Source organism: Hemiscyllium ocellatum, chromosome 7 (assembly GCF_020745735.1).
Source record: "Hemiscyllium ocellatum isolate sHemOce1 chromosome 7, sHemOce1.pat.X.cur, whole genome shotgun sequence".
NCBI lineage: Eukaryota > Metazoa > Chordata > Chondrichthyes > Orectolobiformes > Hemiscylliidae > Hemiscyllium > Hemiscyllium ocellatum.
The window spans coordinates 101,256,632-101,328,720 of NC_083407.1; the positions used below are offsets into that span (position 1 = coordinate 101,256,632).

A 72,089-nucleotide genomic window follows, 5' to 3' on the forward strand; every position below is an offset into this window, starting at 1 on the left:
TCGGCCCTCCAAGCCTGAGCCCATCCAGATGTCCTGTCTAAACCTCTCAGTCAATTCCTAAGCATCTGTATCCCTCTGCTCCCCACCGACTCATGCATCTGTCCAGACGTATCTTAAATGAATCTACCATGCCTGCCTCTACCACCTCTGCTGGCAACGCGTTCCAAATGCCCACCACCCTCTGTGTGAAGTACTTGCCGCATGTATCCCCCTTAAACTTTCCACCTCTCACCTTGAAAGTGTGACCTCTCATTATGGAATCCTTCACCCTGGGAAAAAGTGTGTCTCTATCTATCCTGTCTATAACCTTCATGATTTTGTAAACCTCAATCAGGTCCCCCTCCCAATCTCCTTTTTTCTAATGAAAATATACCTAACCTACTCAACCTCTCTTCATAGCTAGCACCTTCCATACCAGGCAACATCCTCCTAAACCTTCTCTGCAGTGTCTCCAAAGCATCCACATCCTTTTGGTAATGTGGCGCCCAGAACTGTACACAGTATTCTAAATGTCTTGTACAATTTTAATATGACTTGTCAGCTCTTATACTCAATACCCCATCCAATGAAGGCAAGCATACTACATGCCTTCTTGACCACTCTATCCACCTGTGCAGCAACCTTCAGGGTACAATGGACCTGCACTCCCAGATCTCTCTGCCCATCAACTTTTCCCAAGGCTCTTCCCTTCATTGTATAATTCGCTCTAGAATTAGTCTTGCCTAAATGCATCACCTCTGCATTTGTCTGGATTGAAAACCATCTGCCACTTTTCCGCCCAACTCTCCAGTCTATCCAAATCCTCCTGTATTCTCTGACAGTCCCTTATGCTTTCTGCTACTCCACCAATCTTTGTGTCATCTGCAAACTTGCTAATCATACCAACAGTGCCCTCTTCTAGATAATTTATGTATATTACAAACAACAGTGGCCCCAACACTGATTCCTGTGGAACACCACTGGTCACCTTTCTCCATTTCGAGAAATTCCCTTCAACTACTACTTTCTGTCTCCTGTTGCTCAACCAGTTCTTTATCCACCTAGCTAGAACACCCTGCTCACCATGTGACTTCACCTTCTCCATTAGTCTACAATGGGGAACCTTATCAAAAGCCTTACCATGAGGGGAAACATGAGCAATCCTCCAGTCTTCCAGCACTTGACCTGTGCTTAAGGATGCCACAAAGATATCTGTCAGGGCCCCAACTATTTTCTCTCTCACCTCCCTCAACAGCCTGAGATAGATCTCATCCGGTCCTGGGGATTTATCCATCTTAATAACCTCTAGCCTATCCAACACATCTTCCCTACTTATGCCAACATGATCCAGACTAATCAAACTTCTACCTCTAATCTCAACATTCACTATGTTCCTCTCCTCAGTGAACCATTAGAGTTCAGAAAGTCGTTAGGTTTTGCAGTACTCTTCCCCAAATAGCAGCAAAGGTTGAGTCACTGAATATATTCAACACTGGATTAAACTGATGTTTGATGGACAAAAGGCTGAGAACAGCCTGGAAGTGGAGTTGAGCAATCAGATCAGTTATTGAATGGTGGAGTAGGCACGATGGGCTGAATGGTCTGCACTGCTCCTAGTTATGATTAAAGGGCAGTACAAACCATGTGCTCTTTGACAATGAATTCAACAGTGGTTGGCAGAAACACAGAACACAATCAGAGTATGAAGTTTCAGATTCCTGCCAAGGAGCCAGTGTAAATATAGTCGCTGTGAAAGCAGCATTGTTTTTATATTTTATGAAGAGGAGGCAATACTTTGATTGCAGAACTTAACCTGTGAAGACACTGGAAATGTTTTTGCATCTTGCGTATTTAAGGTTTAAATATTTATAACACAAACATTTTAAATTACTTACAAAGTTTCATACGCTGTTCTTTATTGGGCCTTTACAAACATTTCTCCATCATTGCCTCATCGCGCTTATTTAGTGTAACATAACCCACTTGAAAGCTGTCCAAACTGTTTCTTTTGTTTAATGAGTGAGTCTGGGTTGTAAGTGATCAACAGGCCATTGTTCCTGATGACAAAACTGTTATGCTGTACAGGCTGAAAACCAGGCTTCTTGAATAGGATTTCAATAGATTCAATTTAGCAGAGATCATTCCCTTTTACACAATGCAGTAAGACTTTGATTTAGCCACAATCCCCTGTAAGTGGAGTATGTAAACCTGCCCTTCAGGATTAGAAACTAGAGTTATCACAATAGCAATATCAACAACAAAAGAACTTGGATTTACATAACACCTCTAACATAGTGAAACATTCCAACATGCTTCAAAGGAGTGTTAAACAATATTTGATTTGGGAAAGACCAGTAATCTATTTTTTGGAATCCATTTAGTAGTGTCTAAAAGTGTGAAATGACAGAGTTCATAAATTAAATTTTAAAAAGGTAGTACACAAAAATCATCTTGAGCTATAATCACTATAAACTATTTTAATTGGTCAGTTATATTAAAGGAAATTTAAAAAACACAACTACTGAGACTCCACATCAAATATTTTAACTCTACTTTCCTTCTGCACTCAACAGATTTATATCCTCAAATTCTTAATTCACGTTACTTATCAAAACTTGAAAGATGACCAGTTTGGTCTGGTTGCTGTGTCACTGATTTGTATATTGGTTGTGATTTCTTGAGGCTGCTGTTTACTTCCTGCAAGGTTGTCCCTTTAAGTATTTTCTAAACATCCCAAGGTCTCCGTCTCCTCTTTCAGCAAAGGTAGTTCTGGTATCTTATGTGTATCTACCTCAGGTCAAAGTTAAAAATCACACAACACCAGGTTAGAGTCCAACAGGTTTAATTGGCTCGATCATAACCCTCCACCATCACCTGATGAAGGCTTAATTGGAAGCACACTAGCTTTCGGAGCGACGCTCCTTCATCAGGTGATGGTGGAGGTTTGTGATCGAGCCAATTAAACCTGTTGGACTATAACTTGGTGTTGTGTGATTTTTAACTTTGTACACCCCAGTCCAACACCAGCATCTCTAAATCATACCTCAGGTCAGAATGCTTCTGATTCTGAAATCTTCAATTATGGAGTTGTGACTCTAAATCTCTCCCTTCTGTCCTCTGTTTGGCTAAGCCAAAAATTCAACTAAATGTTAAGAGAGTCATTCAATTAACAAGAGGTTTAACTCTTTTTGTCAATACCACGAATTTCATCTGAATTATGTTGAAGGAGATGTTTCTTCATTTTAATTTATTCTAAACTCTCAGACTAAAAATTGCATGAACCCAGAACCATCCCAAGGAATTGATTCCACTCTATTGTTGAACTATTAACCTTTTCTCTATTGTTCATCTCCCAGGCAACCTGATGCCCCAACTCCATACCGAGCCTCTCTCAAACCAGAATTCCGATCATGTTTCTTAAAGGAACCATCCCACATATAGCAACATGTTCCCTAAAAGCACAAGGGTCCTCCACAACATTGAGTCACATTAAGATTTTCATTTTGATAATTCATAAAATTTGACCATTGTTGGCAAAGCCAACATTTATTGACCGTCTCTGATTTACCTTGAGAAGTTGAGATTGTGAGCCATCTGCCTGAACCACAAACATTCATGCGGTCTAGGTGCACCCACAGTGATGCTGGGGAGCTGGTTCAGAAATCTGACTCAGTCACATTGAACGAATAGCAAAGCTCAGATGGTGCACAACTTAGAGGGAAACTTGTAGGGGGTGGCCCCAGTGTCTATTACCTGTCTCCTTCTATGTGGAGGTCTCAGGTTCAGAAGGTGCTTTTGGAGAAACCTTGCTAGGTTGTCGTAGTCTGTTTTTTCCATGATTGTAGCCATCCATGTGTGTGGAAGAAGCTGATCATGTGACCCTCCCCTTGTCACCCCATTTTTCTGAGATCATTCGCTCTACTCTGAGAGTCTCCCACCAGGGGAAACAACTTTTCCACATGCACTGTCTTGAGTCCTCTAAGAATGTTATATGTTTCAATAGGGTCTCCCCTCATTCTTCTACACACCAATGAGTACAGGCCTAATCTATTCAACCTATCCTCATAAAATTGTCACTCTACACTTTTCAAACCTTTCTCCTCTCACCTTAAAAATATGCCCCTAGTTTTGAATGCCCCAACCCTACAGAAAAGACATTTGCCTTCCACTGTATCTGTGCCCCTCATGATTTCATAAACCTCAATAAGGTCACCCCTCAGCCTCCTACGCTCTAGTTAAAATAGTCCCAGTCATTCCAGTCTATTTTTATATCTCAAACTTCCCATTCCCAGCAACATCCTAGTAAGTTTTTTATGAACCACCTCGAGTTTAATATCCTTCCTATTACAGGGTGGTCAAAACTGCACACACTACTCCAGAATAGGCCTCATCAATATCTTTTTTAGATTACTTACAGTGTGGAAACAGGCCCTTCAGTCCAACAAGTCCACACCAACCCGCCGAAGCGCAACCCACCCATTCCCCTACATTTACCCCTTTACCTAACACTACAGGCAATTTAGCTTGGCCAATTCACCTGACCTGCACATCTTTGGACTGTGGGAGGAAATCGGACCACCCGGAGGAAACTCACACAGACACGGTGAACGTACAAACTCCACACAGACAGTTGCCCGAGATGGGAATTGAACCCGGATCTCTGGTGCTGAGGCAGAAGTGCTATCCACTGTGCCACTGTGCTGCCCATCTTGTACAACATGACTTCCCAACTCCTATACGCAAAGCCCAGAGCAATGAAGGCAAATGTGCTAAATGCCTTCTTAACCACACTGTCTACCTGTGATGCAAATTTTGGAGAATTATGTACCTGAAACTCCAGGTCTCTGTTCTACAACATTTTCTGGGATCCTACCTTTAGTTGGATAAGTCCTGTCTTTGTTTATTATACCAAAGTGCAGTACCTCACATTTTTCCAAATTAAATTCCATCTGCCACTCCTTAGCCCATTGATCCAACTGAACAAGGTCTCTTTGTAATCTTAGATAATTTTCTTCACTGTCTCCTATCCCACCTATTTTGGTGTAATCTGCAAACTTACTAATTATGCCCTCTATATTCTCATCCTAATCATTTATATAAATGATAAGCAAAAGTGAACCCTGTACCAATCCCCGTGGAATACCGCTGGCCACAGGCCTCCAGTCTAAAAAACACCTCTCCACCACCAACTTCTGTTTCCTACCATAAAGCGAATTTTGTATCCAATTGACAAGCTCATCTTGCTTCTCCAAATACATGTAGGTCATATCTTTCTGAATCACCTCCAACAACTTATCCACCACTGGTGTCAGACTCACACATCTATAATTTTGAGGCTTCTCCTTACAGTCTTTCTTAAACAATGGCAGAATATTAGCCACTCTCCAGTCCTCCAGTAATTCACCTGTGTTTATAGATGAAACAAATACCTCTGCTAGGCACCCTGCAATTTCCTCCCTAACTTCCCACAACATCTTGGGATACACCGGATCAGGTCCTGGAGATTTATCCTGGAACAACTGACAAGTGGGAGGCTTTCTAAAACCTCTAGCATTTCCACCTCTGTAATGTGAACTAATTTCAAAACATCAATATTAACTTCCCCGAGTTCACTAGCCTCCATTTCTTTCTCAACAGTAAAATCTGATGTGAAATATTCATTTAAAATCTCTTCCATCTCCTGAGGTACAACGCAAAGATGGCCTTGTTGATCTTTAAGGGGTCAGACTCTGTCTCTGGTTGTTCTCTTACTCCTAGTGTATTTGTCGAAACTTATTGGATTATCCGTAATCTCAATTGCCAAAGCTACCTCATGTACCTTCTTTGTCTTCCTGATTTCCTTTTTAAGAATGTCCTTACATGTTTTTATACTCTTCAAGACATTCATTTGAACCCAATTGTCTGTATCTAATGTATGGTTCTTTTTATTCTTGACTGGATTTTCAATATCTTTATTCATCCATTGTTCCCTATTATTATTGGGCTTGCCTTTCAATCCAACAGGAACATAATGCTTCTGAACTCCTGTTATCACACTTTTGAAAGCCTCCCACCTGTCAGTTGTCCCTTTATCAATGACCAGTCTACTTCAATCAAATTTTGAAAGTTCTTGCTTCATGCCCTTAGAATTTGTTGTATTCCAATTAAGACCTTTAACTTTTATGGAAGACTTATCCTTTTCCATAACTGTTTTAAAACTAATAATATTAGATTACCTACAGTTTTGGAATTTGCCCTTTGGCCCAACAAGTCCACACACCAACTCTCTGAAGAGTAACCCACCCAGATCAATTCCCCTATATTTACCCCTGACTAATGCACCTAACACAATGTGCAATTCACCTAATCCACACAGCTTGGGATTGTGGGAGGAAACTAGAGCACCCAGAGGAAACCCATGCAAACACAGGGAGAATGTGGGAACTCCACACACACAGTTACCCAAGGCCAGATTTGAACCTGGGTCCCTGGCAGGGTGAGGCAGCAGTGCTAACCACTGAGCCACCATGCCACCTATGTGGCATGATCACTAATCCTAAAGTGTTCTCCAACTAATATTATGTCACTTGCCCTGCCTTATTTCATAAGAGAAGGTTAAGTTTTGCTTCTTCTCCAGAAGGAACATTTACATATTGATCAAGAAAATTCTTCACCATCCAGACCTTTAAAACTGTGGCAATCCCAGTCAATATTTGGGAAATTAAAATCCCATACCTTATTTTTCTTACATATTTGCTTCTCAATTTCCCTCTGACCACTGGGAAGTCTATAATATCATCCCATCAAGGTGATCATCCCTTTCTCATTTCTAATTTCAACCCATATATTTTTACTAAATGATGCCTCAGAAATATCTTCTCTAATTACAATAGTAATGTTCTCCTTGATCAAAAATGCCACTCCCCCTCCTTCCTTGTCTCTCTTTCTATTCTTCCTAGAACATAAAAAACCCAGAACAGTGAACTTCAATTCCTGTTCTTCCCTCAGCCAAGTTTCTGTAAAAACTATGATGTCAGAGTCCCACGTTCCCATACATGCCCTGAGCTCATCAGCCTTTCCTGCAAAACTCCTTTGCATTGAAATAAATGTAGTTTAATTCATCACAATTACTTTGTTCTCTAATTTGCTCGTGTATGTCATTTCTAATTAACTTGCTCTTTTCTGATTCGGAACCACCTCGTCTTTCTTTATATTTTCACTGTTACTGACATAGCCCCCTCTCTAACCGTTTACAGGCTCCCAAAATAGAACTAGCAAATCTCCCACCAGGATATTAGTACCTAGAACCTGCTGTTCTTTTTTTTTGTTCTGTGTTCTTCATGTAGAGGGGAGAGAAGAAGCGATTAGGGCAGATCCAAGGAGGAGTTCCAAAACACTTGGACTAAAGAGCAGGAAGCTGCCTTTATAACTTTAATGAGATTGGCACACTCAGTGACAACAGCTTGTTTGTCCTCTGGTATTTGTGAACCTTCCTCAGTTGTCACATCTTGTACACTCTTCTTTGCCTAATTAGCTAACGTATTATATCGAAAATGCAGCTTCTTGAAAAAACTTAATAAACTATCTGCAAATTTACCCCAATTGGTTGACTGCCTATTCTTTAGGTAATTGTGGTCACGAACCCTAAAAATCTGACAAGTGCAGTTGCTGAGCGACAGTGGGTTCAGAGGGGAGTGATTGGGTGTGCTGTACTTTCTCAAGTGTATTTGTTGATAAGGTTCAGGGAGGATTTAAGCTTCAAATGTCCAGAATGTTACAGGAAAAAAGATCGAAAAGGATCATTAGACAGTTTCATGTCTGTGCTTGGGTCACAAGCCAGGGAGGATTTTTGAATCAATGTATATGACTGCAATCACCGAATCCCTGCAGTGAGAGAGCAGGCCATCAGCCCATCAAGTTCTGAAGAGCAGCCCACCCAGGGATGGCATGGTGGCTCAGTGGTTAGCACTGCTGCCTCACAGCACCAGGGTCCCAGGTTCGCTTCCAGCATCGGCAACTGTCTGTGTGGAGTTTGCACATTCTCCCCCTGTCTGCGTGGGTTTCCTCTGGTTTCCTCCCACAGTCCAAAGATATGCAGGTCAGGTGAATTAGCCATGCTAAATTGCCCATAGGTTAGGTGTGTTAGTCAGAGGGGAAATGGGTCTGGGTGGGTTACTCTTCGGAGGGTTGGTGTGGACTTGTTGGGCCAAAGGGCCTGTTTCCACACTGTAGGGAATCTTAAAAAAAAGACCCAACCTCATCTTTGTAGCCCTGTTGTTCCTCTGGCATTACAGGTTGGCCAGACCAGGTAAGAATGGCATTTTCCTTCCCTGAGGGACATTAGTGACCAGATGGGTTTTTCCCAAGCAATTGACAATGGTATTGTGGTCATCATTAGACTCTTTATTCCAGATTCCAAACTGCACCACCTGCTGTGGCAGGATTTGAACCTAGGTCCCCAGAACATTACCTGGGTCTCTGGATTAACAGTCCAGTAATAATACCACAAAGTCATTACCTCCCCCTTAAAAATTGATAAAGTTTTGTAGGCTTTATAAACAAATCTCACAACCCTTTCTTCTATTACTTGGAGGATTATTCTCCCGGGCTGTACCTGTCTGTGACCCTGAGATTCATCCTTTAAAAAGGTATAACACTTGCATTTATGCACAGCAGTGAGACTGAGTAGGAAAAATCTTGGGAATGTGGAAAAGGCCAGAGTTGTGGAAATGCAGATACTTTGGAGAGTGTGGGGATTGAAGTATTTGACATAAGCAGGGGTTAGGTGAAGCCATGGAGCAGTTTGAAAATGAGAATGAGAATTGGAAAAATGAGGCTTTGCTGGAACAGCAGTCAATGTCGTTCGTTGTGCACAGTGTTGATGAGTGAACAGGACTTGGTACAAGTTAGGGAAGTGAATGTTTGGCTGGCTTTAATTACCAGAGATAAAAATATAGCCCAGTCAGATGGTTCCAAAGTGATATCGTTTTCCAATATTCTTATACAGAACAACCCCAAAGAAACCACTGTATCAGAGCAGAAATAACCACAAGCTCAGAGCAACTCGGTCACTAACAGAAAGGTCTTTGCAGAGGAATGAAAAGCTGTGCACAAAGCAGTCAGCTTCCTGGAGGCAATGTGTGGCACTTTTCTATAATTTGAGCTGCACATTCCACATCACAGAACAGCTTCAGTTTTCAGAAGCTAATCCCAGCAATTTGCTGTGCCCGTCCCTCCGATGGCTGACAAGAGCAAGCAGAGAGAAAGATGCCAGATACAATTGGGGCCTGGCTCCATTCCCGACCACCCTGTTGGATCGAAATTTGTTCAGGATCTAAAGTGCGCCCTTGATCAGCAGGACCAGGAACGGGTGAGCCACCTCCTTCAGCATTATGTTAAATGCGTGGATGCCATCATCGAACTTTCCAATGATGACTGGATGAAGGATCCATCTGCCCAACTGGACCCTCTCATTTTGCTCGGTCAGCAGTTGTACAGTTCATTTGTGTCTCAGGAATGTTAGATTTTACCGTTTTTAATGAATTTGAACTGCTTCCTGTTTCCCTTCAGCTATTTTGCCTGTTTGTTTGATTGAAAGACTTGGAATTCCTATAGCACCCAATACGAGACATCCAAAGCACTTCATCGACAATGAAGTGTAGTCACTGTGGTACAGAGGGATATGCAACTTCAAATTTGCAACTCCCCCACAATGCAAGCTGATTATGACCATCTCATCGACTTTATGTTGGTTGAGATATAAAGGGAACCAGGGAAAACATCTCGGGTTGACTCGGAAATAATGCTCTGTGGTTCTTTGCAAGAACCCAAAGGACAGCACTTCCAACAATGCTGCATTCCCTCAGGAATGCACTAGAGTTTCAGACTAAATGATGTTCTCAGGTTTCTGAAGTGGGATTAGAACCTACAACCTTTGACTTGGAAGTACAAATGTCATCAGTCAGTCATGGCTGACACCAAATTACTCCCAAACTGTTAATCTCGCCATTTATCTAAATCATCCTTGACTTGTTCACTGATATAGTATTGCTGAAATGTCCAACTTTTATATATGCGTGTCGCTGATAAATATAGGTCAGACAGAACAGCATTGGAATCTCTCCACCTTAAAGATGCTCCCCACTGTTTTTTGAGCAAGGCTTTCTTCATTTCCCTGATATCTTTACTTGTGACTTGGCATAGTGTTTGCCTAGATCATGTCCTTGCTATGTAGCTCGGAGGACATTTTACTATGTTAAAGGTGCTACATAAATGCAGGTCACTTTCGTAAATCAAGAAAAAAAATGATTTACAAACATGAGCTGGGAATGGCTTCCCAGTCAATTCACTGGGACACAGTACACAAGGCACAAATGATAACCCTCACCACCCCAAATTACTGAGAAGCCCCCAAAAGAGAATCCAAGGGCCCCCATTTGAGGATATTATATGCTGAAAAAGGTAGCTAAGCAAGATGACCAAGACTCATCTTCTTCTCAAGACCTTGACTGTTCCTTTGTTACCATGAGACAGGCCTATTCAAATGCTGTCAGAACCAGCCTCCCAACTTGGCTGTAAGCAATGCCAGTGGAATGTCTATAGATGTTGCCTATATTGACTTTCAGTGAGCAATGCTGGGTGCACTGCTTTTTTCAATTATATAAATGATGGTGGCACAGTGGTTCAGTGGTTAGCACTGCTGCCTCACAGGTCCAGGGATCCAGGTTTGATTCCAGCCTCGGGTGATCGTCTGTGTGGAGTTTGCACATTCTCCCTGTGTCTGTGTGGGTTTCCTCCGGGTGCTCCGGTTTCCTCTCACAGTCCAAAGATGTGTAAGGTAGGTGAATTGGCCATGCTAAATTGGCCATTGTGCCCAGGGATGCGCAGGCTAGGTGGGTTAGCCATGAGAAATGCAAGGTTACAAGGATACGGTAGTGGGGTGGGTTTGGGTAGGTTGCTCTTTGGAGGGTCGGTATGGACTCAATGGGCCAAAAGGCCTGCTTCCACATTGTAGAGATTTTACGATTCTATAAAATGATTTGGATGTGAATATCGGAGGAATGGTTAGTAAGTTTGTAGAAGACACCAATATTGTTGGTGTAGTGGACAATGAAGAAGGTTATCTCAGAGAACAATGGGCCAAGGAGTGGCAGATGGAGTTTAATTTACGTAAATGTGAGTTGATGCATTTTAGAATGGCAAATCAAGGCAGGACTTATACACTTAATGGTAAGGTTTTGGGGAGTGTTGCTGAACAAAGAGACATGGGGGCAGGTTCACCTTGAAGGTGGAATTACAGGTAGACAGGGTGGTGAAGAAGGCATTTGGCATTTTCGCCTTCATTGGTTAGAACATTGAGTAAAGGGGTTAGGATGTCATGTTGCGGCTGTACAGGACATTGGTGAGGCCACTTTTAAAATTCAGCATTCAATTCTGATCTCCCTGCTATAAGAAAGATGTTAAATTTGAAAGAGTTCAGAAAAGATTTACAAGGATGTTGCAGGGAATGGAGGTGTAGGGAGCTATAGGGAGAGGCTGGCTAGGCTGGGGCTATTTTCTCTGAAGTGTCAGAGGCTGAGGAGTGAGCTCATAGACCTCATAGATACAATCATGATGGACATGGATAGGGTGAATATTCAAGGTCTTTTTTCCCAGGCTGGGAGAGTCCAAAACTAGAGAGTATAGATTTGAGGTGAAAGGGGAACGATTTAAAAAAGGGGTCTGAAGGGCAACTTTTTCATGCAGAGGATGTTATGTGTATTGAATGAACAGTCAGAGGAAGTGTAGAGGATGGTACAATTACAACATTTAAAAGGCATCTGGATGGGTATTTGAATAGGAAGGGTTGAGAGGGATGTGGGCCAGGTGCTGGCAAATGGGACTAGATCAGTTTAGGATATCTGGTTGGAATGGATGAGTTGGATCAAAGGTTCTGTTTCTGTGCTGTACATGTCTATGATAGAAAGTGATTAATGGTGGCCTGTGAGCATTTACATTGAGATTGAAACTATTCACTGGATTATTAGTGATGGAGATGATGGGAAAGAAAGATGTACAAGTTTACCAGTGACACAAAGCTGGGAGCCATTGTGAGTAGTGTAGATGGAAATTTAAAATTGCAGAGGTCTTAATAAATTAACTGAATGAGCAAAAGTGTGGCAAAACGATTTCAATAGATTGAAATTTAATGTAATCTGTTTTGCAACTAAAAAGGATTTGAAAGAAGATATTTTCTAAATGGTGCAATGTTGGAAACAATGGATGTACAATGAATAATCAAGTGGCAGACTATTATCAAACCAGAAAGAGCGAGAGATTCCAGAAAAATGCAGCATAGGGGAATTTGGGTGTTGTGAATGAAACACAAATTTTAGAACACAGGTACATCGGGAATTAAGTTGACAAAGTGGAATTGTGGTCTTTATTGATTGGGTATTGGAGTTTGAAAATGGTAAAGACTTGTTCCCACTGTCCAAGATGATGGTGAGGCTGCACCTGGAGTGCTGTGTGTAGTTTCAATCCCTATATTTAAGAAAGGATGCCTTGGCATTGGATACAGTTCAAAAGAGACTCGCTTGGCTGGTTGCTGGGATGAATAGGTTGACTCATTGAGTATACAGCTGAACAGATTAGAGTATACAAGGATAAGGGATAATGTTATTGAAACGTTCTGAAGGAGCTATAAAGGGTAGACATTGAGAAGACCTTGAGGCCAGAGAGAGAATCTCGGATTAGGGGACATAGTTTCAGACTCAGGGGGCATTCATTTAACACTGAGATACAAAGGAATTTCATTTCCCAGATGCCTGGAAATCTCTACACCAGAGAGTCATGGAGGCCACATGGTTGGAAGTAGGTAGGTTGAGAGGTTGTTGAAATAATGGGGAGCTAAGGGTTCTGATAAGGAGTTGAGGCCTGGGACAGATCAGCATGCTGCATGGCTGGACAGGCTTGAAGGATCAAATGGTCTCCTCATGCTCCTATTTCTTTTGTTGCTATATTCTCAGAGGGTCATATGTCTTTAGAACCGTTTTCCTGAGAAAGTGATGAAAGCAGAGTGCGGCAGCGGTAGTTAGAAGGTAGGTGGGATTGCGAATTTGCAGTTTCAGTCTGCCATGAGCTCAGCATGAATGGTGGTGCAGGCTTGAGGGGTTCTGCCCTCAGATTCAGATGTTCACGTGCCCAGGCCATGTTGGAGAAGCAAGTCCAGAACCAACTTGGCACAGCACTCAGCTGAAGTCATGCAAGTTGTCTGCTGCTATCAGTAACATGTTACAGCTCACTCAGGGAATCCAAGCTGCTGTGGTCTTACCTGCATGATGTAGCCCAGTGCTACAGACGGTGATAGTATCATCTTACCATCATGTGGCTGACAACGTATCTCACCTGCTCTTGCTGCCTGCCATTGGTTTGTGTTGGAAGGATTTGCAGGCTGATGCTCCCTTGGTTTTTCCGTGCTATGGTCACAGCTTCCATGGTCAGCCAGTCCAGGAGTGGGTCCCAATGCCAGAGCCTCTGATTCAGAGGCAGGGGGTACTGCACCCTGTTCAGTGTACCTCCTTCACTGGTCCTGGACAATGGTGTGCACAACATTTCCAGGCTCTCATGGCAGCTGGGTAATCTGTTATCCAATCAGATTGGTGAGAGGGGGAGGTGGGGAGTTGCAGTAGTTGGAGAGAGTACAAACCAGTTGTTAGCTGGGGAAGGAGCTGTATGCGTGTTGAGCTGCAGGAGACTAAGAGAAAGAATTGACACTATAACAGTGTTGCACACTGATAAACAATACCATTTGCCTCGTCCACAATCTTCTGGGCACACTTACCAAAATGGTGTCAGGTGTGCCTCCCATTGGAAAGGTAAGAGTACAATTAGGGCGCCATTTTGGGGGGAAAACAGTAACCAGAACACTGAAATCATAGGTGTAAAGGAATCAATTTCCACTGCACAAGCATAATAAGGGCTGCAGCAGGTGATGAAAAGGGTCAAGTCACATCCTCAGGGCAATTAGTGATGGCTAATAAACGTCAGCCTTGCTGCCAATGCACATATCCAGGGAATTATATTGTTTTAAAAGTAAGATCGTTTATAGTCCTTTGAGTAAATCAAATAAATAAATAACCATAGCCATGAAAAAAAAAGCAGGCAGTCAGGGTGAATGACCCACTGAACTGCCCACTGTTCATGCCCAACTTATCCTGGAATAATGCAGAATATTTGTTAGCAGCTCAATGCAGGTCCTGGTTGAAGCTCCCTATAGCAGTGACACTGGTTTAACTTCTAGCCAAGGGTTCTCTGCTTGTCTTACCGTTCCTTTATTCAGGGTCAGAAATTGGCAGAAATAAACTTGTCAAAAACTCACGTACCTAATGTTCTATTTTCAGCCACTTACAACACTGGCATCACGGGGCTGCAAATACATTCAAACCTTGCTGCCAGACGGATTGAGGGAACCTGGGAATGGCTTGCATGGAAATAAAATACACAGACATATGATTGATAGCACAGCTCAAAGTGAGAGCTTGTGACCCAGCTACTCATTCCAAGTTCGATGACACCTAATAAGGTCGGAATGAGATGTAAGTGCCTGTAGATTTTCACAGCTCCACAAGTGTAGAGGCTGTACGGTTCTATGCTTTGGAAGTACATTGCAGTGTTTTGGTTGAGGCTAGAGTAAGAGTTCATTGCCTTCGGGCCCTTTGAGTCAAACTTGACCAGCTCAATCTTCCCTCTCACCCTCCACCAAACCACCAAACAGCAGTGGTCACACTCCAGTCTGGATGTCCCAAGAGCTGAGGGTGTGCTTTGTGTTGTAGAGGTCAGGCGGGAAACTTCATCCATATGCTCTGAATCTCATGAACTTGGATGCAGAAAACTCTGCTCCTGAGTGCAAAAGACGAGTGTCTACACTGGAAAATCAAAGGTGTAAAATAAGTAACAGAACACCTGATTGTGACTGTGAGACATGATCAAGGGTTGTGCAAGATTGCAGAAAAGGAGAAGACAGCACTGATTGTAGCTGAGCGAAGTGAAAATATTGGGAGTGTTGCAATTTAAATGAGCAAAGAATAAACTGCAGCTGTCCTCCCTTAAGGACTCTGGCAAGATTGTTGAATTACTTCCGGCATTGCAGTCATGTCCTGAGCGCAGAGCACCTAGCAATCACTCACACTGCAATGTCTCCCCGTGCATGGCAGCAGCAGTAACCCAGTGTGGAGTGTGCAGTGGCCAGCAGTCAGGACCACATGGAAGCCCCCTGTGCTGGGGTCTACTGCAGAAATCCCTTGGAAAGAGACTGTGATTTCATTTTAGCTTTGCTTCTTGTTTTTCTGACCTATGGTTACACGATGCATGGCTGTAATCTTACTGAAGAAGCTGTACTTAGGCAGCAAATGCTGGAGATCACAGCGGGTCAGGCAGCATTCATGGAGAGAGAGCAAGCTAACATTTCGAGTCGGGATGACTCTCCATCAGAGCTGCGATGCTCAGCTCTGGCGAAGAATTATCTAAACTCAAAACGTTAGCTTGCTCTATCTCCATGGATGCTGCCTGACCCGCTGTAACCTCCAGCATTTGTTATTATCAGTACAGATTCCAGCATGTGCAGTAATTTGCTCTTTAGTTGTACCCAGGCACTTTGTACCTAAAATGGCGACTTATAAACCTTTCACTGCACTCATTCGAGTACATGTAACAATAAAGCTAATTCAATAACTATACTCTCATCCTCTCCTTAGTCATTTCTTCAATCAGAGGTCTTCCTCTGATATCTAGGCTCAGAACAACCCTCCCCTTTAAGAAATAGCAAAGCAGACGGTGCTGGAGAAACTCAACAGGTTTGGCAGGATCTGTGGAGAGAGAAACAGATTCGATGACTCTTCACTGGAGAATTCTGACATTGGATTTCTAAAGCAAGGTATTTTTAAGACTAGCCAATTCTACAATTAGAACAAAATTTCTGATGGATAGGGAACTCAAACAAAAATACAACTCAATCTGATTTTAACAAAAGACTGTTCAACAAGAGGTATTTTACATGGATATTTGTAAGAATATAATGTCCACTGTAATGGCTTATCCATAAAAGGACACAAAAGGGACCAGAATTTCTCCGGTCCTAGGGATTAAGCTGGATCATCATCTCACTCATCAGGAATGGTCAGTTGGAATCACCAGCAAGAAGCAGAGCTCCATACAGAGAAATTAATTAAATGTAAGATGGTAAAGAGGCACTACAGAAGTTCAGCCTGGGCAGATACTGCCCCGGAACAAATTTAAGTCTCTTGGTTTGCAGCTAGAAAGTCGAGTGGTTGAAAATGTTCACATTTAGCCGTGTGGTACTGCATCTGTCATGTGTTTGGCCAGTCACCCAACTTGCCCAAATCACCTTGAAACTTCCTTGCATCCTTGTCACAAACTTGCCCAATTTTATGTCATCAGCAAACTTGGTCCAAGCCATTTATATATGTTATGCATAGTTGAGTTCACCACTTCCTTCAATATGCTGAAGTGGAGATTATCAGGCACTGAATATTTGTTAGCCTTTATATCCATTGGTTTCTCCAGCATATTTTCTTACTAAAATTGCATTTCTTCAATTCCACTCTCTCACTACATCATTGATTCCCCAACTTACTGGGAGGTTCCCTTTTTTGTGTGGACAGAACCAATGTATGTGTTCAATTCTGCTGCCATTTCTTTGTTCCCAATTATAATTTCCACAATTTCTGACTGTAACAATCCCCGCACCAAATTCCAGTACAGAATCCCAGTACTGTAGTGCGGTACTGTGCCTCAGTATAGAATCCCAGCCCTGTATCCTGGTACCTTGTCGTAGAATGAATCCCAGAACTATGTCTCAGTACAGAATCCTAGTAAAAAATAAAATTCCCAGTACTGCGTCCCAGCACAGCAACAGTACCATATCCAGTATGGTGTTCCAATAGCTGAAAATGTGTTGCTGGTCAAAGCACAGCAGGCCAGGCAGCATCTCAGGAATAGGGAATTCAACATTTCGAGCATAAGCCCTTCATCAGGAATCCATCCTATATCTTTGTATTGTATTCAAGCACAATATCCTTGAAGTATTCAGTCCTGCATCCCTGTGGTATCATGGAAATTCGGTTTAAAGATGGCAAGGATAGCAGCTTAACATCTCCGGCTTTCGAGTGGAATAGAGAAGGGATTAAAAAAAGATGTGGCATAGCATTATTGGTTAAAGTTCCAATTATGCTTGTGAGGAGAGATGATATAGCAATTAAGTATTTGAAAGGGGGGACAGGAATAGAAAAGGAGCAGTAACTGTTGGGTATGTTCTATTGGGCCCCCTCCCCAAAAAATTAGCAAAAAGACAGAGAAGTGAACTCGTATTTGAGCAAAATTAGAGGGCAGAGGTTTAAGGTGAGAGGGGAAAGACTTAAAAGAGACATATGGGGCAACTTTTTCACACAGAGGGTGGTGCTAGAGGAAGTGGTGGAGGCTGGTACAATTACAACATTTAAAAGGCATCTAGATGGGTACATGATTAGGAAGGGTTTCGAGGGATATAAGCCAAATGCTGGCAAATGGGACTAGATTAATGTAGGATATCAGGTCAGCATGGCCGAGTTGGACTGAAGGGTCTGATTCCATGCTATATAATTCTATAATTCTATGACTCCAGTAGTTATGGACTTCAACTACCAAATATCAGTTGAAATGCAAACAGCATGAAAGACACAGAAGGCACAATATTTTTGGATTGATTTCAAGAGAACTTTTCAACCACCCGTTCCAAGCTTAATGAGAAAGGGGACAATTTAGATTTGGCCTTAGGAAATGAAGCTGAGCAGGTGAATGAAGTAGCAGTGGGTGACCCGTTTGGAGACAGTGATCATAATAGTTATGTTTAGCATCATTATGTTAAGGCACCAAGATAGACTGGGGCAAAAATTGTAAATTGAGTGAAGGTCAACTTTACAAAGCTGAGAAATGTGATTCAAGTGAAGTTGTTATAACTACCTAAAGGAAAATCATCAGCTAATCACACAGTGTAAACATGATCCCACAAAAAAAACCATGGATGACACTGTCAAATCTAGAAATCCCAGGTGGCCTCCTATTCAGAAACATATGAGTTGAGATAAAGCAGAAAAATAGAGCTTAAGTCAATCTCAAAATAAACAATGCTTTGGCGGCTTAGGGTCAAGACAATATAGCGTAAAGTTAAGAAAGGAACTTTGGAAAACAAGAAGAAGATATGAAAAAATGTTGACCAGTAAAATTGAGGAGACTCTGGAGATATTTTATCAGTACATTAGAGCAAGAGGATGATGAAGGAAGGGGTAGGGACTATCAGAAATATATATGGTTCCTCATGGCAACTTTGCCTTGTCTTCACAGAGGGCTGATAGAAACCTTTTAGTTAAAGAGGAAGAGTGAATATACCAGACAAATACTTTACTAAATACAGTATTAGATAAAATAAACACAATAAAAAGAGAGTCCTGAAAGGATTGATCTTCTTGAACCACAAGGGCTGGATGAATTATATCCTCAGCTGTTAAAAGAAGTCACAGGAGAGATAGTAGTGGGGAACAAGGAAATGAATAATTACTTTGCGTTAGTCTTCACAGTGGAAGACACGAGTAATTTCCCAAAGATTTTAGAGAGTGAAGAGGCAGAGCTAAGTATGGTGGCTATAACCAAGGAGGAAGTGCTAGAAAAACTGACTGGCCTGAAGGTGGATAAATCACCTGGACCTGGTGGACTATACACCAGAGTTCATAGAAGATCATAGGATCCCGACTGTGTGCGGATCCCTATAGTTGTAAGCGAGAGAGATGGAGATAGTGGAGGCATTAGTGGTAATCTTTCAGGAATCACTAGAATCAGGGAGGGTCCCAGAGGACTGGAAAATAGCTAATGTAACACTCCTGTTTAAAAAAGGAGTATGGCAGAATATGGAAATTTACAGACTAATTAGCCTAACCTTGGTCGTAGATAAGATTCTGGAATTCATTGTGAAAGATGAGATTTCTGAAAATCTTGGAAGTGCATGGTAAAATAGGGCAATGTCAGCATGGTTTCATCAAGGGGAAGTCCTGTCTGACAAATCTCTTAGAATTCTTTGAGGAAGCAACTAGCAGGTTAGATCAAGGAGAGCCAATGGATGTTATTTACCTGGACTTCAAGAAGACCATTGACAAGGTGCCACGCAGGAGGTTACTGAGTAAGATAAGGACCCATTAGTGTCAGAGACAAGGTGCTAGCATGGATGGATGATTGGCTGTCTGACAGAAAGCAGAGAGTGGGGATAAAAGGGTCCTTCTCAGCCCGTGACAAGTGGTGTTCTGCAAGGCTCGGTGTTGGGACTTTTCACTTTATACATTAATGACCTAGATGAAGGAACTGAGGGCATTCTGACTGAGCTTGCAGATGATACAAAGATAAGTAGAGAGACAGGTAACATTGAAGAGGCAAGGAGGTTGCAGAAAGATTTGGACAGGTGAGGAGAGTGGGCAAAGAACTGACAGATGGAGTACAACGTGGATAAGTGTGAGGTCATGCACTTTGGGAGGAAGAATAGAGCCATGGACTATTTTCCAAATGGGGAGAAAATTCAGGAGTCTGAACTGCAAAGAGACTTGGGAGTTCTGGTCCAGAATTCTCTCAAGATAAACTTACCAGTTAAGTCAGTAGTTAGAAAGGCAAATGCAATGATGACATTTATTTCAAGAGACTTGAATGTAAAAGCAGGGATGTACTTCTGAGGCTTTATAAGGTTTATAAGGCCCTGGCGCGTGATCAGAGGGGATTCACGAGAATGGTCCCAGGAATGAACAGCTTAACAGATGAGAAATATTTGAGGACTCCTGAGTTTAGAAGGATGAAGGGGGGGGCATCTAATTGAAACTTACAGTATACTGAATGGCCTGGACAGAGTGGATGTTGGGAGATGTTTCCATTGGTAGGAGAGACTAGGACCCAAGGCCTTAGAGAAAAGGGAAGACTCAATGGATTGAATGGCCTAATTCTGCTCCTATGTCTAATGGTCTAAGTTGAAGAGGGAACAATGATTGCTCTGAAAATCATTTTGCAAACCACATTCAAAACAGACAGGTACCAGAGATTGGAGTTCTGAAACATTATACCATTATTCAAAAAGGATGTGAGGGATAGGCTCAATAATGAGAGACTGGTCATTCTGACTTCGATGGTGGGCAAATTATTAGAATCAAGACTGAGAGATAGAATAAATTACTTAAAAAGGCACAGATTAATCAGGGATAGTCAGCATGGATTTGTTAGGGGGAGGTTGAGTCTTACAGACTGAATTGAATCGAGCAGATTGATGAAGTAATGTAGTGTATGTTGTCTACCTGGATTTTAGGAAAGTATTTGACAAGGTCTTATGTGGAAGACTGGTCAAAAAAATTAAAGCGAAGTGGATATGGGAAAATATGACAAATTGGATCCAAAACTGGCTCAGCAACAGAGACCTTTTAACAATGCTTTTGCAAGCAAAGTGATTTCCAGTATTGTTCCACAGAGCTCCGTGTTGGATCCCCTGCTGTCTGTGGTATGTATGTGGTGCAGTGGTAATATCCCTATCTTTGACCCAGGAGGCCTAGGTTCAAACTCCAAATGTTCCAGAGGTGTGAAATTATATCTCTGAACAAGTTGATTAGAAAATAGTTAAGATTTAAATATGAGAAGCGTGATTTGGAAATTTGCGCACAACACAAAAATTAGTCATATAGTGATAGCGATGAGAATGGCTGTCAACTGTAGAAAGGTGTCAAAGGTTTGGTTGAGAGGGTGATAATGTGGCAAATGGAATTCAAGCTGGAGGAGTGCAAGTCTATGCATTTGGGGATGGAAACAAATTAAGGGAATACATAATAAATGGAGAGTATTGAGAGGGGAAGAGGAAGTGAGACACTTTGTAGTGCATGCTTACAGGTCCATGGAGGTACATTTCAGATAGATACAGTAATAAAAAAGCTGCCTATAAGATGCTTTCCTTCATTGCATGATGAACTGAATACAGTAGCAGAGGTGTAGTGCTGAAACTGTATCAGACACTGGTTGGGTAACAGTTGCATTTTGTGTAAGGTTCTGGTCGCCACATTACAGTAAGGACAGAATTGCTCAAGGGAATGTACAGAGGAGAATTACAAGAACATAGCCAGGGCTTGAAAATTGCAGCTTTGAGGAAAGATTGGAAGGTCAGGACTTTTATTTCCACTTTAGAACAGAGGAGGCTGAGGGGCTAATGTAATTGCAGCACATTAAATATGAGGAACGAGGATAGAGTGGACAGGAAATTCCTATTTCCCCTCGGTTACCGGGGAACAGAGTTGATGTGATTGGTAGAAGGATGAGAGGGGATATGAGGAGGACCTTTTCCACCTGGAGGGAGTGGGTGTCTGGAATTCTCTACCCAGTTTGGTGGTCGAGGTGGAAACCCTGAACTTGTTAATAGGAACCTGGAGCTGCATCTGAAGCACTGAACTTGCAAGGCTCCAGACAAGATACTGGAGCATAGGATTACAATAATTTATTCAGCTAGCACACTCATGATGGGCTGATTGGCATCATCCTATGCTGTTCATTGGTTCCAAGTTGTCTTTCCCTGTCCTACATCCCGATACAGAATTCCAATACTGTATCCCAATATTGAATCATAGCACTATATCCCAGTATTTTATACAGATATTCTATCCAGGTACCTTTATCCCTGTGTAGTATCTCAGTCCCATATCCTATTTTACTCTAATGCTGCATGCCACTACTGTAACTGAGCACCCTATCCGATATTGTATCCTAATCTGATACCCTGTATAGTGTCCCAGAGGTACAGCCTTTTTGTTTTCCAATCATCGGACATTGCTGAGTTGGCTGGATAAGCACTTATTACCAGTCCCTCACTGACCATGAGAAGGTGGCAGTGAGTTGAATTTCCTATGATGTAGGTCTATGCACAACCTATTCAGGGAAGCAGTTCCAGGATATTGACACAGAAACTGTGAAGGGATGGTGATATAGTTCCAAGCCAGCTTAGAGGGGTATTTTCAGTGGTGGTGATACTCCCATGTATTAGCTTCCCCCATCCTACGGGATGGGACAGATCACAGATTTGGAAGGGATTGTGAAAAGACTCCTTGCAAGTTTCTGTGGTCCATTGTACATATGATGCACACTGCCTGCATTGTGGGCCAACTGTAAGAGATGGAATGTCTTTGGTAATGCAGGGTGCCAAACAAAAGGGCTGCTTTGTCCTGAATGGCATTTACCTACATGTCTATTATTGCAGCTGCATTTGTCCAGACAAATATTCCATTATAAGACTTGTGTTTTGTAGCTGGTAGAATGATTTTGGGAGTTAGGAGGTGAGTTAGCACTACAGAATCCCCAGCCTCTGGCATAGTTCAGTAACCTCAGTATTCAACATGGCAGGCCCAGTTCAGTCTATGAGTAAAAAATGAGGTCTGCAGATGCTGGAGATCACAGCTGAAAATGTGTTGCTGGTTAAAGCACAGCAGGTCAGGCAGCATCTCAGGAATAGGGAATTCGACGTTTCGAGCATAAGCCCTTCCCCAGTCTATGGCCAATGTTAGCCTTCTGTGTGTCGATAGTGGGGGATTCAGCAATGGTAATGCCATGAAACGGTTACGGGAGATTAATGGATTCCCTCCTTTTGGAGAGTTGCTGACCGGCATTTGTGCTGTGTAAAATTTACTTGTCGTTTATCACCTCAAGTCTGAATGCTCTTGTCAAATGTAATCATGGAATGTTTCAGTATCAGAGGAGTAACCTGTTCCTGTGTTCTGGAACTGTATCTCAGTGCGTGCTGCTCCTACATTGCAGCCTGGACACTGAGTGTCTATTAACTGGGAGGGAGGGGGGTGTGGTGGCGGACAGAATGACCTAGTCTGATTGATTCCTCAGCTGACATTCACACCAGCTTAAACCAGCAGAAAATGGCTGGACAGCGGTCAGGGGTCTAAAGGTCAGCCTCGTTGGACAGATTTAAGACCAATCCCTTCACAGCTGACAAAACACAATTACCCTGTCAAAGCAATTGAAGAGAGAAGCTGTCAACATACGAGCACACGGCAGACAGAACCTTCCAGTAGCCTTCAGTGAAATCCACTTGACTGTTATAAATCAGTCAATGAAACAAGTCATGCACCATCTTGAACTGTGCCAATAATGAGATCGCTGCTTAACCTTAAGTATTTATAGAGACACAATGGATGGTGAGATCAGTAATTGCTCAACAGGGGTATATTTATAGAACAACAATAGCCTGTGTCCTTGTGTATAAAATAAGGCATCCAGGGCTAAAATAAACTACAGACACAACTCTCTCCAGGCAATGGACAGAGACTGTGTGCAGCGATCGCAGATATTCCTGGACTCTGAACAACACCAGTACACCGGGCCCTCTCATGCCATGAAACGTCGGGGTCCAGAGGCCTTCCACCAGGCGCTGGTGCACGGTGACCTGAGGCTTCTCAAGGTCATGGTCAGTGAGTATCGTGAAGATGTCAACATGGTCTTCGAGGTCCGCAGCAAGGAAATGGAGTGGCAGGCAAAACCGGTGGCCCTGGGGGTTTCAGGTAACCACTGGCTGTGATCTCCTTGGTTTTAGTATGGCTCAGTGTTGAACTCTCAATATGGAAGTTAGACTGATGCCTTGTTGCCTGTGTATAATATTGGCACCTCGTATAATATTGGCATTGTGTCGATTGAGTGATCATTGTAGCAGTTTTAAAATTTGAATGTGGTATGTGAGTCTTTATTGGCTATGATTAATTGCCTATGAGAAGATGATGGGGAGCCACTTTTTTGAATCACTGCAGCTCATTTGATGTAGATGCACCCACAGTGCTATCAAGACAAAGGTTTATGTTTTTGACCCAGTGACAGTGAAGGAACAATAATATATTCCCACATCAGAATGTTGTGTGTCTTAAATAGATGGTGGTGTTTCTATGTATCTACTTTCCTTATAAATAGAAATCACAGGTTTAGAAAGTGCTTGGTGAGTTGCTGCCCTCCATCTTATAGGTGACACACATTGCTGAGACTGTGCACGGTTGGCGGAGGGGATTTAATGCTGAAGGTAATGGATGGGTGCCAACTAAACAGAATACTTTATGGTGTGTACTTTTTAAGTTTTGTTGGAGCTGCATTCCTCTAGGTTAATAAGGGGTACTCCATCACATTCCTGACTTACCTCTTCAAGGATTTGTGGAGTCAGAAGGGGAGACCTATTCTTATCGATAATGGGGGATTTAGCAATGGTAATACCATTGAATTTCATGTGGAAATGATTAGAATCACTCTTGTTGGAGATTGTTGCTGTTAATGTTCCTTTTCTCACATCCATCCAAGCCTCAATGTTCAGGTCTTGCTACATTATCTCAGAAGCACAATCATCAATGAAAATCCCAAGTTCTGACCTAATGATGGATGAGATAACATTAATTAAGCAGATAAAGATGCCATTTGGACGCTACTCTGGACAATGTTTGCATTGCTGGAGCTGAGATGATTCCAACAACCAAAACCATTTTCCTTTGTAGTAGGTACGATTCTAGCCAGTGAAGAGATTTACCTTGAGTCCCATTGACTTCGCTTTTGCTTGGGAACCAATAAATTAGTTCATTAGTTTGTTGTTTTCCAATGCTTTGTCCTGAATTTGTCAGTGGCCACTTGCCATTGCCTTCCACTCTCAGGGGTAGGATGAGGATGCAGGTCCTAAATCTGCTGCAGCTGAAATGGAAATCGAACCTCTGTTTTTGCCACTATTCTGAACTACATGCTAGTCATTTGGCCACCATTATTCCCCCATTTAAGCCACACTCGGTCAAATGCTGCCTTCATTTCAATGGCAGTCACGCTCAAATCACCTTTGGAATGCAGTTCTTTTGTCCATTTGAATCATATCTCAAGAGATGTCAAGAGCTGAGTCCTTGCTTGAAGCCAAAAGGTGTGGCGCTAGAAAAACACAAGAGGTCAGGCAGCATCTGAGAAGCAGGAGAGTTGATGTTTCAGACATAAGGCCTTCATCAAGGGTCCTGCAATGGTCAGCTGGTGTGATCTCTTTGGAGAGTTGAATCGATTGAACACGGGGAGGCAGAGTGAAGAACACATGCGAGGGGAAAATGTTTGAGCAGAATGGTGGAGAATGATGGCTGCGGACGGGGTTGAGGGGCAAAGTCATACGGAGCTCTCCACAGTGCTTAGCAACAGATAATCAGAACAGGAACATTTCCTTATCCTTTGTTTCTCACTGTGCTTTGCTTCTCATTGTCATTAAGTGTAGCAAAGATGTTTTCTCATGCAGGAGAGTTCAAATCACTATAAATTAGTTATCAATAAATCTGATTGGGAATCCAAGAGAAACTCCTTTATCCAGAGGGTGGTGGGAATGTGAAATCTGCAACCATGTGGGGATGGCATGATGGCTCAGTGGTTGGCACTGATGCCTCACAGCTCCATCACTTGGGTTCAGTTCCAGCCTCGGGCGACTGTCTGTGTGGAGTTTGCACATTCTCGCCGCGTCTGCGTGAGTTTCCTCCAGGTGCTCCGGTTTCCTCCCACAGTCCAAAGATGTGCAGATTAGGTGGATTGGCCATGCTAAATTGCCCATAGTGTGCAGAGGTGTGCAGGCTAGTTGGGTTAGCCATGGGGAACACAGGGTTATGGGGATACGGTAGGTGGGTCTGGGTAGGATTTTCTTTGGAGGGTTAGTGTGGACTCAATGGGCTGAATGGCCTGTTTCCATACAGTAGAGATTCTATGATTTGTGGTGAACACCAAGGCATTTAAGGGAATTACGTGGAAGAAAACAATATGATAGCAGGTCAAATGCAGAGATATGGGAGCAATGGAGTGAAGGATGGACACCAGCATGGACCAACTGAATGGCCTGTTGTAGTCTAGTTAATGCTGCAGAATGTGTTCATGTGTATATAGAGAAAGAGAGAGAGAGAGAGAGAGAGAGAGAGAAAGCAACTGAAGCCACTGCATTAAAACCTTAACTGGAGTCTGCATGTCTTCAACAGAAGTGCTTGAAAGCTTGTTCTAATAAAGTAATAAACATTTATTTGACATTTACACTATTTACAAGATAGACATTTGCAGGCTTTCATGAGAAATTCTCCCTCACCGGTTCCAGTTGCATGTGATCTGACCTCACTGATGTTAAACTCCACCAATTAGCGTATTAGTTACCAACCCTTTACAGTGCAACCATGATCACCAACAGGACAGCAAGGACAATCAGAGAGTGCGAAAGGTCAGAAATGGAGGAGCACAGAGATCTCAAAGAGATTTCGGGCTGAAGGTCTGAAGGAAATGACATGGTTTGAGAAAAAGGTTCAAATTGAGGCCTTGTTGGACTGGAATCCAATGTAGGCCAGAGGTGATGGGTGAATGGGAATGACTGTGAGTATGGGCCATGGAGATTTGGATTCACGCCTCCATAGAGGGTGCAAGGTGGGAATAACCATAGTCTGTAATAATTATAGCCAAGCACAATATAATTCCACTACTGCATCAAAGCTAAAACTGATGTCCATGTTTACCATGTATTCAGGCATATAAATTTCAGAGGTGGCAGCAGAAAGTGAAGTCTTATAAGGTATGAGAAACCCTTTTTTAATTCTATCATGGGACATGGGCATCACTGGCTGGGCCAGCACTTATTGTCAATTCCCAGTTGGCCTTGAGAGGGTTGTGGTGAGCTGCTTTCTTCAGCCACAGCAGTCCATGTGCTTAAGTGTGGGTATCATTGATTGTCATCCAGGCACTGACCAATAACCCAATGGCATAGTTTAATAGCAAGGGCTAGGATTCCATCAATATAACTGACACTGTATATTCATTACATAATTGTATCAACCACATTCCCATCTTTTCTTCTCGTTTAGTGGCTCATTAGATGCTTGCAAAGTATGAAATGGGCTTGGAGACACACAATGACTGGCAATTTTTCTAAAGCTTCCATTACTGCACTCACATCACACAAAATCAGATGTTATTAAATCAGTAGCATTTTCATTTGGTTGGGAGTCATTAAAGACAAAGTTAGGATTAATTGGACTAAATGATGACAGCTCCCCCTCCCCACTCCCGTCAGTGCAAAGCCTGTGCCTCTCATCAGTGCTCACTTGCTGTCTGGGCCATTATATCTGAGCTGGCACCACCCACAAGGGTTGAAGATGGCCGCAAAAGAAAATAACAAAAAAGTGAAGACCAACAAGAAAGCAGACTCACTCCTCCCAAAGGGGAAAGTGAGGACTGCAGATGCTGGAGATCAGAGCTGAAAATGTGTTGCTGGAAAAGTGCAGCAGGTCAGGCAGCATCCAAGGAGCAGGAGAGTCGACGTTTCGGGCTTGAGCCCTTCCTGAAGAACGTCGACTCTCCTGCTCCTTGGATGCTGCCTGACCTGCTGCGCTTTTCCAGCAACACATTTTCAGCTCACTCCTCCCAAAGCCTCCAGAGTACCCAGGTCTGACTGTGCAATCATTTTTACCTGAGAAGCATTTTTTTCAAAGAAAAAACTTAAAATAAAAACTTTTGCCATCTGCCAAACAAATATTCAACAGTTCTAAGTTGGCAAATTACCAAATGTCTCATGTGGAATACATAATTTGCTTACATAATAAATGGGTGTTCAATTAATGTATCAAATTGAAACTAAAACTGACCTCAATATTAGGTTTTTACCATTCTATTTGTTTTGCTTTTGATCTCCAGTGTATGCATTCCCAGATGACCGTTACGTTTGTCTTTACTCTTTCGTGGGATGTGGGTGTCACTGGCAAGGCTAGTATTTGTTGCTTATCCCTAATTTCTCTTCAACTGAATGACTTGCTGGGCAATTTCGGAGTTCAATTGCTATGGGTTTGGAGTCAGATGTAGAGCAGACTGGCTAAGGACGACAGATTCCCTTCCTAAAGGATTTTAGTGAAACGGTTGGGATTGTATGATAATAAATGATGGTTTCATGGCCACCCATCCCTGAGACTTATTTTCAATTCCAGGTTTTATGAACTGAGTTTCAATCCACCAGCTGCTATTTCAGCCCAAGTCCTCAAAGAATTAGCCTGGGCTTCTGAATTATTAACACACTACCCTCTGCTGCAGGTTTATCTACACACCTCTTATTTTTCCTGACTGACATTTTTAAACCTTTTCATGGCAATACCAGAAAATAGTTGGGAGTCAAATATAAGGTGTTGGAGTCACATACAACTCTGGACTACAGATTACTAACTAAGGCCATCAAGATCAGCAGATTCATCAAAAGTATTGGGTACAGAATCCACATTTAAAATATGGCAACCCAATACTAACTTGAACCTCTGCCCTCCAGTCCCCAGGAATCCCCAGCAGCATTGCATGAGTTTGATTTTGTCACGCTGTCCCCGTTTTAACATCACTGAAGGTGGGAGACGATGGGAACCAATTGTCACTGCCACACAGCGCTACTGGTTTAGATCAGTCAGTGGGGCAAGATGAAGCCTGCAGCCCACTCCTGGTCCAGACAAAATCCTTTTCCAAAAGGAATTGATGCTCAGATAGAATCGTGCTCGAACCTCCAATCTACTCCAGTGTGAGAAAAATCTGCACAGACAAATGCTGAACTTTTTCATCAGGAATGTCCGAAATGTCAATTCTCCCGCTCCTCCTGCTACCCGACCTGCTGTGCTTTTCCAGCACCACACTCTCGACTCTGACCTCCAGCATCTGCGGTCCTCACTTTCTCTAAATGCTAAAATTTCCACTAACCAACTTTGTCAAACATAAATCCTTGTTTCAAAAATCACACAAAATTCCGAAGCCAAAACCGCTGAGGGTACTGGTAATGTCACTGGATTAGGACAGTCAACACTTTGGGGGTTTAAGTTCATATCATATCATGGAAGCTGGAGGACTTTGAAATAATCTATTAAATCTAAAATATCGTGGTGACCATAACAACTACAGTCAGTTCCGTTATAACGTGATAGCTCCATTCTCGTGCAATCCGTGTTATAAGAAAATCGCGTAATAGCCACACCATTTAAACTAATGGGGCTGGAATTGCGCTATAACTAATACATGCCCCCAATTCATCGATCACATTATAGCAAATTCGCATTGACCGAAATGCACGCTATAGCAGAACGACCTGTATCATTGATTATTTCTAAAGCCCGTCCGCTTCACTGATGTCTGTCTCCAAGAGGTAATCTTTACTCACCTAGTCTGGCTGCCATGTGACTCTAGACATGCAATGCTGTTGGCTTTTTCCTTATGTGACCTGGAAAAAGCCACCCAACTCTCAAGGTAGTGCCAGAGCAGGTATCCATAAGTTTGGTCAAGCAGTTAAGTATTGAGGATGGCATCAAAGCAGGAGACAGAGTGGGGGGAACCTGGAACTCTGCTGCATCTGATGACAGGAACACCTTCGGTGATGTTAAGGAAATTGGAGATACACAAGGGGACAGAATTGAAGGGCAACGACTATCTCAGAGCATCAGAAAGCTGAAAGAGGAACAAGATTCAAAAGAGGGCAAACTGTCAAAATAGTAGAATTATCAGCTTGGCCTTATCCTTTCCACTCTGTGATACACCAGGTGAATGTTGACATTGTAAATTGTTGACATCTCCTGTTGTAAAATTACATCTGTCTACCACAGCTCACACTACAGCATATTTTCCTATGCAGCAAGGAGCCTGTTGTAGTGTTAAATTGCGACGTAATTAATTTACTTAAAATTGGCGAGTGCCCCAGGGCTGTATATCATAATAATTAAAAAGTGTTCATGATAATGAGCTGGAGGATTATTCGAGGCAGGCACTTACACTAATCCTGGTGTGTTTAATTACCATTAGTGCGCACTATCCCATTTTTTATGAGCAAAGCAGCAGATCCTCCCATTCGCAAAGCTAACTGAGTTAAGCACAGTGTTCGATACTGGAACTGCCAACTGGAAATGTGTAAATCCTATGATCAGGCTTTGAGGTAGGTTAAAGCATTTGCAGTTCTGGGACCAGATGCTATTAGTTGCCCATTTGAAAAGCAGTGGAAATCTGGGACTATCTTTCCCATGTCTGTTGCGGTTGAGGTGATAGGTGTTTGGGTTTTAAGGATTATGGATCAAGGCAGGCAAATGTGGCTAATATGCAAATACAATTTATTTGAACTTACAGAATTGAAAATAAATTCACCAAAGATCCTCAAACAGCACCTTCCAAACCCACAACCACTTCCATCTAGAAGGATAAGGGCCGCAGAAACATGGGAACACCAGCCCTGCAAGATCTCCTCCTAGCCATTCACCATCCTGACTTGGAAAGATATTGTCATTCCTTCACTGTCGCTGGATAAAAATCCTGGAATTCCCTCCCTAATGTCATTGTGGATGGAACTACAGCAGGTGGACTGCAGTGGTTCCAGACGGCAGCTCACCACCACCTTCTCAAGGGCAACTGGGAATGGGCAATAAATGCTGGCCCAGCCAGTGACATCCATCAGCCACAAACGAATAAATAAATAATAGAATGACGGGGTAGGCTTGAGAAGTTGATTAGCTCACTCCTGGTCCCTTTGTGCAGATACTCAGGACCTGTACAATGGCTGCCTCACAGAATTGATCTCCAGTGTGCAGTAACACATCTAGGACTGGGATTGCTGGTACTAACATGGGTTTCCCTCTGGATTGGCACCGCACAAAGCTCTTGGAAGATTATTGAGCTGGGAGAGGCTGCAGAGATACGGGGAGGTGGGGCTGTGGGGGTGGAGGCGTGGTATTAACCATCAAGAGATTTGATCACAAGGATGAGAGTTGTAATATCATGGAATTACTGAACTAGCCACAATCAACCTGCTTAACTAGACTATCATATTCAGGCACTTGGATGAGTCAAATAGAGGGCACCTGATCTCTTGAAACAGTGAGAGCATACCCTGCTGTGAGTAATCACATATGTGAAAGTTGTAGGGTTGGTGACCACTCGTTCTCACGGGTGCTGTCCTTTTCACTCTCTCGTAACACTGCAGGTCTCTGGTCTCTGGAGTACAAGCAAGAGCTGACCAGCCCCCTGTGCATCGCTGCAGGACATGGCTACACCGACTGCCTGCAGTACCTGCTCCAACGAGGGGCCAAGCCCAACATGATTGTGGGGACCAAAAATGCCCTCCATGCAGCCTGTGAGAATGCACACACGGAGTGTACACAGCAGCTGCTAGAACACGGGGCTAACCCCAGACTGCTGACAGAGGACGGACTGTCAGCCCTGCACCTCTGCAACACCGCGCAGACCTTTCGGTGAGTGCAACAGGGTGGCAGCTGAAGGGCTGGTGGAGAAAATAAATTACATTTATATAGCACCGCACACTACTTTATGGTGTCTTAATGAGTTTTATAAGCAATTAAACGCTTTTGAATTAGTCATTGATGGTCTCTTATGACAGACTGCTTAAATTACTCAAGACCCATTGGATCCAGGGTGATGTGACAAATTGAATCTAAAACTGGCTTAGTGGCAGGAAGCAGAGGATGATGTTCGAATGGTATGTTTGTTTCAGGAAGCCTGTATTCAGTGGCATAACTATAGGGTTTGGTGCTGGGTCCTTGCTGTTTGCAGTGTACAGTAATGATCTAGACATGAATACAGGAGGTTTGATTCTTAAGTTCACAGGTAACAAAAATTGGTGGGGTAGATAGCAAGGAGGAAAGCCTTAGACTAGAGGACAGTAAAGATGAGCTGGTCAGATGGACTGAACAGTGGCAAATAGAATTTAATTCAGAAAAGTGAAAGGTGATACATTTTTGGGAGGACCAACATGACAAGGGAGTACATGTTGAATAGTAGGGCCCTAGGAAGTCCAGAGGATCAGAGAGACCTAGGTGGACATGTTTATAGGTCCTTGAAGGGAGCAGGACAGGTATATAGTATAGCGAAGGCAACCAATGGGATATCTTCCTTTATTCATTGTGGTGTTGAATACAAGAGCAAAGATGTTATCTATAATATCAGTCAGGTCACAGTGGGATACTGTGTACTGTTCTGTTTGTCATACTATAGCAAGGATATCATGGCAAGGAGAGGGTGTTGAAGAGCTTCACCCAGATGTTACCTGGGTTGGAGAGATTCAGCAATGAAGAGAGACTACATACATTAGGGATATTTTCCTTAGAGCAGAGAAGGCTAAGGGTGGAGTCTGAATGGCACATACAACGTTATGAGAGGCTAGAAAGGGAAAACCTTCCCCCTTATAGAGGGATCAATAAACAGGACGCAGAGGTTTAAGGAATGGTCCCAGATGTTTAGAGAGGTTCAGAGGAAAAAAGTGTTCACCCACAGTGCGGTGGCACCTGGAATTCACTGCCTAAAAGGGTTGCAGAGTCAAGAACCCTCAAGACATTGAAGAATGATTTAGATCATGTCCAGGGAAGGTGATGGCTTGGTGATATTAGCACTAGACCTATCCATCCAGAGAACCAGGTAATTTTTTGATTAAGTTAATTACTTACTGTGTGGAAACAGGCCCTTCGGCCCAACTAGTCCACACCGACCCTCCAAAGAGCAACCCACCCAGACCCATTCCCTTACATTTACCCCTTCACCTAACATTACAGCAATTTAGCATGGCCAATTCATCTAACCTGCACATTTTTGGACTGTGGGAAAAAACCGGAGCACCCGGAGAAAACCAACGGGGAGAATGTGCAAACTCCATACAGACAGTTGCCTGAGGTGGGAATTGAACCTGGGTCTCTGGTGTTGTGAGGCAGCAGTGTTAACCACTGTGCCCAAATGTTCTGGGGACTTAGGATGGAATCCCTCTTGGGCAGATGGTGGCATTTTAAAAATCTGGAATTGATAATCTACTAATGACCATGAAATAATTGTCAGTAAAAACCCACCTGGGTCACTAATGCCCTTGAAGGTAGAAAACTGCCATCTTTACCTGGTCTGGCCTACTCAAGGCCTACAGCAATGTGGGCAATTAGTGATGGACAACAAACGCCAGGCCAGTAACGCTCGCATCTTGCAAATGAATATAAAAAGATAAACAGTCCAAACACCAAAGCATACAAGGCCAAGTGCTAGAAAATGGGATTAGAATAAATAGGTGTTTGAGAACCAGTGTGGACATGATGGGCCAAAAGATTCTTCATATGAACCACAGCATCCAAACTGAATGGAACTACTCCCACAAGTAACATTGTGATACTGGGCAGAAAGTCTGTGTTGGTTGAGAAGTAAATATTATCCAGAATATCAGAGAGAACGTATGAGCTCTGTTCAGACATGGTGCCATGGAATCATTTACGTGAGAGAGAAGGTAGGGCCTCAGTTCAACATCTCATTGGAAAGCTGGTATTTCCAACAGTCCAGCAATTCCTCAGAACTGTACAGGAAGTATATGCCAAAGATTTATGCTCTAGTTTCTGGAGTTAATCCTAATCCCTTCCATAATTAAAATTGCATGGGTGAGCAGGATATAATTCAATAGGATGTGCAGTAATTTTGAAGATTAGTTTTTGGAAAACACAACATTTAGAGACAATGCCACACAGGGTGGGGTGGGCATGGTGACCTAGATACAAATCTTCCATTTGTAGAATGTAGGTTGGATCAGTCTCAACCCAGCGAGTACCTAGTAAATATACGTTCGCAGTACAAATAATCTCTATAAATCAATATAGCATTTTCCCTGACGTGTGAATGACAATAAATCTCTGCAATAGTTGTATCATGGGGTTAATTTTCATTCTCAAAAATAGAGAAATTTACTTGCTATCTTTCCCCACTATAAGTACTGAAATCCAGGATTAAGGAAATAATGGAACGTCTTGTATTAGAAAGAACTAGTCAATTTGTCCCACTCCCATGTGTTTCCTTCAGTATCCTGCACATTTTTCCTTTTCAAGTATAGGGAACTTCTGGAAGTTCCTATTGAATTTGCTTCCAACGTCCCTTTGCGCAGTGAAATCCAGACACCAACACCTCAATCACCCCAGTCTCTGATTCTTTTGTCAAATATCTTAAATCCATGTTCATTGGTTGTTTATTCTCAGCTTGCAGTTGAAGATTGTTAATGGGACCGTGTGGAAGGATTGCTGCTCTGTCTAGATAAGCTTGACCTGTGGGTATTTAAAAGTGCCTTTTAAATGGTGCTTAGATTGTCAACCATTCAGGATTGGGCTGGAACCTCCCAGAAGCAACAAGCAAACCTGAGAAAAAGAAGAAATGAATTCTCAATGATCACTTTCACTCACTACGTTTTTGAAGAAAATTGGAACTATTTTGACTGACAATCAAGAATAGACCAATCAATTAACAGAGGAGACAGTGAGGTCTGCAGATGCTGGAGATCAGAGTTGAGAGTGTGGTGCTGGAAAAGCATCCAAGGAGCAGGAAAATCGATGTTTCGGGCCAGAGCCCTTCATTCAGCCTGAAATGTCGATTGTCCTGCTCCTCGGATGCTGCCTGACATGCTGTGCTTTTCCAGCACCACACTCTCAATCAAGTAACAGAGCCTACTGGCTTTCCATACAAGTGATTTCAAAGGGGAGAGAGTATGAAAGAATGGAGGCTTTGCTAAAACTATAGAAGACATTAGTCAGCTCACATATGGATACTGTGAAGAGTTTTGGGTCCCCTCATCTTTGGAAAGATATCATTGGAAGCAGCCCTGAGAAGGGTTCACTCGACTGGTTCCAGGTATGGAGTGACTGTCTTATGAGGTGGGGTTGAGTAGATTGGGCCTGTACTTATTAGACTGCAGAAAAATGAAAGGAGATCATATCAAAACATGTAAGATTCTTCAGGGAGTTGACAGGGGAGATGTGGAAAGGTTGTTTCCCTTCATGCAAGAGTCTCAGACTTGAGGGCATAATCTCAGAATAAGCCCATTTCAAACAGAGAGAAGAAAAATATGTCCTTCTCTCAGAGAGCAGCGAGGCTGTGGAATTTGTTCCTGCAGAGGGCTGTTGTTAAATATATGCAAGGCTGAAACTGTGGTCAGGTTTGGAGAAAAAGCAGAAAAGTGGAGTTGAGGATTATCAGATCTTGTTGAATGGTGACACAGACTTGATGGGCCAAATGGCCTATGTCTGCGCCTATTTCCTATGGTCTTCTATGAAAGAACACCAGAGGCACTGAGTTAAGGTCACTGGCAGAGCAAGCAAGCGCAAAATGATAAGAAATATTTTCCAAATCAGTAAAAGATCTCCTTCTGTGCAGACCTATTCTACAAATGCCCTCCAACAATCAGACAGGGTTCAAAATTTCAAAACAGGACCTGCCCCAGCTCAGCAGCACAATGGGAGCACACATTATGTGTGTGGTTAATCCATCAAAAACAACAACTTACATTGGTTTAGTGCCAATGTTCCAAGAGACTTCACAGGGGTCCATTAAAGGTTTACATTACGTCACACAAAAGAAATTAGGATGGGGATCAATAAAATGAGTCAACAACCTAAGTTTTAAGAAGCTTTGTGGGTGGCCGAACCTGGGTTCGATTCCAGCCTCGAGCGACAGTCTTCGTGGAGTTTGCACATTCTCCTCGCATCTGCATGGGTTTCCTCCGGGTGCTCCAGTTTCCTCCCACAGTCCAAAGATGTGCAGGTCAGGTGAATTGGCCATGAGAAATGTAGGATCACTGGGATAGGTCTGGGTGAGACTCTCTTTGGAGGGTCGGTGTTGATTTGGTGAGCCAAGAGCTCTGCTTCCACACTGTAGACGTTTTGGAGCTTCGGAGCTTGCTGATAATGAAGCAGGGTAGTAATCCACTCTCGACTTCCTTCCTTCCTTCTAGGTGTGCAAAGCTGCTGCTGAAGTACCGTGCAGATGTCAACCAGTTGTCCGAGGATCTGGAGAGCCCCTTGCATGTGGCAGCCAAGCAGGGCCTTCACAATCACGTCCACCTCTATCTAAGATACGGGGCCACGGTGAACACCATGAATGGCCTCCGGGAATCCCCGCTGGGCTGCGCCTGCAGCAGTGCGTGGAGCCTGGAGAGTCAGGAGGACTACCTCCGAGTGTGCCAGGTCCTCATCTTGAGTGGCGCCGACGTGAACTCTGTGGATGATGAGAACCGCAGCCCACTGCACAAGGCCTCCAAGAATGCCAGCTTCCAGCTGGTCCAGCTGCTGCTGAAACACAAGGCAGATGTCAATGCCATTGACTACAATGGGTGCTCACCCCTCGCCAACGTGATCCAGACAGCACCTTTCAAGGGAGAACTGAATCCCCACCACACCGTCCAAACCCTACTCAACCATGGCTCCCAAAGGGTGTGGCCTGCTGCCTTCCCCAAGGTAAAAAGTGGTGCCCTTACACCACATACAATGGAGCCTACTCAGAGATAGGTGGCTATGACATGGAAGCTTAAAGTAGGGTGAGCCTGGGTTTCAACTAATGCCTCTCCCATAAATGTCCCATCATGACAAGTCCAGAACATCAACTTAAACTTCTATAGTGCCTTTATCATAATAAAATGACCCAAAGTGGCAATCAAATAAACTTTGTCACCAGGAGGTATTAGGGCAGGTGTGAAAACACTCAGTAAAGGACATGGGTTTTAAAGAGTGAGGGATGGAGAGCTTTAAGGAGAGAATTTCTGAGCTGAGGCCCTAGGAAGTTGGAGTCTCAGCCACCGTTGTTGGAATGATTAAAATCGGAGACTCTCGAGAGGCCAGAATCAGAGGAGCATCTCAGAGGATTGTAGAGCTGGGAAAGGTTAGAAAAATGGGGAAGTACAGGGCCAGGGAGGGATTTGAAATCAAGGAAGAGAATTTTAAAACTGAGGCATTACCAGACCAGAAGTCAACAAAGGTCAGCAAGCACAGGGGTGAGGGGTCAACATAACTTCATGCGAGTTAGGTACAAGCGATGGTGCATTTATTCCCAATGCATTTGGCTTTGCACTTCATTTGGCAATGCATTTCTTGCACTGTAATTTACACCAAAGCTGTTTCACTCTTCAGTGTCTTCTCTGTGTTTTCAAACTTTACTTTGCAAAACAGGTCCCAGACCTTGGCCCAGTTATCAGCAGTTGGCTTGGCAAAGCTTGCATTCAAGTGGTTGCGGTGTTTAGGTTATTCCAAACTGGCTCCTGCTGTAGTAACCATCAGCTCATACCAAGAATCATTGGACATGTTCAAATTACTTGGAATTTCAATCTTGAGTGCTATTGAATTTCTCTTAAGGTACCTTGTCCAAACTAAGTAGATGAGGAAAGAAGCTATAGACTAGAATATGGGGAGTGGCCAGGAACAATAACCATGGCCTCATTTCCTTCTCATTAACATTGATCATTAAGCCATGATGTGGAGGTGCTGGTGTTGGACTGGGGTGGAGAAAGTTAAAAATCACATGACACCAGGTTATAGTCCAACAGGTTCATTTGGAAGTACAGGCTTTCGGAGCACTGCCCTGAGTCCTGTGATCCTGTCCCACTAGCTACCTGTTGAAGGAGCACTGCACCGAAAGCTTGTACTTTAAACCTGTTGGAGTATAAGCTGGTGTTGAGTGATTTTTAATTTCGGCCATTAAGGTTACTGTAGTGCTCCAACTGTAAAGGTAAAGTTGTCATAGTCTTACCAGACTATAGGGCTACTCTCTCATTAGAGAGAGGCAACTGGTGGTGGTTCAAACTGAGGGTCACCGTGCCTCAGGTGAGGGGTGAGGGTGAGAAGGAAAATCCTTCATGGTAACTCCAGCTAGTACAGGAATTGAACCCACACCGTTGACATCACTCTAAGTTGCAAACCAGGGTGCTGTTGCAATTGCTGCTTTGACAAAGGCCAATCCACCCAACTTCAACCACCCTACTGAACCCTTTCTCAAGTGATAAGCCATTATTAATTCCACAAATATGCATCAAAAATAAAGTCATGGCTCAAAGCCAAATGAGCCCATGGTTTGGATTTTGCCATTTCCTGACATGCTGTCCCCTCCATGTGATTTTTCCTGAGGCATTGGCTCAGGGAACAAGGCTGCCAATCAGGAAGAAAGGGGCGCCAGATAAACTCATTATTTTATTGTACTTATTTTCTCACACCTCCAATATTCCCAATAGTGCACAGGTCCCACACTATGTCAGGGCCTCTTCCAAGCAGTTGAATTGGCTATGCCTTGGGAGGACATTGAATGATGTTTCCGTGGAGCAGTGAGTAAAGAGGACCAATGGATGGCTACATCCAGCTGTCATACTGAGAGTGCTTAAAGAGAGCGGGGATGGGGAGGCTAAATGGTTCTGTGCTTAATCATGGTCACATTTGAAGTGCCAGGGTATCTCAGCATCTAAGGAGCTTGCTACTGTAGGTGTATTGGGAGGTGGGAGCTAGTAATCAAAACTAATCTGGAGCAGTGATAAGGAGCAACATCCACAGCATACAGCCAGCACCATGGCACTGAAGGAAGCAGCAGTGCTTCCTCTCTGGCCAAGGCTCCTCAGTTTTGCCAGCTGACTTCCTCCTGCTGCTGTACAGCAATGGACCATATTGTTGGCTTTCACTGCCTCTGGCATGACCTACAGGTGCAGAGAGACAGGGGGGGCCTGTAGGTGTCTGGATAGTGTTGCTTGATCGTGGCGTCACCATACCTCAGCAAATGACCACCTTAATGTGCTGACAGCCCACTCACTCAGGCCTGACACTTACTCCATCCATTTTAGAAGACACGCAGACCCCTTTTCAACAGGCCCCCACCGCCACCACCAGTAGCTCCCATCTCTTTGGCCTTTCCAAATGGGACAGATGTTGTGGAAGTTGCCCAGTAATCGGTCACCTCCCACAAAATGCTGGAGCCCTCTGACCTCCAGTAGGAATGGACCCAAAGGTCGAGAATCTGAAGGATTCATCAAGGTCCAGTGCCCATAAGCGGATAATAAAACAAAATCTTACATTTCAATAGCACCTTGTCAGGATGTCCTAGATTGTTTTACAGTCAATTATATTCTTTGGAAACATAGTGCCTGGTGTAATTTCAGTGCAGCAAGCTCCCACCAACAGCAATGTGATTGTAACCACGTATTCTGCTTTTTAGGGATCTTGGTTAACATCAGCCCAGGGATAAAGTTATTGCTCGTCTTTGACATATTGCCTCGATTTAACATAGGATGGTGACTCCAGTGTTGCAGCACTCTTTCAGTGCTCCACTGATGGTGCTAGCCTGAATGACATACTCCCATCCCTCAGAAAAGGATTTGAACCCAATGTTTTGTCTCCAAGGCAAGAGATCTATCTATTCAGCCAGGGATTCTTTGTACAAGTCTGAAGTCAGGCTCAGTAATATTATCTGCCAGCATTTAATATTCAGCCAATGTTCATTCCCTTGGTTTACAGAGAAGGGCAGAAGGGGTGACAATCTGAACTGCCCAGAATAGCTCAGCATCCTGTATCTCATGGGACAGTAGGTTCACAGAATCACAGAGATGGTACAGTGCAAAAGATGCCATTTGGCCCATTATGCCTCCAACACCAGTTTGTGAAATGAGAATCATTACCTAGTGCCAAATTCCTGCTTTTTCCCCATACCCACATACATCATTTTTTTATCCAAATGATCATCAGTGCTCTCTTGAATACCTCAATTGAACGTGCCTCTACCACACATCCAGACAGTGTATTCCACACCCTAAATACTCACTGAGTGAAGAAACTTTTTCTCACTTCACCCTTACTTCTTTTGCAGATCATAGAGATGTGTAGAGAAGTCATGTACCAGAATGTTTGAATTTGGCTAAGAAATGGGTGACTCAGTGGTTGTTAAGTTTCCCAAATCACTTTCAGGATGCTGTTTTGCTCCCTAGGTGCTGAAAAGCTGTGCAGATTCTCCCAAGACAATCGAAGTTTTGTTTAATTCATATCAACAAATCCAGGTGACTGAAGAATGGATGGAGGCTGTCCCAGAAGAGTTATTCCAGGTAGCAGCTCATGCAGATCAGGCTTCCCAACAGACTCTGGTGAAATAAGATGGGCTTGTACAACGACGGAGGGGCCACTGTTTCTGTGTTGTTTCTCTCAAGGAGTTATCCAATTTGCCTTGTCCAAATGTATGCTGGTTTTGGACCTTGCATTGACAGCACAGAAACACACTAGTTGGCCTTAACTATTACAACTCCTTCCCCCCTCCCCCACCACCATCCCTTCTCACTTAGGTATTGATGTGATATTACCCTTTACATGCATCAACGCAATCCTCCTCAACTACTTTTTGAATTCCACGTTCTCACCACACCCTGAGGAAGGAAATTTCCGATTGGATTTTTAGTAATTCTCTGATATTTGTAGCCTTCAGTTTCCATCCAAATGGAAGCAGCATCTCTTCACTGACTAGATTAACCTCCCTCCCACTTAGTTATTCAACAGACCTCAATCAACTCACCCCTCAGTCTCCTCTTTTCTAAAGAAAGTTGTCCATAATTTATCCATGTCTTTTTGAACAGCGATGTTAAACTGGCAAATTTCCCAATATGTAGGATTGATGTAGCTCGTTCAATGTTTAATGAGATAATTAATTAATTGATGCAAGCCCTTTTCACCCCTTCTATGCATTGCATCCCAACATAGAGAAGTCAGGGTCAATCTGAACAGAATCCGGTGCCACTTCTCTATTGTCCTTCTCTACCTCAGCCCAAAATTAATATCCTACGTTTTCTTTACAAAGAATTGTAAAGGTTATTATTTTGTTGTTGCACCAGAATATCAGTTTTCTTTCCTTTCTGTCGAACCCGTTTCAGAAAGTTTTACTTCCCAAGGGGTCACCTGGAACTGGATAGATCTAAATAAACCAAATTATATATTGTTCCCTACGAGGGCTGGGGTTCACACCGAGCTGCTGTGACAGCACGAGCCACATTCATTTCAAACCAAATTCCACGAGTCAAGAGAGTGCAGCAAATGTTATTCCATGGTCTGGATCAGAAGCCAACTTAAGTCCTTCAAATTAAAGGACAATATATGATCTTATCAGTGTAAAATGCATTAATGATATTTGGTATATCCTGGATACAAATGGTGTGGAGTGGAGTTGGGGCTTCAAAGCTGCTCCTGCCTGATACAGGAGCTGGAACAATCCAAGGTGCCCCAGTAACAGTAGCAACTTCACTTCAATGAATAGACTATCATCTTGTGTGTCTGTTTAATTCTAACTCATTCCACTTTTGTATATCGCCAGTTAAATGATGGCAACAAGTCTAAATCAGCTGCATGTAACAGTCTATCAGCTTGTCAGCCCTCAGTCTTGGCCAGCAATACAAATATTGTGTAAAACAGAACTTAGTCTGTAAGCCACTGCCACCAGTAAACGGTCTCTTCACTCGTGCCTCCCCATGGTAAAGTCTATAACTTTGTGAATCTGGGCTAAACCACAGGAGTGTCAGAGCAGACCTAGCTCCCTGACATACAGGCCCACGAATGCGTGAAGTCACCACAAACTCAATTCCCAGCTATGGATGAGTAGCCCTATTGCCCGGGAGACCTCTGGAGAGGAGACGGCTCAGAGAGTAAATTCTGAGAAAAAAAAATCCAGACTGGAATCCCACTGAGTAACCAGTTATCTATCAAACAACTGTCCAGCAGCACTTCCACACAGCTGGTGCCAAACAGTATTTTTGAAAATTCTTTTAGTGACGCAGATGCATGGGCCAGCTTTTGTTACCTTTTCTTATTGCCCCAGAGCAGGATGGCTTGCTCAGTCATTTAGAGAGCGGCTGAGACTTAACCACATCACTGTGGCCTGGAGTCACATGCAGGCCAGACCAGATAAAAAGTACATCAGCGATTGATGATTGATGGATGACACATGTACCTCAGTACAGGGAAATGTGTTGTTTTGCATACTATACAGGCAGATTGTACCATAAAAAGTGCATCAGGTTAAGAAGAAGAGTGCAGAATACAGTGTTACAGCCACAGAGAAGGTGCGGGTTAAATAGGTTGATTTGAACAAAAACAATGATAGCCATCTTGATCATCGCTATAGCTAACTTTATGCTTCACATGTTATGAATTGTATTTAAATTCAACAAGATGCTGCGATAGAGATTGAATTCGTGTCGAGAGCACTCGCCTGGACTTCGGGATTATAGGTCAATTGATGGTACAAATGCACTGCCCTCTCTCCCAGGATTTTATTGGTTATCCTTTCCTCTGAACAATGCTGAGAGTGTGGGAGACTCCAATGATTGGATTTGTGATGCAGACAGGTCACTCCAACGAGGTTCACCACCTCCCGATGAAATGCAGATTGATCGAGTTTGCAGGAGCCCGTAGAGCTTTAGTTTCGGTTTCTGTTTACGCAGGATTCAAGAGCGAACACTAACACATGCTTGTTTTGTTTCTCTCTCTCTCTGCACTTAGCTTCACCGGCCGTTCTATGAGTCTCTCTTTGCTCTGGCCTGCAGTCCCCGCTCCTTGCAGCACCTGTGCCGCTTCGCTGCCCGGAAACTGTTTGGTGCCCAATGCCACGCCCTCATCCCCAGGCTGCCAATGCCAAAGTGCTTGCGTGCATACCTACTCTTGGAGCCAGAGGGCTTGGTGTGTTAATGTCCTGCATTGGTGAAGCATTCTTCCATCATCCGTTTCAATACAAAACATTGCACCAACCGCAAAGTGTTTAAAGGACCGTCTGGAGTCTCCAACATTGGAACCGGAACAAAAAGGGTTAAGTTATACCAACAAAGTTGCGCAGGCTAGACTTGTATTCCCTTCAGTATATGACAATTATGGGGTGATCTAATTTAGGTGCTTAAGATGATTAAGGGAGTTGATATCGCCCCCTGGTGAGTGACTCCAGAACAATGGGTCACAGACACAAAATCAGAACCATGGAGGGGAAATGGAGTTGAGCTTTGCAGTAGCACTGTTGAACTGACTGGCAGAACAGGCTTAAGGGGTTGAATGGTTTTCTCCCATTCCTAACTGCAGAAGACCTCACTAATTCCAGCAGAATAGTTGGAATCACAAAGTATTGGAGAGATCTTCGACATAATGGAAGATGCTTCCAGGTGCAATTGGCAGGAATGATTTCTAATGGTACTCAAACCATCACCACACAAGCATTTCTGTGGTTGCAAATAATTTTATTTTTACCCCGGTTCCTGCACCTCTTCCCCAGGTCCGTTTATCCATTCACCTGCACATCTCCAAGGGCTGGAATCCCTCACTCAAGGTCAGCAGGAACCTCTCCAGCATCAGCTCAAGTGATTGTCCCTCAAACTGCAGGTTAAATACGAGCATTTCATATCAACACCGTTTGTGTCTACACCAGAGATTTAAAGTCAGATTTTAAACAGCTAATTTACGTATGGTCTGCCACATCTCTGGCGCGGTTGGGATTTGAATTTAGGCCTCCAAGCTCGGACGTAAGGACGCTACCACTCCATCACTAGAACCCTAACACGTACATTTATATAGCACCTTTCACAGATTCCCAAAAGTCAATGAAACACAATTGTTGTTGGAATTGCAACAGTCAGTTTGTAAACTCTCACAAACAGCATTGCGATAATGATCAGGTCATCTGCTTTACCGACGTTGACTGAAAAATACGTTTTGGTCACGACATCGGGGAGAGCAGTCTTAACCTTTTTTTTCGAAATTGTGCGGCAGGAACTTTCTTGTGCACTTGAGAGAGCTTGTTAGCTCATTGGAGAGCAGTGCAGCATTCACTCAGTGTTGCGTAAGCTACGATTATTTACGCCAGTCTCAGGAAGGGAGATTGAACCAGCTACCTGTTGGCTCAAAAGCAAGTGTTAACCACTGAGCTAGATCTGACACACCTCCATCATACGACACCACCCTCAGATACAGTACCATTAAGACTAACAGAATGGCTCTCCAGTGGAGGTCATTAAGATGACAATTCAGTCACGTAAAAGTTACAGAGTTCTTTTTCCTGCTGCTAAAGTTCCGGTACTTTTTATTGCAGTTGTGCAGGTAGCTGTATTCTGTATTCAATTCCCCCACTGGAACTGCATGACTGGGTTTTGATGTGATCTCTCAAATGGAAAGAGGAAACTATTTCAACCTTGCAAAAATAAACACCAGGAAAAAGTGAGGTCTGCAGATGCTGGAGATCAGAGCTGAAAATGTGTTGCTGGTTAAAGCACAGCAGGTCAGGCAGCATCCAAGGAACAGGAAACAGACCCGCTACCGCAGCCACATCTCCTTCCTCAGCACCTGCTACGGAACCGACTGATCCCGCACGGACTCCGGACTACATTCCAACCAACAAAATTTGGACCCAACCAGGACAACCTGTACGAATTTCCTGTTCCTTGGATGCTGCCTGACCTGCTGTGCTTTAACCAGTAACACATTTTCAGCTCAAAATAAACACCAGATCAAATCACAATGACATGTTTGGGCGTATATATATACAATATATACATGTACTGTTTGTAATGTCTGTGCACACACATATGGCAATTTAGGAGCTGAGAAGATATCAGCATTGAAGTTATTTTTTTCATTTACAATATGAATGTAGACGTTTGTACTGTGTGATCCCAAACGACATAAGATTTTTAACCCATGTTTTCGTCTTAGTATATTTAAAAATAAAAGAAAATACTGTTTCATTTTTAGTGACTATCTTGTTGTCACAAATCAAAGGGAGAACCTTTGCAATTATAACGTTGTCCTGTTGCGAAGGTTTGTTCCTGCTTCTCCCATTATTGAACAGTGCACACTGTACCGAGCTCGAACATTCCTTCCGTGGTGGCCTTGCCTTGCCACGATCTGCCCTGCAGAGGGCAATGAAGCCACGGGATTTCGAACGCTCCCGGCTGACCCTTGGAGAAGTCCCTTTGAAGGAATTGCGGGTCGATGCACCGGATCATTGGCGCATCTAAGGATATTGCACAGCCTTTACAAAACAAAAATTCAGAGAGTTCCTCCATTCTTGACACATGGCAACGACCTGTTTGAATTACCATGAACTTAATCCTTCTAAAATCATACATAAACGCCACAGAAAAACAAGTTTTGTTGGATATTTGGAAGTTATTACTGCCCATTTCCGTATAGATATGGGAAATATAGATACGCTTGCACCGTATAAACAATGAGAATACATCATTTTTAAGTTATGATAAGGACGAGCGGATGATGGGTCATTGAAAAGTCTCTCACAACCAGGACTCATTAATGTAGACATGATTTGGAGATGCCGGTGTTGGGCTGGGGTGTACAAAGTTAAAAATCACACAACACCAGGTTATAGTCCAACAGGTTTAATTGGAAGCACACTAGCTTTCGAAAGCTAGTGTGCTTCCAATTAAACCTGTTGGGTTATAACCTGGTGTTGTGTGATTTTGAACTCATTAATATAGGGTTTAGCTCAAACCTTGATGGGGAGGTGACCCCGCCTGTCAGACAGGGGGAAGTTAACGGAATGGGATCCCAAGGTCTCTTTCTCCAATCTTTATATATTATGGGCATTTTGTTGTTCTTGTGTAAGTACCAGGTGTCACTGTACCTGCTAAGGGAACTCTGCGGCAGCATCTGTGGAGAGAGACAGGGCAGAGTTAACATTGCAGGTCCAGTGACCCTTCTTCAGATCTGAAGTTCAGAAAAATTACTGGACTCGAAACGTTAACTCTTTTGTTTTTCTCTCTCTCCAGATGCTGTCGGACCCTACCGGGTTTCCACAGTAATTTCTGCAACTGTCAATAAAAATGGGTCCTGCTGTTTTTAAAAAAAACAAATCCGGGACATGTCCTCGGACTCCCGGCTATTTCAGTGTCAATCTCAGACAAAAAGAGCTTCAGCCTCCTGTATGGTTCTGCAAACGATTTCAAACATTTGACAAAGAACTTCTGTGTGGCCACAACTTTCCAAAACGAGCCTAATTAAACTGGAAGGGTGGGGTGGGGAGGGGGTGGTGTTGGGTGTAAGGGGATCGCGGGGGGAAATGTAAAACATTAACAAGACGATGTATTTAATTGGCATGGGGATTTGCAGGATAATGACACGAATCGACGGGCAGTTTTATATGAAAGAAATCATTTCTATTTCATCCTCCGCATCTCATCTTTCTAATAATATTTAACACACCAAGTAAGAGGCAAAACACTTTGTCGATTTAAAATGCATTAGCATTAATATAAATTCGTGGCATTGCACGGAATGCGGCAAATTGCAAATATTTTGAGAGAGAATTTTTGATGAGGGGAAAAAATGGTATATTCTCTCTGAACGGGTCTCTAATGTTATCATAAATCATTAAGACTCCGTTTCCTATATTGATGCGTTTGGGGTAATGATTTACAATTTCACAAATGTCTGGTACACTATTTGTCTAATGACTGTGCGATTAAATTCACTTTTTAAATGACCCATGACTCATTTCATGGTAATATGTGAAGTCTATGTGTTTCAATCCGTCATATGTAATTGAATAACACTGCGTTTAGGATGTCTCAGATTGAATGGAGTACAGCTTTTAAAAAGCTAATGCCTAACTTGGGAGTTTGCCACTTTCTATCGCCTCAAACTTGCATCAATTCCCCAGGCGACACCCAAAGGTGACAGGGCGGAGGTAATGACACACTTTATGTGTCCAAGCCACTCTATAACCGAGGGAGGGGACAAGGGGAGGGGGAGGACCGAATAACAATGAACCCATCTTGCAATAGTAGCATAAAGGAGACAACTGTTTTTTTTTAAAATTCAACCTCAAATCTCCACATTATTTAATTAAAGGGTTCCGTAGCTTGGGTGCTGACTCTCGCCGGTTTGGGAGCCCGGTTGGTTTGGTATAACACAGAGAGAGAGAGAACCTAGCCCCCCTGTTCCCTACAGCAGGCAACCCCCTTCACGAAATCCCGTTGTAATCTCCAGGTTTTCCCTCAGTTCTGGATAACGCACACTTTGGCTATGTCGGGATGTGCTGCACAGCTGTATGCTTTCGTATATTTGCATAAACTTGAAACTTTGGAAATCTGGCGGTGGCAACTAGAAACGAAAGGGGATTGGTGCTGCTGTTTTGAAAACGGGCTTTTTGTTTTGTTCAGAAAACTATTTGATTGGGCAAAAACAGAAATGCACCGCCGCGATTTCAGACACGGTTGTGCCAAGGGATAGCACAAATTACTGGAAGACGTTTGCCTGACTGTGTAACCTCGCCAACGGGCTGGGAGATCAGCGTCCGTAAGTCGAGGATGGACGGTTTTAATGTCTTTGAGACATTCAAGGCATCAGCTGTAATGTAACTGAAATGTAACTCCCCCACATTTTTTTAAAAATGTACATTACCCAGGTGGGGAACAGGAGTGGGCGGCTGAGACCCAACTTGAATTCCAACATGGTTAATATTTTACCTATCTGTGGAGTTTGTCTTCCCCACAATGACCCAAGTCAGGTGGCGACTGATAGTTGGATCAACTCTCGAGATTAGATTCCCTACAGTGTGGAAACAGGCTCTTCGGCCCAACAAGTCCACACCGACCCTCCGAAGAGTAACCCACCCAGACCCATTCTCCTCTGACACTAACACTATGGATAATTTAGCATGACCAAGTCACCAGCACATCTTTGGATTGTGGAAACACTCGGAAGAAACCCACGCAGACACTGGGGAGAATGTGCAAACTCTGCACAGGCCGGGGCTGGAATCGAACCTGGGACCCTAGTGCTGTGAGGCAGCAGTGCTAACCACTGAGCTCTACTACTCGTTTACGGGAGGTTTTTTTTTGCGGGTGGGGGGGGGGGGGGGGGGGGCGGGGGGGACGGTGCTGTTTATTCAGTATGTGTTTCTACATAGTCACTGTCCGGATTCTCAAATCCGATTCCGTTAAAAACTCAGCCCCAACATCCACACACACACACACAAAAACCGGGAAATAAATTGTCACGATTTGGTCACGCCTTGACATGAGGCAAAATGAGAAATCTGTTCTGAGACTGAGCTGCTAACTGCTTACTGAATATGTATTTTACCGAATACTTTTGGACATTTGACATGGATTTAAGATAAGGCGTTCCTCTGCTCTGTAAGGATAAATGCACAGGGCACTGATGCGGGGGGTCGTGTTGGGGTTCACCAAATGCACTAAAAATGTGGTTGCTTCTGAGGGCAATATTCTGGTATGGACTCTGCTTGGCGCGCATCGAAGTTCAAAATGATACTGAATTCTCTGGCAACGACTGTGCACTACTTTAACCCTCATAACTCTCTAACTTTTAACTCGGGGACGAATCTTTGACAAAAAAATTACTCAGGGCTGTTTAAAACTGGGATTTTGTTTGTATTTGTTGTTTGTTTTGTAATTGAGCAGCAGTGTGCCCTTCAGGGGTGTGATTAACGATTGCAGCCATGATCTATACTGACCTGAGACATTGTCTCTGCAGTCCTCACTCTCTCCTCAGGGCTAAACATCTGAAGGGCTTCTGTCCGAAACGTCGATTCTCTTGCTCCCCGGTTGCTGCCTGACCTGCTGTGCTTTTCCAGCCTCGACAGAGATCACACCTCACCCCAGGTATATCTGTCGCTAACTCCCCCTTGGAGTACAACATTTTTCTTAACCGTGTCTATGGAGACCGTTGGACTCCAAACATTAACTCTTTTTTCTCCACAGGATACTTCCAGAGACCTGGCAAGTTTATCCAGCACTTTCTGCTTTTGATTCCTTGAAGCGAGAACCTTTTTAAAAATGAATTCAACCCGACTGACGCTGTTAAAAAATCCCTTTAATCTGTGTTTTGCTGTCTTCCCTCAATGTGGGTGCAGTCGGGTTTCGTTTCAGAGCCGATAGCCCTGGGATTCCGGACTCTCTGTAAATCCCTCGCTTGTTGGTTATCGCGGGGCTGCCTCTAAAAACAGCCCGGAGGATTTTTATTTGAAACGCTATCGAAAGCGAACTTAGAGTGAGTGCTTCAGCTGGTAGCCGACATCAGTTTGTTCACTGTGTCTGTGTGTGTGTGTGTCTGTGTCTGTGTGTGTGTCTGTGTGTCTGTGTATGTGTCTGTGTGTCTGTGTGTGTGTGTCTGTGTGTGTGTCTGTGTGTGTGGGTGTGTGTGTGGGTGTGTCTGTGTGTGTCTGTGTGTGTGTCTATGTGTGTCTGTGTGTGTATGTCTGTGTGTGTGTCCGTGTGTGTGTCTGTGTGGGTGTGTGTCTGTGTGTCTGTATGTGTGTGTCTCTGTGTGTGTTTATTTGGGGAGTGGGGGAACTCCACCCTCCCTTGTTTCTTACCCTTTAACCTGGTAACTCTCCTTTTTTCACAGCTGGCTGTAGAATTTGCATTGCTCTGATGTGCCTAAATAATGAAGAATAGAAAATCAGATAAAGGGTGAAACCCACAACTTCAAGATGCTGATGAGGAACTTCAATGGGACACAAGAATCGGCTATGGGCTGGCCGGTTAGGAGATAAATAGATTTTTTTCTGCACCAACTTTTCCTTGTTAACCCACAGCCTCTTTATTTAACATTACACTCATTCTGTCAGCGACATGCCGTCCGCATGGAAAGGGGCACTTTCAAAACATCTCACTAACAGCCACGAACCTTCTCCTCAAATCTACCCCTTACACACACACAGAGAGAAACACACACAAATACACACACACACTCATACACAGACACACAAACACACAGAGAGAAACACATACAGAGAAACGCACACAGACACAGAGAAACACACAGAGACACACAGACACACAAACACACATATGCAAACGCACACACAAACACACACATACACACACAAAACACATACATACACACACAAAACACACGTACACCTCACCACACGTGCCTAAACCTCACGCATACACACTACCACGCATACACCTCAACACGCATACCCACACACACCCCAGACACACCCACACACATACACCCCACAACACATACACAAGCCCCATAAACACACCCCACCACACATTCATATAAACCCTGCACATATTCAACCCAACACACATGCATTCACCCCACACATACTTACCCCACCACACATGCATATACCCCACACATACTTAACCCACCACACACATACACCCTGCACATGCATACACCTCATCGCACATACCCCTCACCACACATACACACCACACACATACACACTGAACATGCATACACCTCACCACACACACACCACACACACATACACCTCACCACACATACACACACACCACTACACATAGCCTCACCACAAACACATACACTTCACTACACATACACCTCACCACACACACCACTTCACCACCACACATACACAAAACCTTACAACACACAACCCACCACAAGCACATACACACCCCACCACTCACATACCCACAGACAGCCGACCACACATATACACACGCATTCCACACATACATACTCACCACAGCACAGAGACTTAGTCTCCTTCTCGGTATCCTCCTGTCTGAACCGTTTGCTGGCTCTGTCAGTACAGTAAAGGCGCACCCCCAGCGCCCTAGCCCGCGGGGATGAGTGCGATTACGGCCCTCCGCTGGGTGGCCTGAAGCTCTGGCTCTGTTTTGCTGCCAATCCCACCCCTTCCCCGTTCCTCGGGCCTTGTCCTTCTTAATACCACCTCACCGAACTGCACTGCTAACGATCACTTCAACAAAGAGATGGACCTTCCGCGCCGCCACCTCTGGACGGTGGCGATTCCCCCCTGAGAGTCTGCCTCATTACAGAGGAGAGGGCTGGGGGAGGTTCAGGATTTGTTTGGGTGGGATGGGGTGGGGGGGGGGTGGTGATGGAGAGAAAACCAAGTGGTCTCTAATTGATTGCACCGATTAATGAGGGGCCTGTCAAAGAGCATGAGCCTATTTATGTGCATCAGTCCATCACTGAACCGACTGATAATTCACGCCCAACGTGGGACATGGTTTAAATCCAAATGGGATAAAGGGCAGGGAGGAAACAAGGAATTGCTCGGTTGGTGAACTAGTCAGAGGGGAGAGAACTATTTCCAAACAGCGATCTGCAACTCGCCTCCTCACACTCCTCAAGGGATGTGGTAAATACTGGGACATGTGCGGACACCATTGTATCCGCGCTGTTGGGGAAAGGACATTGGGGTTGTGGAACTCATTGCATGGTTTGTTACAAAGGGACAGCAGGGGAACGATGGGCCGAACTGGCATCCTCTCCTTGCGCTGTCCCACCCCTTGCCTTTGTATGAGGTCCTTGTGGAGAGGCCGCGGGGCCGCGGCTGATAAAGACGTACCACGAAGGCGCGCCGTTCACAACAAAAGGGGAGGGTTGGGGAATAAAGTTTTTAAAAGTGCAAACTTGCGCCGCTTTGCCCACGAAGGGGGACTGGGCGGAGTGACAAAAGCGGCCAGACTGTGGATAGCGAAATCCTCCCGGAACCGAGAGAGGAAAACTGAGATGTCTCAAAACAGCACTTTGTGCGAATGGTTAGTGACAAAACTGTCAACTCCCTGAATCCCACACATTGATAGCTCCGTTTGACCCATTCTGACGGATCACTCTGTGATCTGAATTACCGCCTGACTCCACCCCTGTCATTAGAGACCTGCACCAGAATCACACCCGCTAGATCACCAGAAAGCTGGACATCGGAGCGGGTGGCGCGTAGGGTTCAAATCCTGACAGTATAGAAGTTTAGTGTGTTTTATTCCTCAAAATCTGTCTAGTTAGTAAAGGGTCGACGCTTCCGGGGAATAAAACACCCCGTCTCATTTGCTTTTTTCAAAAAAAATACGATTTTCAAACTTATCTTTAGCTGCCTGCCTGCTAGCCGAGGTGTTTAGATCCAGTCTGACAATTCAGTCCATTCGGTTGATTTTTAATTCCTGAGAGACTGCTTAAAGTGCATGACCAAAAATATCAAGCCAGGTATGGGGCAGGGTTTTTTTTAAAAAAGTATATTTTCAAATGTGTTCATTACGCCCAGCAATTATTTGGCAACAATTCCCAGTTTCATTCCCTAAGGGCTGTCACAGCTAGAGCTGGAGGAAATAATGGTGAATCCCAAAACGGTGAACTCAGGCTATTTTCGGCCAGATGAAGGGGACCTGCTCTCTTTTCACGTGACTCCATGTTCCCTCTCTACTTCTTTGGAATCTCTTCACCTCCCACGCTTTAACAACACACTGCTTCCTTTCCGAGCCTTTTGTGGTCAATGTCGACTTTTTCACGTACTCTCTTCCCAAGGAGCCGGTCCACTCGGTTTGTCCATCCTCACTCTCCTAACCCGCTTCATCTGTCTTCCCGCTCAAGCGACCCCGTTTCCTCCACCTTTGTATAGCTATCCACTCTCACTCCCTGTTCTCTCCCTTTATTCTTTATTTTCGTTCAACTTCTCTGTTTTCAAATCCTCACCTGCCCCCTTTCTCCCTCCCTCACTCATCCACTTAAAAATGTTAACATCTGTGTGTGTGTGTGTCTCTCTCTCACACACACACACACACACACACAGAAACTCTCTCATTCCTCCCATTTGTTCGAGACCTGCCGTTCTGTTTTAAATCTCCGGTTTTCTCTGGCGGTATAGATCACATATTTTATATATATATATATATATATATGTATAGTATACATATTAATTTCCTCTCTCTCTCTCTCTCTCTCTTTTACTGGCTTTTTAGTGCTGGGGATATACACGGTGTTGCATCTGCCTAGGAAGCTACCCGAAACACTCACACAGAAAAGAGCAGCCCCTTATCGATTTAATGCTATCACGTTAGTGAATAACTCGTTTACATAATCGCTGGCCAGGGGCTGACTTAGAACCACATGGAGTCTATTCTCCCCTTGAGTTGAAAAAAAAATGCAATGAATAAAAAGTTTAACTCAGTGGTCCGCGTCTCGCAAATTAGTGTGTCTGAAGGCTGAACCAATGCACAACAAGCCCTTTGTAATCCCAATATCCAGGACACTAAAGCGATTCTTCTCGGCCAGGGCCCCGGCTGGATGGCGGTCCCTTTGCCTTCTCCCTCAAATAAAATCAACAAAATAAAACCTGACCAGCCTCCCCACCCCAAACACACACACACCGACTGTGATAAAGCCCACGACACCGGGATGTAAATAAATAGAGAGAGAGAGAGAGCCCGTGCAGTGTCTCTGGCACCAGCTAACCTGAGATTTCACTCATGGCACATGGTGCACTAAGTACCAGGTCGGACTTCCTTGCCTACTACATTCCCCCCCTCCCCCCCCCCCCACCCTTCTCTGGGTGACGGCTGATCTGACGGATTGTGTGAAACCTTTGGATTATAATTATACTCAAGACTCACGGTTTGGCATCCCCCAATACCTGCCCCCCCTCAAACCCCACCCAATCCCAGTTTCACAAGTTAACGGAGGGGATGTGTAACCGTGCCCAGAAATGCAGAAGCCGCTCCAACTCACAGAGAGAGAGAGAGAGAGAGCTCCCAAGGACTTTTCGATCGATGGTGCCCATTAAACAGCGATTTACGGTTACTGACCGCCAGCCCTGCTCCCAGTGCTGCCAGCTTTCAAACCAGTTTCTGAGCTCCCAGCTTGTACTTTTGCGATGTATATTTAATGCAGGTCCTGAATAAATAAAGTATACGAAGAGGCCACTTTTAAAGTTATCTTTGTTGCTGATGTGGTTGCATCTGGACAGAAAGGTTTGTCTGTCAGCGCGCCAGCCCCGGATCAGTGAGTGGGTCTGACTCCAAACATCTTTCCCCCACCCCCCCCACCCCCGAAAAAGACCCTGCGTCGTGGGCTGCAAGTCCTCCCGGGGTTTGGAGGCAGTTGTAGTTCGTCTGAGGTCCCCAAAGATTGGTGTGCATGCGGCTTCGGGCTACAGATTCAGCCACACTTCTGCCTGTTTAGCATCCCACCATTACCCACAGTTAAAACTTGGCACTGAGATATGTATCTGCGGTTGCAACATTTAAAAATAGACCAGATATCATTGTGTAGCCCTCCCGTTGCAAGGAATAACATGCATATAATTGCTTGCAATGAACATCCAGTAGAACCACAGCGGAATGAGTCAGGCTAACTGGCTCGCTTGTCTAGACAGCTAGCAGGAGCCAGAAAGGCCGAATGGCCTGTGAAAGGTCATCGACCTGAAACGGCAGCTGTGTTTGTCCCCGCTGAAACTGCCTGACCGCCTGAGATTTTTCATTCGTTCGTTCAGAAGCTCCCAGATCCCGCGGTTTTCCCCTCTCTGGCCCCGGTGTACCACTCTGAAGGCGTGCCTGAATTAAAATCCGCCACAAACACCTCAGGGCACACTTTAACAGCCACAGAAAAGTTTGTGACAAATTTGAGGAGGTGGGTGTTTGCAATGCTGAGGGACGGCGAGGATGGGTAGACGGGGCCAGGGGTAGCTAGCTCAAGGTGCAGGGAGATGAGGATGGGAAGGGGGCCCCGTGGGATGTGTGTGTGTTGAGGCGGGGGGGGGACGCCCCGCCCAGCCCCTCCGAGCGCCGCCAATCCACGGGGAGGAGGGCGGGCCCACGTGACCCGGGACGGGGCTGCAAGTTTGCAAGAAAATGTGAATGAGAGGGAAGAGGCGAGCGGGATTTGGAGCTGTCTCCCTTTGGCCGGGAGGTAACCTCATTGGAGTCGAGTCCCCGTCCCCAGCGTAGTGAGCCCAAGACTCTTCACACACACCCCTCCTCCCCACACCCCCCCCCCCTCCTCCTCCTCCTCTCTCCCTCACTCTGTACTCCAACCTGCGACCCACTCGGACTTAGAGTGATGCTGTCCAGAGGAAATCGACGCCTCATTCCACCAGCGGGGAATTGAGTTGGAGCAGGAGTTGGCAGAATTTCTTGCATTTCCCCCTACACGCTCTCCCTCTTCTCCACCCCCCTCTCCCCCCCTCCCCCTTTGTTTTTCCTTCCCACGACCCTTCTCTGAGCTAGTACCCAGCTCCGAGGGCTCTTTTTTTGTGTATGTCTGCCGACTCCAGCCCGCTCACTGTAATGCAGAGGCCACTGGGGACCAGCACCGCTTTCAGCATAGACTCACTGATAGGCAGCAACTCTGCTCCCAGCGCCGGGCACTTCGTCTACACCGGCTACCCCATGTTCATGCCTTACCGGCCGGTGGTGCTCCCACCGCCGCCCGCTGCCCTCGCCCAGCCGTCCCTGCAGCACAGCCTGCACGCCGTGCCCCACGGCCAGCCCACTCACCCTCACCCTCACTCTCACCCCGTCGGCAACCTGGCCGGCTCGCTGGCCAACGGCTTCTGCACCAGCCTGGGACAGGGCATGGCCGTCACCACTCTGATGGCCACTCTGCCGGGCACCGGGGAAGGCAGCCGCAGTTTCCCCGCCGGTCAGCAGCAGCAGCACCAGCAGCAGCAGGAGCCGGCCGCGCGGAAATTCCTGCAAGCCGCCCTGGGCAGCCCGGACAAGGCGGAAGGCGGCCGGCAGCAAGACGGGGAGGAAGCCAAAGCGTTCCTGTGCAAAGACAGCTCGTCTGTCTCCTTCCCTGTGGCCGAGACGGTGCACGCAGTGATCGGTGAGTGAGTGAGACGGAGAGGGCGGGGGGGGGGGGGGGGGGGGGGAACAAGCTGACACGGCAGATCTGAGATGGGGAGAAGTTGGGGGAGATGTCTGTGTCTGTGTCTGCGTGTGTTTGTGTTTGTGTGTGCCTCCCTGTCTGTATGTCTCTGTGTCTCTCTCTCTGTGTGTCTGTATGTGCCTCCCTGTCTGTATGTGTCTCTGTGTCTGTGTGTGTCTCTCTGTGTCTGTCTGTGTGTGTGTTTGTGGTGTTGGAGGTGGGGGTTGGTGTGGAAATTGCTCAGTGCTAGTATGTAGCATCCCCCCCTCCCCCGCGCCCCCACAACCCCCTCCTTGGGCATGTTTATATCCTCCCTTCCCCTTCCAAGTCCCCCCCCCCCTTTTTTTCGTCTCTTTATTAAAGCAGTTAAACTTGGGGCGATGGGGAAAATAAAAGATTGCACGATTGCTGAGGTTTTTTGTTGTGTGTGTATGTATGAGTGGGAGGGGAGGCTGTGGGGTGGGGGGGGGGGGGGGGGGGGAGAGAGAAAGGGAGGGGAACTACAAACAGAAGCCGCCGCTGGGTCATTCAGTACTAAACTGTCCCGGGGCGGAGGGGTGGCGGGGAAGGAAGGATCTGACTTCCCAAAACAAATGGAAATAAGGGACAATAATGGCCTTTGCGGGAGAACGGGTCATTATAAACACATTAATTGCTGATAAGTTGTGTGTGAGGCAGCCAGTACCCCACACATTTTATCAGTAAATCTCTATCAGATGAGCGAGTCCCAATTCATTCAAAAGATTTATCACAAACCGTACGTAATGCAACAGTTAACGAGTTTCGTAAAAGTTATTTTATAAATCATTAGCTGTAATCGCGTGTACCACTGACTAGTTTTGGGACTGGAGAAATTTGTCACCTCTCTCTCTCTCTCTCTGCCTCTCCCCCTCTCTCTCTGTCTCTCCCTCTCTCTCTCTCTCTGCCTCTGCCTGTCTCCTTCCCTCTATCCAGGTGCTGTCACCTCCGGCAGGGCGCCAGGGAAAGACGATTTGAAAGCAGCGGATGATGACTGCCGGAGCAAGGAGGAGAGCTTCTCGATGGACAGTGATCTCGACTACAGCTCCGACGAGAACGGCGCGGCGCCGGCGCTGCACAAGAGCGAGGACGCGTGCCCGGCTCTGGGAGAGGAGAGCACACACGGCCACACCGCGGGCCCGCTCAACCCCGCGGCGGGCGGCGGCGGCGGCGGCAGCAAGAACAGAAGGAGGCGGACGGCATTCACCAGCGAGCAACTCCTGGAGCTGGAGAAAGAGTTCCACTGCAAGAAGTACCTGTCCCTCACCGAGAGGTCCCAGATCGCCCACTCCCTCAAACTCAGCGAGGTGCAGGTGAAAATCTGGTTCCAGAACAGGCGGGCAAAGTGGAAGCGGGTGAAAGCCGGGAATGCTAACTCCAAATCCGGGGAACCCTCTAGGAATCCCAAGATTGTGGTCCCCATACCCGTGCACGTCAGTAGGTTTGCCATCAGAAGTCAGCACCAACAGTTGGAACAACCCAGACCTTAAAACAAAAGGGGGAAAGAGAGAGAGAGAGAAAAAAACTAACTTTCAAACACTTTAGAAGACTTCTTTTGAAAAAGAAACAATAATACAGCACCACACGCACATACAAAGGACAAAACGATTTCTTTTTTTTCTCTGAGAATCGTAAAACTTGCCAATGGACAGACTCCCCTATTTATTATAAATGATTAAGTGTACTCTGTTTGTATATAAGTACTGAGAGAGAGAAAAAATACATCAGCTATATACAGTATTTTGACTGTTTTTTTGTGGACCAAAACTTGTACAGTGAGAATTGCACAGCATTTTTGGAGTGAAGGGACCGTCATAACAGCACCATTTAGCTCAACTCAAAAATTTGCTCTCTCATTGTTCCATCAAATGCCAAAAGGTAAATTTCCGTAAAATATTGCTATTTAATACTTGTTTTTTTTTAAAAGGAAGCAAAAATCTGTAACCCCAGACCTTTCCATTCTGATAGATCTTTGTGTGGGTTTTTTTTAAACAATACAATTGTTGGTTCCTGACAGAATTTGCTTTTCAAATAGCGGCTCCAGTTTTAAACGAGAAACGTGTGTGTATATGTATATATGTATAAGACGGATGGTGTTAATTTATTTTACATTTTGTCTTTTGGGGGGGAAAAATGTAGTACATTTCTTATAAATGATGAAAATACTCCAAAAAAAATCACGTAAAATATAACAGTTGGGAAATAAATTCGAGCGGCGGTTCCATGCATAATGCAGTTCCTGTCAAGTTTTCCGTTCGATAGGTTTCCGGTTAAAGATTTTAAGAGGCATTTTTTTTTATTTGGGGGAGGGGATTGATGGGGTAAGGGGAAGCAGGCAAAAAAAAAACGCTTCTCGAGACCGGATATTTTTGGAATCATGGTTTGAAAGAGAAAGGCTAGCAATAACGAGGGCGCTCTCTGGGCATCAGAAAGTTTCACATTTCACGGATGGTAAACAGGGGAACGATTAAAATGGTCTGAACGCAGTTCTGAATGAAGTTGCCCTGCCTGTAGCCACCGTTACCAAACTGTTGTCCTCTTAATTTTATAACATAAAACTTACTTCCTAGCCACGTGTAAATTCAACTAATCCACATAAAACACCTTGGCGTCTCTGAGTTTGAATAAATGACCCGAGATGTTGCACAAACGCTGGCAGAATTTCATCTGACCCAGAAACTCCCCCGTAATATATTCGTGATTTGAGTTTCTATATCGAATTATTGTTTGACTTTACATATAATTTAAGATTGTCTATCTCAAACCATCATATGCTTATTACGATTTAAGTTTATAAATGATTCGAGAAATGTGTGTTTCATGTGATGAATTTATGATTCGTGTTGAAATATATACATAAACTCAGACCATGATTTATATGATTTGAGTTTGAATCTCAAATCATACTCACATTTTTAGATTATATCATTTGAATTTACGTATGTATGAACTCAAATCGTGTATAAGTCAAACATGATATTTATGATTTAAGTTTATATATTTTTATCATATGTACTCAATCATCTGTACATGTAAGTTGTGATTTGAGTTATATACGATTTGAGGCAGAGAGATGATTTGACTTGGTTTATTTTATGATTTCAGTTTATATATAATTTGTGTTATTTATCACAATTTGAGTTTATATATAATTAAGTTTATATATTATGAAATATATAAATTTAATTTACGATTTGCTGTGTGCGATTTGAGTTTATATATAACCAAATCATATACAACTCGAATCATGTGATTTGACTTTGCTTATATATCTCAAATCATAGACCCAAATCACAGGATTTGACTATATGATTTATACATAGAAAAGCACTGAGCCAATTCCATATATCATGCCAATCGATTCATCACAAAGATAAAACAGGGATCGAATTCATCAGATGAACATGTTTGGTCATTTTAATTTTTTTTGCAATAAGTAAGCGATAGTGGTATTATTCCCTTCCAATTCTATCGGAAATGCAGCCGGTCAAATACCTGTCCACAACAATTTGACATTTGACAGCACCCTTCCCTCTAACCCCCATCCCCAGTCCACCTTACTGCAACCAACCTAAAATAACAAAAACTTGGCTGAACTTTCACAGGGTTCAACTTGGCAGCGAGTCTTCTGTGGGGAGTTCAAATTGGGGATCCACGTCTGCAGACACAGGCCATGTTTTGCAAATAAAATTACGGGGGGGTGACTTTGTGAGAAGCGAGCTCACAAGGCGGGCTGTTTTCATGTAGAGTTGCTTGTGTATTTTCTTTTCAAACGCTGTAATTTCTCCAGAGAGAAAACATTATCTGCAAATCGGTAAAATCAACACCCACAACAACACCCCAGTGACCACTCGCTACCACAGCATTCGCTGAACTTCCTGGTTGTCCCCTTGGCTAAATCAAATACAGGAGGTCAAAGCGATTGAGGCAAATCATTTAGCCCCACATTCACATCGCAGCAATTTCTCGCCCCACCACCAACAATGAAAAAGTCCGAAGTTGCCTCTGCACCCCCTCCCCCTCTCTCTCACATACACACACACTTTCTCCCCCCAGTCCCCCTTACAAGTGCACACACGCACACTCCAAAGTGTTGGCAGCGATGGTGACAGTGTTGTATTGTTGTAGCCCTGACCCAGAATAAACGATACACGTCAGCATGTAGCGACTACAAGATAAACAACGGGGCATTTGATCGCTGTCACTATCGCCATCATCAGCGCTTTAATTTGGCTGCCTAATGAGTCAGATCACGGGGAGAGATAAAAATTGTCAATCGCCGTGGCTTTTAATGAATTTTTTCGCAAATTGTAATCAAGCACGAACGTCTCAGCCCAGTGATTAATGGGCCCCAAGAGAGATAGCTAGCAGCACCTCGCTTTTCATTACATCTCATACACGCTGCACTAAATTAACAGCAACTTGTCTGCGCTTAAAATTAAGTCCAAATGATTAATTTTGATGGGGAGGCTATAGACTAGCTCGTCCTAATAGTTACTGGCCCGCGCTGCTTCCTACAATGAATAGTGCTTCAGCGTTGAATATTATTCCCTTTCCCTTGTATAAGTTGCCTACTTACAACCGATAAATCGCCGGGGGAGGAGAGGGATATTTGTTAATGTCAGAAAACTATTAATAATGACAACACTCCAGGAAGCACACTGTGACTGAACTATTTTGATTTTCGCGTGTGGATGGGAGATAAATTAACATACACGGGGTATGTACATACATGTTGAAGCTGAATTTTCCAGCAGAAACCCACTCTCGCTTCCCTGAAAATACTTAACAATTTCACTTCCTCCTGGCCAGCCACGCTTTTCTTTGGGAATAGAGTCATGTCATGGATCACAGTTCGGCTAGTTTTGTTTTTTTTGTGGAAAAGATGTATTTAATCGCCCTTTATGTCTAATTGGCTCATTACCTGGAACTTAGAGATGGGCAATAATTAGAAGGTGGCTCTGGTGAAACAAGCTTTCATCTGCGCCCGTTGGATTGGGCCAAAAAAAAACACATTTCAGAAAACACCCGGCTGCTGTGAAATCTCTGCCCACCGCGAACTCAAACAAAAAAAAATCGAGTTTTTGAACCATCTCCGATGTATTTGTGTTGAGCGGCGGCTCTCACAACGTTAACAATTTGCATAAACTTTCAGTGACAGAGAGAGAGAGAAAAAATTACTCGGAGGATTTGAAGAAACGGTGGTTGTGTAGTGCATGACAATGTCCAGGATTGCTTGAAGTTAGTGGGGGGTTATTCAACGCAGGGAAATGAGTGAAACAGCGGCTATTGACCAGTTTACATAAGAATTGATCGAGACACATATTAATGCAACACTGACCAGATAAAGTCAGGTTATTTGGAATGCTCTTCCTGGTCTTAATGGGACCTGGCATCAGTCTGAAAGCAGTCTTTTCCCACCTCCTCCATCCCCTCCCATACCCTCAAACCAGGAGACTCCCAGATTGTTAAGAGACATCCGAAGCAGGGACGAATCTCTGTAATAATGTTGTGGAGCACGTGTGCCTTCTCCCCTCTCACCCTCGCCTCAGTAATTCATTCACAGGTACCTCCAAAACACAGTGGCTCCTAACCAACTCCACCCCACGTTGCTTTACATCTTTTTTATATATATAAACCGCGTTAAAATAGACCGAAATGCCAGGAGGAATTCGTGACCCTTTCGGAAGGGGGAAATGCAAGTGTGGCAACATTGCAATAGAGGCGTGGGAATAGACCTAAAGACGGGAATGCTCATTTCTTGAATTACAACTTTTTGAACGTGATAGGATTTAGTCCACGGGCTGGTGTGCTTCCATTTAAAAAACATTGGAGATGGCCACGTTGCTAAATGCGGAGGGGTTAACAGAAGTTGTCTGTCTCACTGCGACTTAGCATCAGCCGGGTGTCTTCCAAGGGAGCTTAATATATGTGCAGGTGATATTCGCTGTTAAAATGAAGCGAGATAGAAGCTAATAAAAACCGATTAGACAGATATTAATGGAGATCTGTTCTCCCACCTCGCACTGACTCGTGCCTTGGAAGCAGTGCACACAGCCTGAAATGGTCGTAAAAAAAAACTCCAGCATCTCTTTTTCATGCAAGAGGGGACCAGGACCGGTGGGGACTCCGTGTAAAACCTTTCGACAGGCTAAACTTCACATCTCCTCGAAATACAGGGTTTGCCTCCGTCCGGTTTTGTAGTTTTGAAGGTAAAGGGGTTCCCCCCAGCCCATCCCCAGTCACTGAGCGGCCCACACTGTCAACGAGGGAGCAAGAGACACCGGGTAAACCGTAAAACATTCCAGGGCTGCCACATGCAAACAACCTCAAGATGTAACAAATGCACCCCAGTCTTTCCAATATTTATTTCACCATTCTACGTAGCTGCAGTGAGGAAGAGGTGAGGCATATAGAATGACCTTGGTACTGGGGTAGCGGTGCAGGGGTTATGGTTAAATGGTGTGCAGCTCACAGGAGTACCCTCCCCGATTTTACCCCAAACCTCCCCAGTTCAGTGCGAGTGAGCGCTCTCATGTTGCGTGTGGCGTGTACTGTGTCCGGCCTACCGCCCCCCCCCCCCCACCCCCTCCCCACCCCCCAAGTGACAGCTCGTCTCAATACTAAACTTCCGCCTTGTTCAACGGGTGAAACTTGGGAATCCGCAAACAAAGGACCAAATGCGAATAATTGTGAGAGCACCAAGTCCCAGGTTCTGTTTTACTCCTGCGGAATCTCAGGGGCTGTTCCTGCATTCACAACACTCACAGGTGCAATCGGTTTCTAACGCGTTCTGTTACAGTTACTCTATAGCGACTGGTGCAGATGCTCCAACCCAGCAGTAATGCTCGCAGGCACCTTCAGTCTGGACGGATTTTTTTTTTAAAAAAGCAGAAACTGCCTGTTACAGATGTTCACTGCTTTACTTATCGGAGATGTGCCCTAACCGTAACCCATACTGAACGGTACAGATGTACGACATGATCGAAATTGACAGTCACAGATGTACACTGACTGGTACCGACATAAAGAAGTTATTGCTGATTTACACCGAATGCCACACTGACTGTCACTCCACAGTGACCGATTACACCGATACTGATTCACAATTACTATTATGGGTGCAGACTGACTTTTTATTGTATATCTTTCTGATTATTGATGTACAGTTACAGATGCACCATGTTACCATGTGAAGTGTTAGAGGTATCCATTAAACATTACCGATGTGCACTGATTATCTCATGTGTTAGCTGATGCTTACAGGTGTGAACTGACTACCACAAGTGTACATTGACTGTTACGTATAGCTGACAAGGACAAATATACTAATTAATGCTGACAATATACACCGCCATTACAGGTGTATGCTGAAGGTGTTTCACATATTCACTGGCATATTGTTCATGTTCACAGTGATCGTTACATACGTACAATGGCTTTTACTAGTGAACACTGAAAGTTAAAGGGGTACTGTGACTTACTTAGGTAAACTAACTGTAACCTATGTACACGGAATACTCTGCTTCAAATGCTCATTGATTGTTACAGGAATATAACTGATGTACATTGATTATTAAAACTTTACACTGATTCTTACTTCTGTGCAGCAGTTACTGATGAATACTGATTGCCACCAGGATATATTCTAACTGCTACATCAAGTGTTATTATGTACACTGATTACGCTCACTAGTAAAGCGTACACTGTTAGTGATGTACACTGATTGGTGTCCATTTACTGTTGGTATTCACTAACTGATACCAATCTAAACCAACTAATTGTCCTGACTATTTCACATGTGTACTGATTGTTACAGTGTATATAGATTATCACAGGTATACACTGATTGTTACAGATGTGAATTTTACAGATGTACACTATTACTGCTATACATAAGATGCTATTGGTATACATTGAATATTACCTACAGACACTACCCAGTTAATGAAGTACATTGAACATTACAAGTGTGTACTAAATGTTAAAAGCATAAATTAATTGTTATTAATGTACAATGTCTATTTCTTAGATGCACTAACTGTAACTAATGTACAGTGACTGTTATAGTTGTACACTGTTAATAATGCCCACTTATCGCTAACAGTAACAGACATATACTGACCATTACTGTTTTATTAACATTTAGTAGCAAACACCAAGTATTGCAGATGTATACTTGAGTGTTGCAGGTGAACATTGACAGCTACTGATGTACTAAAGCTGTTACAGATGTAAACTGACTGTTATAGTTGTACACAGAATGCTGGAGGTATATACTAACTGGTACCAAAGTATAAAGATTACTGTGGATTTGCACTGCCTGTTACAGGTCTACATTGAATGTCATGGATGTATATTGGCTATTGCTGATCTATGCTGACAGTTACAAGTGTGCATTGACTTTTACCAATGTGCATTCTTTTATAGGTGTACAAAGACAGTTACATATACTGACCTTTACATATGTCCACTGTGTATACTGTTGCAAGTTCACACTGACTGTTACTGATATATTCTGACTGTTATAGGTGCATACAAAATATTACACATGTGCACTTTTCCATCTTTACAGTTTCTAGGCCTGATGAACAATTCATCTTCTTAGGGGCACACTGACAATTAAAGATGGATATTTACTGTTCATAGACTGACAATGATTCACACTTCATGTTTCAGGCTTATCCTGTTATAATTGTATACTGACTGTTATAGGTCTAGACTAACTTTTACTGACATATGCTGATGGTAGCTAGTGGATATTGATTATCATGGGTTTACATCAAATGTTACAGGTATGCACTAATTATTACAGGTGTACATACTGAATGTCAAAGATGTTCACTATTACTGACATTCATTAAAGGCTAGTGGTAAACACTGTTGTTGATGTGTACTGACTGTTAAAGTTGTGAATTAACTATTGCTCTTAATATAAACAACAGTTCACTCTCTGTTTTATCTGGACACTAGCTGGTGTTGATGTATGCTGACCATGTTAGGTAAAAGCTGAACATTGATAATGAACATTGTTACTGTTGTGTCCAGGCTGTTCATGATATACGCTGACTAAGTATACTTTACAATGAGGGGTTCTAATTTGCGATAACCATTTGCACAGTAACTGTTATTGGCCTTCACAGATTGTTACTAATGTATGCTGACTCTTAGTGGCAAACTTTGACGAGCAATGATTTGTGTTGCCTGTTACTGCTGTACACTGACTGTTAAACGTGTACAGAGAATGGTGCTGACATTTGCTGACTGTTATTGTTGTTGACTGTCAGGTTTAAGTAAACAGTAGCAAATATAAAGCACACTATCGCAGACACTTACTATATATTACAAGTGTGTACAGTTTCAGCTGCAAACTCACTGTTGCATGTCTGCTCTGACTATTTGTGACACACTTAAGAAGTTACAAGTACGCATGACATTTTGTTGTCAATTCTGACATACAAACTGTTACACACATAAAGTGACTGTTTCAGATGAACACTGCTTCAGGCATGCATAAACCAGTCTGGATGTACATGGTCTGTTATGGATGAATAGTTTGTTTCATTTATGCACTGGCATACTTAAGTTGCACATAGACTATTAAAGATATAAGCTGAGTATTTCAGGTGTACATTAACTGCTACTCATATACGATAAGAATTACAAGTGTACACTGTAGCCCATGTTCATTGTTGCAGTTATAGACGGACCATTATCAAAGTATCTTGACTGTTCCATATGCAAACTGATCTTTAATGATGTACACTGACCACTAATCATGTATACTGTGTTTGAGGTTGGTTAACTTGGATGGCTAGCTTGTAACAATGCCAACAGCCTGGGTTCAATTCCTGCACTAACTGAGGTTACCATGAAGGACCCTCCTTCTCAACTTCTCCCCTCTCCTGAAGTGTGATAACACTGAAGTTAAACCACCGCCAGTCATGTCTCTAAGTGAGAGAGCAGCCCTATGGTCCTTTAGGACTATGGCAACTTTGCATTCTGTATTCTCTGGATAAACTGGCTATTATAGATTTGCTGGTGGTATGACATTTTGCACTGATGTATGTTGGCTGTCAGGGCAATACCCCATTACAGATGTATTCCATCTGTTATAGTTGTATACTGCCTGTAATGGATGAACACTAACTGCAAAATGACTGTTACAAGTGTACATGGACTGTCACTTACCTACACTGACCATTTCTGATGTGTACTGACTTTTACAGGTGTACACTGTCTCTGATGGATGTATGCTGACTATTAATGATGGAGATTTTGAAGGTGCCATCTTTCAGATGAGATATTAAGCAAAGGGACCACCTGCCCAGCATTGTGTCTAGAAAATACCCCATGGCACTATTTTGAAAAAAAAGCAAGGGGGAGTTACCCCAATTGTATTGGCCATGATTAGCCCTCAATCAATATTACATTTATCTAATAACTATCACATTGTCATCCAAGAGTGTGCAAATTGACTGCCTTAATTCCAACAGTTACAACATTTCAAAAGTACTTTAAGATCTCCAGTGCTTGTAAAAAAGTCACAGAAATGCAAATCTTCATTTTACAATGAGATGTTAATGAGATGCACTGAATGTAATATACACTGGTGTACACAGACTCCACACTGATTGTTCCAGTATTGCCCACCGGATGCTGCCATTGTGGTACAGTATTGCGCAATCGTAAAGGTACAATAGGCCGAATGGCCTTCTTCTGCGCCGAAACATTTCTGTGAAATTGCACACGAGCCGGTTCTAATCATTGTAAATGCACAGTCAAAGAATGGTTACAGCACGGAAAGAGATAATTCAGCCCTTCGAACCTGTCTGGGCTGTCCACCAGCAGCTCCACAGCCGGATGGAGTCAGCAACATTCTGCTCTGTGGTCAGAGGAGCTAGTCCAATGATGCAGACTTTGAAAGTGGCCGGTTTCTATAGCAATGCAAAACACACAACATGAGCTGGGACACGGGGCGGTGCCAGGAGCTGAAGCCTCTCGCCTCCCCTCCCGGGAGTGCATTGACCGCGGGATTCACTCTAATCGGCTTTAGGATTTTGATTGTGCCGCCTTTGTCCCACAGACAGGGCTGCCTTTGTGATGTGGCCGCCACTTGTTTCAGGAGCTCCTTCCCTCTAGTTTGTGACTGCAGTGAGGTGAGGCATTGCTTGAATTACACACGGATCAAGCGGGATTACACTTAACTGATCCCCATTAATAGTTGGAATCAATCCGCATGATGTTGCAAGCCTGGCCTGCAGACTCACTTAAACACAGAGGAAGAAAGGAAACACCACTTTTCTCACTACGCCGGCGCACTTTCCACTCAGTTTGAGTCAGATTCTCTACTCAGAATGTGATGCACGAAAATTCTGTTACAGTATTTACCCAGAAATGTTGTGATTGTAACTCTCAACATCTCATTGTGTGCCTGGTCAGGGGCAGTTATTGAGGTTTGATTAATCTCCTGAGAGAATCTTAATGATTTACTTTCAGGGACGATGGGCGCGCAGTCAGAGATACTGTCCCACATTAACAACAATACAAAAAAACAAAAATTGCTGGAAAAGACAGCAGGCCTGGCTGCATCCGTGGGGGCAGATCAGAGTTAACGTTGCGAGTGCAGCGACCCTTCCTCAGAACTGTGTCTTATTTTAATATAGATTCACAGAACCCTGTACAAATGAGGAAACAGGCCATTCGGCCTATTGAGTCAGCACAGACCCTCCGAAGAGCCTCCCACCCAGATCCAACCCCTACCGCATGGCTAACCCATTTAATCTCCACATCCCTGGACACTGTGGCCAGATCTACCTGGTCTATAGGTAGCCCTCTATAAGTTGAGAGAGAGAGAGAGAGAGAGAGGCCATTCATTCCATCCAGCCTAATTCACTACTTAAGTAGGTGTAACTTTTTAAATAACACATTTGGACAGGTGCAGGTGGGAGTTAAAATTAGAGCTCTAGTCTATATTTAGTATATTACTGCTGTGTTATACGAGACTCATCAAGAATACAAAGGCGATCAACACTTTCCAGTTAGTTCCAAAGGAGAGGCATACCTGTCTCAATAAGATAACTGCATCATTGTCTAGATGCGCATAGACCTGCTGCATGCCTCTGGAATGTTCTCATTCGAAGCAGTCAGCCTTTGTTGGAAGGAACATTTCGAGGATATCCTCAACTGAAATGTAACCTTTGACATGAGTGCTCTCAGTCATATGCCACAGTTAAAAATCACACAGTATCCAGGTTATAGTCCAACAGGTTTATTTGGAAGCACTAGATTTCGGAGCACCGCTCCTTCAGGTGGTTGAAGGAGCAGTGTTATGAAAGCTAGTGCTTCCAAATAAACCTGTTGGACCATAACCTGGGTACTGTGTGATTTTTAAACCACCCCAGTCCAACACTGGCTCCTCCACATCATATCCCACAGTGTCCAGCTCTGTTACCATCTCAGCCCAATGTCGAGCTGAAAATGCCATCTGCAGCTGAGAGCCAAAGTGTCTTCCCAGGGCAGACAGAATCCTTGCTAAAAAAGCGTGGAGAAGCACTTTCAACAGGAATAGACCACCACATCTCCCCCACCAGGAGCATGCCAGGGCATTTCCAACATGTTGCAATCATGACTGTCTTTGGGAAAGGAGATAAAACCGATTGTGGTAACTACAGGGAAGTGTCTATGTTGTTTGCCACAGAGAGGGTCATTACAAAGATCCTCCTCAATCATCTGCTCCCGGTGGCTAAGCAGCTGCTCCAGGAGTTACAACACGGTTTCCGTCCATTAATTGATAGAATGGATATGGTCTTCACAACAAGACAAGTTCAAGGAATGTGCAGAGAGCAGCAATAACCTCTTCTTTAACTTTACAAAGGTCTTTAACTCTGATCCCTGACCATCAAAATCCACAGTGAGGAACTGGACAATGTAGATCAATTCTCATATCTGAATGGACTCCAAATCCTAACAGAGTGAAAATAGGTTATTTGGCCCAATAAGTTCACACTGACCATCCGAAGAGTAACGCATCCAGACCATTCTCCTACTCTATTACACTACATTACTCCTGACTAATCCACCTAATCTACACACCCCTGGACAATGTGGGCAATTTAGCATGGCCAATTCACCTAACCTGCACATCTTTGGAATGTGGGAGGAAACCGGAGCATCCAGAGGAAGCCTACATAGATATGAGGGGGTTGTGCAAGTTCTACATAGAAAGTGGCCCGAAACTGAATCAAACCAGGTCCATGGCGCTGTGAGGGAGCAGTGCTAACCACTGAGCCACCATGCCGCCCCTAACCAACAGTGAATTTCAACATCAACTCCAGTGTGTTAGTACATGAGGAACATGTTTAATGACAGATCTTAAACCCAACATCAAGGTCATGGTCTACAGGGCAGCTGTATGTACCAAAGGTACAGGCACCATGCAGGAATCCCTTGAGAAAGATCACCAGAATGTCTTGGTGAAATTCTGCCAATCCACTGGAATAGTTTTGGGGTGAAGAAATTCTGCTACAATATATCTATATACACATACATAGATATATTGGAGAAACTGAAACTATATCCTTGAAAAAAGATTGAGAGGAGATTTGATGGAAATATGCAAAATCATGAAGGCTCTGGACATGAGTAGATAGGGAGAGAAACTGTTCCCTTCAACAGAAGGATCGAGGAGCAGAGAGCACAGGTTTAGAGTAATTGGGAAAAAAGATTCAACAACAACATGAGAGAAACCACTTTCACACAGCATGTGGTCAGGGTCTGCAAGGCACTGCTTGAGACTGTGGTAAAGGCAGGGTTATTCAAAACATTTGTGAGAGAATTGGACTATTATCTGAGAAGACAGAATGTCTAGGGTTACAGAGAGAAGGCTGAGGATTGGCATTAAGTGATTTGCTCATGTGGAAAGTCTATGCAGACATGAGGGGCTGAATGGCCTCCTTTGCTGTAAAGATTCTATAAGTAGACTGGAGTTCATCTCTATTTTGATTCCATTTATCCTCCCTCGGCCTATATCCCTTGATACCCTTACCCAATCAGTCAATCGTGGTTCTGAAAGTTCCAATTGACCCAATGTTCAAAACATTTTGGTAAGGGCTGGGGTGTGGGTGGGGACTTGGGTGGGTGGGGAGATGCTGGGGAGGAAGACAATTCCCAATTTCCCCTCTCCATTCTTTGAAAGGGGGCTTCCCAACTGTGCTCTGAAGTGACTGCGTTTGCTCATTTGAAGATTACTTCCTCTCCACCTCCTCCATCGGAGAAAGCAACTCCCCTGCAACTACCTCACGGAATCACTTCAAACATCTCATTTAGATTCCCATTCCATTGAAGGGAACAATACATGTCTACAACCTGTCCTCACAACTTAACCCCATCAGGCCTCGATAGACCTCAAGAGAACACAAAAGGGCTGATGGAATGAGAGGACACAGAGCAGATTGAGTTCGACATGGAAAAGTCTGTTTGTTGGAAGAATGAAGAGAGACATTAAAATTTGAAGCATAAAATAGGACACAGGAGTCTTGGGTTTCTCAATTTGTAGAAGATAGCAGGGTGGTTTGAGAAAATGGTTAGTAAGATTTTATACAGAGGGGCACAATCAAAAAGATCATGGAGACCCTTCATACAACTCTGGGGCAGCCTTGATTAAGTTAAATTCTGGTCACTGCAGTTGAGGAAGGCAGTGGAGAGGGTGCCAGGGAGGAAGGGCTTCATTTGGTTGGAAAGGTTGGACAATTCTCTTGGTGAAGAGGAGGCTGAGAGGACAATTTCATTCAAAATTGTATGGGCTCCGTACAAAAATGCAGTTGAGAGAGAGAGGAAACAGTGCCCCTTCACTGAAAGGTTCAATAAAAGATGAGCAGCAATGTGAGAGAAAAAGAATGATTTCACATGGCGAGGAGTTAGCATCTACAATGCACTGCCTGAGAGTGTGGTCCAGTCAGATTTAATTGTGAATTTTGAAAAGGGAGTTAGATTATTATCGAAAGTGAAACCATTTACAAAACCACATCTAAAGGGTGCGTTGGTGAGACTAAATGAGATTTGGTGCAGAGAACTGGCACGGTTGTGACAGGGCTGAATGGCCTCCATCCATAGTGTAACCACTCTATGATCCCGGTCTAGGCATTGTTTCTCCAAAAGAAGTCTCCCACACAGTACTGAGGGTGGGATTTCCCTGCTCTACAGTTCAGTTGACTAACGGTTAGTAATTTGGGCTTGTGTCCCCAGGAATCACAGAAGCAGCTCCCCACACCTTTCTGAGAAATCGGTGACGTTCAAAAACATATAGCAAGAGCAGACCAGCTGGCCCCTCGAGCCTGTTCCAGCATTCAATAAGGTCATGGCTAAACCGTCAAATTCACTTTGCTTCTCTGCCATTCAACTTCTCAAGTCTCACCTGCCACCCAACAAGACCATGACTGATCTGCCCCAGGCCTCAACTCTTCTCTCAGGCCAGCTCATCATAACCCTCAATTACCTATTTCAACATTCTATCTACTTCCTTTTTAAATACTTTCAGCCTCCAAAACTCTCTGGGGTATAGACTTTCAGGCATTCACTACACTCTGGGTAGTTATAAATGAGTGCCCCCTTAATCTGTGTCCCCTAGTTCAAGGTTTCCCCTCTGGAAGAAAGATCTTCTCATTATCTACTCTGTCCAGCCCCTTGGAATCTCATTCTCCTAAACTCTAATAAATAAAGGTGAAAGCTGCTTAGTCATTCTTGATTAGTCAACTCCTTCATCCCAGGAATCAGCCTGTTTTGAACAGTCTCAACACTAGTAAATCCTTTTATTAATGCCAGGACCAAACGATATTCCATATGCACCCTCACCAATATCCTATCCAGGTGTACCAAGACTTTCCTGGTTTTAAACTCCAACAAAGCTCAAAATTCCATTTGTCTCCTTACTTCCATGTGGCAGCTGCATGCTATCTTCTTGGGTTTCATGCACAAGAATTCCCAGATCCCTCTGTATTACATTATTTTGGAGTCTCTCTCTATGTATGTAATTGTCTACCCTTTGATTCTTCCTACCAAAGTGCGTGATTTCATTAAACTCCATCTGCCAAATTTTTGTAACTTAATCTGTTTGTAAACTCTTGCAGATTTCTTTCGTCCTTACCACAAAATGCTCTATTTTTTGTATTATAGGAAATTAATATAAATATAAATAACATCATTTAGTATACATTTGGATACATTAACAATTTACAAGAGGGAACAGAGTGTAATGTGGACAGTATATAACTAAGGTCCTAGGAATGATCCTTGTGATGATCCACTAGTTATAGAGTCATTGTCATCGAGATGTACAGCATGGAAACAGACCCTTCTATCCAATGCATCCATGCCGACCAGATATCCCAACCCAATCTAATCCCCCCTCCTGCCAGCACCCGGTCCATATCCCTCCAAACCCTTCCTATTCATATACCCATCCAAATGCCTTTTAAATGTTGAAATTGTACCAGCCTCCATCACTTCCTCTGGCAGCTCATTCTATACACGTATCACCCTGTGCGTGAAAAAGTGCTTCTTAGGCCTGTTTTATATCTTCCCTCTCTCACCCTAAACCTATGCCCTCTAGTTCTGGACTTCCCGACCCC

The 72,089-nt window shown here is 43.9% G+C and overlaps 2 protein-coding genes across 2 annotated transcripts; both read left to right on the forward strand.

Annotated features, from left to right (window-relative positions):
• The first annotated feature begins 9,141 nt into the window (after positions 1–9,141).
• Positions 9,142–42,797, forward strand: asb18 (ankyrin repeat and SOCS box containing 18). Its single transcript, XM_060828083.1, has 6 exons — positions 9,142–9,450; positions 23,452–23,561; positions 31,004–31,271; positions 35,777–36,278; positions 39,776–39,889; positions 42,327–42,797. Exons 1-6 carry the CDS (start codon positions 9,197–9,199, stop codon positions 42,510–42,512), a joined length of 1,434 nt encoding a protein of 477 aa, XP_060684066.1. The 5' UTR covers positions 9,142–9,196; the 3' UTR covers positions 42,513–42,797.
• Positions 42,798–54,829: 12,032 nt separating this feature from the next.
• On the forward strand, positions 54,830–56,950 carry gbx2 (gastrulation brain homeobox 2). The gene is made up of 2 exons (XM_060828084.1): positions 54,830–55,400; positions 56,397–56,950. The coding sequence occupies exons 1-2, from the start codon at positions 54,830–54,832 to the stop codon at positions 56,948–56,950; spliced, it is 1,125 nt and encodes a 374-aa protein (XP_060684067.1).
• Positions 56,951–72,089: the final 15,139 nt, after the last annotated feature.

Excerpts from the sequence above, each read along its gene's own strand:
- gbx2 (XM_060828084.1), top strand. The coding sequence starts at position 54,830 with ATGTCTGCCGACTCCAGCCCGCTCACTGTAATGCAGAGGCCACTGGGG. Across the intron at positions 55,401-56,396 it reads GACGGTGCACGCAGTGATCG|GTGCTGTCACCTCCGGCAGG; the intron begins GTGAGTGAGTGA and ends CCCTCTATCCAG.
- asb18 (XM_060828083.1), top strand. The coding sequence starts at position 9,197 with ATGGCTGACAAGAGCAAGCAGAGAGAAAGATGCCAGATACAATTGGGG. Across the intron at positions 23,562-31,003 it reads GGTGGCCCTGGGGGTTTCAG|GTCTCTGGTCTCTGGAGTAC; the intron begins GTAACCACTGGC and ends GTAACACTGCAG. Across the intron at positions 36,279-39,775 it reads GGCCTGCTGCCTTCCCCAAG|GTGCTGAAAAGCTGTGCAGA; the intron begins GTAAAAAGTGGT and ends TTTGCTCCCTAG.